Consider the following 72,089-nt stretch of genomic DNA (forward strand, 5'->3'; position numbering starts at 1 on the left):
ACCCTATTTTCCCATCATTTTGTTTCTAAGTGACTAATGGGGACAACAATTCTTGAAATTGGTCCAGTATTGAATGAGAGCTGCTGCAATTGCGAAACAGGCTGCAATGTAATGTAACGAGGCAATAGAGCCCCATCAATGTATGTCCACTAAATGTGCTTGTTTTTGCCACTGACAGGCTCAGATTGTTATTATAAGTGTCCGACAACATTAGGAAAGGAGCATAATTCAGTCTGTTTGTTATTGTTTCTATCCAAGTCTCACTCAAGGAGAAGTCTCGTCGTGAAATCTCAAGACAGTTGAGTCGTTGTCGAAATCAGCTAAATATTCAGTCATGACAGAGTTGGAGAGAGGAGTGACGGGAGGAGTTTGTAGTGTTGGAATACAGAAAGTGTAGCTTAGTTTTATCTAAAAGATTTTCAAAGTCATGCATTCAGTATTGAGTGTTGTTGCTCCCCATTAGTCACTTAGACACTTAAGATCGAGTGCTTGCTTTTAACTAGGTGTTCGAGTGTGCATCATGGCTAGCTTATGAATCCTGCATTCCTTGGGAGCATTGCTTGTATACATCCTCAGAAATTAACGCTACACGTCCACGAGATACAATTCAGCGCATGACTGGTGGTGGTGGGTCAGTATCACAAAATAAGGTCAGTAGCAGTTTCTGGTCACAACAATGGTGGAAGTTTAGAAGAGAAACTCAAAGAGCTTGTTCACAACTACCCTCATCTATACGATGTCTCCATGCCGATGCTCGATCAGATATTCCAGTGAAGACAAGGGATGATTAGGCCCCAATCTGCCCTCTAGAGGATACAATTTTGAATCCTCCATGTATACATGAAAATATGCAAGCAGAAAGTTAGCAATGGAGCTGGAATCGCAGCCACTGTCCATGCATATGCGTTGGTAACTAAAACTGTATATTTACATCTTATTTATGTCTTTATGTCTGTAAGCTGCCATATATATTGAAAATACACACATTACAAAGCATAAATGTTTTAAACTACGCAAATAAATGTTTTATACTTGAAATTCAGTATTCAGTATGAAAACTAAGTTTAATGTGCAGTAAGCAGTCTACAGTCCATATAATTCCCAATGTTATTGGGTGAAAGCCAGTTTAAAAAAGTAAACTTCAATTGATTTAATTTCTGCTCAAAGCAGACATTACTCTAATGGTAGTATTTAAACTAAAATGAAGCAGTGGCTGTTCCTATAAGTTTCATGAATTTGTACATTATTCTCTCACCATTTCGGTATCAGACTTGCTGTATGTAAGTGTGGGACAAACGACATAAGTGTGAGACAACATACGCCATAAATAGAAAAAAAACATCCAACGTCACTTAAAAAGAACATCAGCTCATGAAAAAAAAATATACACCTAAAAATCTAGGAAAACAGTGAAAACGTCTATATAACATGTAGTTTTTGGTTCCACCTAAAAGTTGCGGATCTTCTTAAAATGGTCTTAGCCTCTTTCGAGTTAATAACACTTGTTAAACTGTCATTTCTAAGAGCGTCATCAGTTACGATGCTTTTGGGAAACACCTTTAAAGCTTAAGAAGGTTTGTAAAATAGATTTCACAATCATCTTAACCTTAAAATGCTTTTGGTATTTTTCAGCAGCGAGTATGTACGAGAGCTGGTATCAGCTGCAACGTTACCAGCAGAATCCGTGTTTGTAGCGCTGAATGATCTCAGCAGCGAACACATACAGCTACCTGAGGGACAAACATGTGTCAGTAAGTCACCACCTGCACTACTTAAAACAAGCTAAACATTGTCACACAGTAGTTTCAAAATTAGTTAATTATTTAAAATGAACTTTTAGCAAAGAGTTTATTTCTCCAGAAAGTTTGATTTTTCTTTTTTAGTCAGTGTGTTTACAGGAGAATATCAGTGCTGCCAGTTCTGACATTTTCATAAATGTACTGTGATGTATTGTTGTTCTTTGATTAATCATATGAATGGTTGACGTGTGCAGCTGTATCCAAAAACAAATTGATCACCTCTGCTAACTGTTACCTATATATGTGTGTGTGTGTGTGTGTGTGTGTACATTTGTTTGCATATGTGGGTATTGTATCTGTTTCTATGTTTAATTACATGTACAAAAACGTGATTTAACTGATTGTTACTGCCTGCATGTGTGTATCTGTTTGTCTCAAAATGTGAAGTGTGTCTGTGTTTGTTTATTTTGATCGTGTGTGTGTGTGTGTGTGTGTGTGCGCGTGTCCCCTATGGCTTCTATCTGTGGAAGCAGAAAGATGAATGGAGCCCTGCAAAGCACTGCTGATTACACAGCCCATCTCTTCTCTCCCTCTCTGTCTCTACTTCACAGAAAAAAACAAGAGATACAAGAGGGAAAGAGTGCACAATGCAGAGACAAAGAGAGGAGGAAGAGAGATGAGGAAGAAAGGAAAATAAGAGATAAGAATGAAAGGAGAAAGATAGAGAGAGAGAAGTCAGTGAGACCTCCGGGCGAAGGAAGGTGTACAACATAGAAATAAGGATGAAAGATAAAAGGATCTCCAGAGGAACGATCACCAAATGGTAAAAACGGATCCTCCTAATGATCTTTTTTGAGGTTCCAAGTCCAGTGCAAAGTTCATTTTCACCAATCAAGGCTCTCCTCCAGCTACTGCTAACTCAGAGTGATATCACTTCCTGCTACTTATGTTTCATAGTAAAACCTTTCCATTGGTGAATCACAACATCGCAAAACAAGAAATGAGGTTAGCGCCAATCAAGATATGAACATTTTCAGTGCTTCTTTCCAGCGGATCACTTTAAAATATCACAGGGAACAATGTTAAAAGACTGTTTCTTTTCCTCTGCTGCACAAATGAAGCATAATATCACACAAATCAAATAAAAACACACTTATATGCTGTCTGTATGTCGTCGAATTTATAATCCTTCATATTTTAGTCCCGTTTGATCTTTGTCAGAAATACAATAAAGGAACAACCGGTGGATCTGTTTGCAGTGCAGTCAAACGAACTTAATACAAAAGTAAGTCAATAACAATTGCAATGTGATATGATTTCATGCTGCACACACACACACACACAGCGCAAGCGGTTTTCCACAGAACAGCGGGACTCAGTAAAAGGAGCTGCTGAACAGTTGGAGTTGTGCCGCCCGCAGCTCTTCATCTAACATCTCAATGTGGCTGTTCCTTCCTGTTCCATTTCTCGCTGCAATATTTATAATGTATCAACTGACAAAAAAAAAAATCATATGAATGAAATGTTTTGTAGACTTGATGAAGCATCGCTGTCAGCGCTAACCTCTGTGACAAATACATTGTGTTTTCTGTGACTGCTTCACAAAGAAACTCTATGAAACTCAGAGTTTCATCAGTTCATCAGTTGAATGCTTTTAATGTGAACTAGCAGCAGTAGGAAATGTTTGGTTTGCTGCTTTAGCATGCAACATTTTTTTCGTAAGTAATGGATCTGAATACTTCTTCCACAGCTGCTCTCAGTGCTACAACATGTAACTGCAGGGTGTGCAGACTATCACACCTTAAACACGTCATTAGAGCTGTCATCTGTTTTACTAAGTTGAATGGAGAACCACTCATGCTACGTCCACGTTACAAAATATGATTTGGAATGCTTACAGCACAGCATGGCGCAGTTTTACCAACCCGAAGGAAAAATAGTATTATTGAGCTGTTACCTGAAATCTGCTCCTCTTATCATTTATGAATGAACTTTGCAGGCAATCACAATAATGTCTTTTCGGGTCTTTAATTTCATTTTCTGCCTTAAACATAACACATAGTCATATTTGTGGTCATATTCTGCATTAAAATGACTCAAGGAAAGGCATTGTTCAGCATTTGAAAACCTCTCTGGGCTTTTGTTCCATGTATTTCTTATGATCTGCGCTTGGTTTTATGACTAGAGCTGCAACGATTAGTCGACTGACAGAAAATTAATCACCAGCTATTTTGATAATCGATTCATCGTTTTGAGTTATTTTAAAGGAGAAAAATGTTAAAACTGTCTTTTCCAGCTTCTTAGATGTGAACATTTTCTAGTTTCTTTAATCCTCTATGGTAGTAAACTGGATATCTTTTGGTTGTGACATTTTAGGTTGTACCCTGGATCAACATTTTTAACCATTTTCTGACATTTTATAGACTTAATAACAAATAATCGATTAATCTATCATAAAAATAATCATTAGTTGCAGCCCTATTTTTGACCACTGGTTTGAGAGACATAAGTAGATGCAGAGAGAGAGAGACAGAGGGAGAGACATTGTAAACTTGTCCTGCCCTGCATTGCCTCCACGGTCCCCAAGCCACACCCATATTCCCTCATCCGGATTTTGATTGGCCGGGCTGCCAGCAACAGTCTTCCATTTGCCCCCCCCCCCCCCCCCCCCCCCCGGCTCTCGCTCTCCTCACAGCTTGCCACTGAATGAGTCCAGTCAGACACAAGCTGTTAAACAGTACAGCCTCTCTCTCTCTCTCTCTCATCATCTCTCTCACTCGCTCTCTCTCTCTCTCTCTCTCTCTGTCCTTTCCCATCTTAGGAGCAGACAGTCATTGGAGCATCGGCACGGCAACGGAGCGACACAGGACCGATGGAGGAGAGAAGGAGACAGCAAACCTGGCTGACAGCAGCGCAGCGTTGAGAAGATTTACAGCAGCAAACAACAAAACAGTAACTGCATTACAATTCAGAGCAAAGCAGAAGCAACAGATTGCCCTCAGTTGCAATTGTTGCTGCAACTGATGCTCTCCCAGCCGATCTGGAAAACGAAGCAGATTCGCAACAGCTCCTGCAGCTGACGTCTCCTAGGTTTTGAAAGTCAGTTTGTCTGTGTGAGAGAAATGCTTTCGCTGTGTCAAAGAATGAGGAAATGACAACGCCGTGCGACAGAAAGGAAAAGCTTTGATTCGGTCGGAGAGCAACACGTTTCAAGATGGGCGTCAACATCACCTCCACCACCAGCGTCTCCTCCCGTCTTCCTTCCTTTACTGGGATCTGAAGAAGACCAGGCATCCCGGCTGTGAATGCATAAACAGGAGGGGGGGGGGTGTTAGATTGACATGCAGAGGGCAGAGTTCAGGGAGTTTTGCTGTGAAACAAAAAGAGCGAGATCTGGTTTTATCAGCCTGAAGAAGCAAGCAAGACCTACGATCAGACAACAGTCAAGTCCACCAGACTATCAGCTAGACTTCTGAGGACAAGACAGGGATGAACAGGAGGATGTACAAGAGCATCTGCCAGAGAACGGAAGCAAAACTAAAATAAAAACACCGGAGCAGAAGATGACAGGAAGAGAGAGATTTAACTCTGCTATGCACAGTCACAGATAGTTTAAAAATAGAAAAAAGCAAAGATATCAGTCATTAGAACAGTTCACCTCATCAAAAGTGAGCTAATAACAGAGACATATCTTCACATTTTGTATTCTTAGGATCATTTCGCACCACAGGAGCTTGCATTTCATCTAACATACGGAGAAAGAGCAACATCAGAATCTTTCTTTGACGTCAACTTCTGCCACCACTTGCTGAGAGTTCTTTGCACCGATTTAAGTCGGTGTGAGCGTCTCGGGGTTCTCGTTTGACTCTTCTTTTCGGGGTGAGGTGGATCTGCCGTGGGGGGCAGCTGACAGCCATCCAAGACGCCGCGAGCCGTACTCCGCGTGAAGAATGCCCAGCCGCGCTTGGCCAAGCCGGCCGACCCGGGCCCGACGGCGGGCCTCTACATGGAGCGATCGCAGAGCCGTATCAGCCTGTCGGCGTCCTTCGAGGCCCTCGCCATCTACTTTCCCTGCATGAATTCCTTCGACGAGGACGATGGGGGTGAGTGGGAATGACATGCACACACACACACAAGCACACACAACCACAATAAAATTAATGGAGCCATACATAAAACATAGGACACAAGGCACATGTTATTTGTCACCTGTCTGTTGGAAAACTGATGTTTCCCTCCGAACGTCAGTGTGTTATGTAAAACAGTCTCATTCATTAAATCACCTTTCAACATGTGTATGTCCTGGAAAAACCTTGTATACTGTTAGTGTTTACTATTTATCTCGGCTGATTTTCCAAAACCCAAAGTTCACATTTTTATGTGATAATATGTGAAATGATCCAATGAGACCTACCAGTGGTGCTGAAACAGTTTGCTGATTAATAGATTAGTTGACCAACAGAAAATGAATTGTCATTAATTTTGATAATACATTTATTTATGGAGCAAAAATACCAAACATTCTCTGGTCCCAGCTTCTCAAATCTGACAATTTGTGGCTTTTCTCTGTTTTATAGAATTAAAACAGTTAATATGTTTGGTATCTTTGTTGGTTGGACAAAACAAATCATCTGAAGATGGAAATTGTGTTGTGCATTTTATGATTCATCTATTACTTAAAGAGATAATAGACAGATTAAATAATACTGAACAATATTTGTTAGTTGCAGCTCTGGTAACATTGACAGGACACATATTACTGTTAAATTGTTGCCCAAAAAAGCCACTCACATGGCAGTTACAGGTAGATTTCCACTTAGTCAATAATGTTGGTATTTAGCAAAATTAAATACATCACTGTGTGTGTGTGTGTGTGTCCAGTATACACTGTATGTGTTGCATGCTGTCATACATGTATGGCTGTATTTATGTGCTACATACATGTGTTCATACATCTGGTCATATTAGACTCTGCATGGTGAGACTGTCTTTATTTTCATCCACAAAGACAAATCGCATGTTGTCCCCTTGTTTCTGGGTTTAAGCAACATTAAATTTTGGTGGGTTTCGTCTCCAATTGTGCTCAAATCTTTCCACAAAAAGCATGTGTCATGTGTGTTATTAGCTCTGGTATATTGAAAAATAACATTTTATTATATTCCTATCATATATTGGTTATTCTAGTCCCCTTTAATCAGATGAGTTAAGTCAGTAAAACAATGGCAAAATTAGACCAAGATTGATGTGTTGTTGGTATGTGTGTGTGTGTGTATGTGTTTGTGTGTGTGTGTGTATGAGAGAGACAGAATGAGAGAGGGAGAGAGAGAGAGAGAGAGGGAGAGCCTTGCGCACCTGTGTGGTTATGTCAGGTTTTCTATGATGAGATTGTCGCTCGGATCAAGTATTTCCTCAAAGTGGATGCATCAGATGATGTAATTGATTTTGCTCTGAAGTGGTATTATTGCTACATAACATTAGCCCTGGTTTCCTGCCATACTAATCCTAACTGTAGCACTGGATTGTCTTATCCATACAAATTGATAAAAGTAATGAATGCAAAGGATAAAAGTACACCCTCTGTATGAAAGTATCTCTGGAAAAATAACACGTTTTGATCAGAATGTGTTTGCAGATTTTAATGTATGTATAAGCTAACTTTAAATAGGTCACAGAAAACTTGTTCTATATTTTATACATTGTAAGCTTATCAACTGACATTTTCAATATTTAGAAATAATGCAAACGTTTTAAAAGTGTGTCTTTACACCTTGTTTATATCAAGCATCCCAGTGGGAGACAACTGATGGTTGTAGCTAGCTAACATGACACATTACAGTGATAAATGACTGATAGTTGTAGTTGTAGTAACCTGGACTCACCAATAACTTTGGTCTTGCAAGTAGTGAGAAATAAACTGATTCTTACTTCCAGTGGTTTAAAGTGTACTCCTGGGTGTGTCAGTACACTGTGATGTCACTGATGGGTGTGGTTACAGGACACAGCACACTGATATATAAATGACATAATGTAAAAGAAGCTCAATGATAAAACTGTTTGAGTGACAGATGCTAGTGGAACAAAGCTCTGCAAGAGAACATCCAACATGGCCACCAAAGACATGATCACTGTATGTCATGTGGTTCTGGTAATTTTATGTAATTAATTACAACTTGTAAAGGGTTTTTGCACCACTAAAGTATCAATGGGTCCTGCATTATTAGCTATGTTTGTGGGCATGTCTTGTAGAAGGACTCGGTGTCACAATCTAGTTTAAGAGTGTTATTTCAGTTTAGACGGTGCTCATATGACACATATTCCTAATGAAATTGTGTTTGCAAAAGTAACACAAATTGAGTATTCTTTAGCATAGGAGTACTGGTTCTGGACTTAATGGGGACAACTTGAAAGCAACAGGGGACGTACACATTGCACAGAGGGGAACAGTAGGGGCCCAACAGCAAATCTTTGCTTGCATGATGTCCCCTAATAGTTAAATTTGGGCATGGCCATCAGAGTTGTATAGAAAACCCTCTCCTATCCTTAAGGTTGTTCTTTGCTTTGATTGTAAGAACTTAAGTGTTGCTGTTGCCTCGCCAACATTTCCATAATAACCGTATGAAAAAACATGAGAGAACAAAAGCTGCAGCATGGTCAGCAGTATTTCATGTGATTGTTTTCACACAGCTGGAAGTTGTTGGTAAAAGAGACCAAATAGTCTGCTCGGCTGAAACCACCTGTTGTCATTATTTACATAGCAAATCAGTGTAATTTTCAGTCCAAGACATGGAGCAGATCAGTCTTAACCAAACCGTTTCCCCCAAAGTACTGAGAGGGTAGCTCATTTTTAGCACACCACTTACACCTGCCACTTCTCAGCAACACACACAGATGTCGGTAAGTAATTATGTTTATGCAGTAAGATTCTTAACGAGACACAAACCTGATAAAGGGAAGAATATGAGAAGAAAATGATTGTGACCTGTTTTTCAGATGGTAGAATTGACTAAATGACAAAGCCCTCTAGCGGCCATAAGAATTATAACTCTTGTCCATCTGGAGCAGAGGAGGCAGGTCAGGTGACGTTAGTCTGGAGGAGGTCAGGGTGGACGGAAGGGCCAACAAACCATCTGACGTTTCTTTAATCATGACCGGAATCGTTCCTTGCAGATGTAAAGGAACGATTGCGGTCTAAACAAAGTGGTTATTATTGTAAGCAGATGTCTGAATGTGTTCATTCTTCAGCAGCCACATTTTCGAATAAGGTTTTGAGTTGTGTCGGCGGCATTTTTCATGCCTTTCAAGCATACTGAATACATGTTTCATTACGTGTCATTACATTTCATTAAGATGCCTTGTGGCTGTACTTTACACACTTTAATTATCGTGCTACCTCACACCGTGTTTCCTCACTCGTGTGTGTTAGCAGCAGTAAAATAATCTCCGTCTCCCTTCCTTTCGCTCTCTCGCTACCTACTTACAAACAAGAAAAGCAAATTTTACTGTAAATATGTTAAGACAAAATCAGTGGGTGCGTTTCCATCCACCTGTTTTAAATGGTATTTTCAATTTGCACATGAAAATACATGAGTGGAAAGTCAGGAAAAATCCAGAAATATGGTGAAAACGTTTTTGCGCTTGGCTGAGGCAGAAAAGTGCAACAAAGTGCAATGAAAACAGACTTAGCAAAGTAATTATGACGTACATGAAACATGAGACTTAAACATCCACTGAAACTTCTGCTGAAGAGATGAAAACATCAGATCTATGTGGAGCCATGAGGAGTCCGTAATGCTAATATATGAACCAAACTTAAATGCCATATTTCCGTCATGGTTTCTACATTGTTTTTTTTCACTGTTTGAGGTTTGACTGGTGCTCTTGTTATGATGTCATCTTGTTACACCCTCTTCCTCTGCAATGGTTTAATGGCCCCCAACTGGGAAATTAGTGCCACCAGCTGTTTATCTTGATGAACCAACTCCTAATATTCACATAGCATCAGTGGATGGAGACGCGGTTTATTTTTTTTTGCTGATTTTCTGGAAATTCCATTAAAGTTTGCATTATATTTGGATGGAAACCAAGCTATATATACAAGTAAAATGCATCATTAAATATACATTTTATGTAAATTGTCATTAAATATAGACATTTATATACATTCACAAGTAACAGACTGTGTAAAGATAACAGAGCGGAAAAAAAGAGCAGAGAGATAATCCACTCACACAGCTGGTGGACATCAACACTCCAGCTAGAACGGCTTCATCCGGTGAACAGCAGAGTTATGAAACTATCCAATAAGAAAAAAGTGGTTTGATCTGTTCAGCAGAAAGTTGTCCCTGAGAAACACACACTGCACACTGGAGGTTTCTTAGACACCAAGTAAACACAGCAAATAATAATAAGCAGGTGGAAACATTTTCAAACGTCACATCTCGTGTCCTTAATGTCAGTTTGATGTTACTTCCCATCATTTAATTTTCCATTATCTTCACTGTAAGCTTCGCCTAGCATGTCACCTTAAAATGGGGAAGTAGAATGAGTTTAATTGTGTTTGTGCTTCTCTGAGCATGTGTGTCCCAGAGGAGGAGGAGGAAAAAAAAAAACCTCACGTAATTACAAACTGTCGGCTATCATATAGAAACATAATAGATTTTGTAACTTAACAGATTTCCTAGAAAATTGGATCCCGGTAGTGTTTAGGTGTCTTAGGGGAAACCACTCATGTCTTTCACACACACACACACACACACACACACAAGAGGATCCTTGCCAAAGCTAATTCACACTGTCACCTGCTTCCAAAGTGTGTGTGTGTTTACTGACGCCAACCACGAAGAGGCTGATGAAGGTCGGCATGTTGGGAACATCACCTGTATGTAGGTGTGATTTTTTTTTTTTTTACACATGGGAGCAGATTTCAACGTGACGGCCGCTCTTTTGTCGCCATGAAACCCGTGACGAATCAATATCAAAACTTAGACACAAACCTTCACAAACCTCTAAGAGCACTCACACACACACACAAATATAAGTCGTCCATGCTTACACACACACACATTTACACACCCAGTTGTGATTTTAGGTGCACATGTATCCATACAAATACAAAGGTACGTCTCCAGATACACACACACACACACACACACACAGATATGAAGGCAGTGTGTGAGGTAATCAGAGCGGAGCGGCAGGCCGTGGTTTGTGGCTCTCAGTCTAATTAAATGCTAATATGGCTGCTGATTGTGGCTGACTGCAGCTAAATAGAGGCCTGATTGCAGGTTAATTCTCTCTCTCTCCTCTTCTGTCTTATTGTCTCTCTGTCAAGCCTTCGCTCTCTCTCTCTCAGCCCCCTTTCCCCCCTCGGCGGTTTAAAAAAATCCTGTTTGCAGGTTAACTCTGTCTTTCCACCTTAAATTGTCTTTTAATCACTTTCCCTCTTGTTTTCTCTCTCGTTCTTTCCTTTTCCCCTCGCTCTCTTTGTTTAATTCTTCCTCTCTCTCTCTCTCTCTCTCTCACTTAAATTAATTTAATTCAAATGTACTTCACTGACAGGACAGGAAGGAAATCTGTGCTCTACAGCAGCAGGACATCAAGTGAAGTAATAAAAATAGAAGCTAGAGCACTTCGGCTCCCTGATAAGCTACAGCCCTCGCTGTTGTTTCTCTGTGTTTGTATTTTGGATTATAAAACTTTTAGTAGCTCATTTTGAAGACTTAGATCAGATATTCCCAGCATGTAGTTATGAAGCATCTTAATGTCAGAAAAGTCATTTTATCCTTCATCTTGATGATTTGTAAAGTAAACACGTCTAGCAGGAATGTGCATTTGAGTGTATTTGATTATGTGTTGCTGGATTATGTTACATTGCCACAAAAGTTGAGGCAGCATTGTTGGTCTGAATATGATCTATAAATCTACAAGAGTGCGGCAGGTGAATGTTTTGATAAATCATATTCTTGAAAAGAATCATCTGTTGCCTCCAATTACAAGTAAAAATACAAATTTTTATAAGCTAAATTTACTGAATTTTACATTAACCCATAAGAACCCATGGTGACAAATTCCTTATACAGCTTTATCCTTGATTTTAACTCATGAAGTCCCTCAGTAACATCTACTGAACAGTCATGCCATGTGACAATGTGTGAATCTGTGTAGCCATGACATCACTTCCAAAATGGCGGTGTGCCTGGTCAGCAAATGTGACAGCTAATTTTACTAGCTAATTTTAAAAAGTTTTTTGTTACTAAAGGTAGTTTTCAACCCATTTAACAATTCTGATGCTTTAATAAAAAGACGTCCTGTATTACATTTAACCTGTTCTGAACAACATTTCTTGAACAAATTGATATAAAACAAGTTAGGGAAATATCGTTATGACATATATGTTACATTACAGATCTTTGACACTGAAAGTAGAATTTCCAAAAAAAAAAAAAAAAAATCAGAAATGTGTTCCTTGTGGTCCATTTGGTCTGTTTTATATTCCCCATAATTTTCCTTTAAGGAGAAATGGCCTCTTATGGGTTAAAATATGATCAGCTAAGTGTCAACTGTCTGTACGTCAAGCTAATCTGTCTTCAACTTGCTTGTAAGTGACAGACAGACTGACGAGATGACAACCTCTCAATTTCAACTTCATGACATAGACAGATAATACAGATGTAATCACTGATATAGTGAGTAATTGTGGTTTATACACTCAATTGTACACAATAAATTTTCAATTTCTCAAGTGAGAGTGTTCAGTCTTTGCTGTGAAATAAAAGGAGTGGACAAAATATGGACACACACAACACTAATGCCTTAACTTAAGACTACAAAAGTAGTGACTAAAGAAATAGAAAACTGAATCATGAAAGAACAATTTATGAAATCTTTTCATAAAGCAGACGAGATAAAAAGCACACCTGAAAAAAAAAAATTACATCACAAAAACAATGGTTGTGAAACAAGTTTAATATGAAATTATCAAAGAACTAGAAGGTTTATTATAAAAACATATCAGGCTCTCCACAGTCTAGACTGCATTACTTTTAGCAGCAACTAGCTCATATCCACTAATCATTTCGGTTCTATTCTCTGAGTGAATAGCACTGAATTTACATTGTAAAGTCCATCTTCTGTCCACCTTAAACATTAATGGACCTTTAAATCAAAAGGTAGGTAATATTGAGTTCAGCTGATTTTACTTTTTACTGTCTCCTTGGAAGGAAAAAAGTGAAATGAAACACAAATCTCAGCTTCTCCTCACATCCCTGTCTCTGCTGTTTTTCCTCTCGGTTCTCGTCTCCTCACGTGATCAGCAGACAGAACACCCTCTCTCTCACAAACACATATACACACGCACACACATGCTATGTATGTGTCATATCAGCTTAGGTGTCATTTCACCGCTCTGGGTGACAGACAGCTGAGGTGATTCTCCTGCATTACGGAGCAAATGTAAAACATGAAACATTAAACATTCACTCAGCCTCTCATCGATCCGTCCACCTGCTCACCTGTCTGACTCAAAACAACATCCAGCATCCGTCCGCCTTAAAGGAGAAATCTGTGTGAAAGCTGTGATATTTACAGTAATGTATCCTAGAAGTAGATTTTTTGTAATAAACATATTAGTGAACCCACTGTCCCTTCTTCTGGTAGTGATTTCCTACATTTCCTAGAAGACTTGTCGACAACTTCCAGACAAGCATCTACTTGTTGAACTCAGCTGTGTATTTTTACATGAAAGCAGAGAGACTGATAGTTATAACATAGCTCGAGGTTTTCCAGTTCAGAAATGTGCTCCATGTTTTTCACTCTAAGCCCATTGCTGCATTATATTGTGAGCAGTTTCCTGCTTCAGTGGGTGCGGAAACTGATCTTTGTGTCTCTTTTACAATGGATTTCTTCCTGTATTGCTCTCTGTTGACATGGCAGCTCTTAAAAGAAGCAGATTGCTGTTTTTTTGTGATCAACAGTGACATGAACACTTTATTTTCAAAATGTTTCTTATCCCTTTCACACAGTAGATTTTACCTGTGCTATCATGTTGGTCTGAATGGGGTATTGTACTGTAGGAACAGGAGTATTTGAGGTAAGAGTAGTTGTTGTGGTAAAAAGTTGCTCCTCTCACAGTGTTGCCAGGAGAAAAATCAGGCCCTATAGTGATCATGGCCTATTATTATTGAGGTGTTGAGTGCATTTTCTTCCTCATAAAGCAGATTTTTTTTTAGATACATGTCGTCTTCTTCTGCTTTTTTGGCACATTTCTTGGCATGTTACCGCCACCAACCGCCAGTCAGTGAAATAGTGTGAAACCATCGACATGGGGGCAACAAAATGTGGACCCACTTTTAAGACACGTTGCCCCATAGCGCTACTAGATGGCAAAAACTTCCCAGGGTACCATTGTAAAGGTGTGTTATATGTGATTTATCTACTCACGCTGGTTCCCAATCAGGTGGCTTCCTAAGGAGTCATAAGATAACTTTGAGGGGTCATGAAATATTTAAGAGAATAAGCAAACAGACGACATCACTGAAAAAGGATATGTGATTTTATTTCTGACATTTCTCGAATCTGTGCTGTTTTCCTGGAGAATTTTATTACTTCGAGACTCCAAAAACTAATAATAATGAAGCAATTTGATACAGAAACTGCTCCTAGCTCAGAGACACAGCTGTCATTAGTCACTGAAGTGTCACAAATCAAAACTGTTGGATCTACTCCATGTACCACTGGCTCAGACTCTCATAATGCATCACGTTTGCTGAGCTGTAAAGTACATTTGAAAGTATGTGGTGAGATGTAAAGAAAAAAAGATGAATTCTCACAACATGGAAATACTCAAAATTGTACTTTTACAGTATGTTTATATATCACATTTACTGGTAATATACTAACTGTAGTTAACATTCTTTATATGTCTGCACATTACTGACATTTTCAACAATCTAATTTAGAAATAACTCGGCCCATGTTATTGGGAATAACAAAACACAAATACAAAACTACTGAAAGAAAATGGACCCAGAAAGCAAAGGTACGTTGCCAACAGCAGTCTTTTTTTTTTTTTTAAATAATGTGTTAGTGTTTTAGGGGAGGATTTTTTTTTAAATCTCTCAGACGTGTTCACTCTGAACTTCCCATTAATCAGATGGAAGAAAATCTTTAATATAGAAACAGAACAGGCACTGCTGCTGCTTGGGGAGACTAATTGAGTCTATATTTCTTTGTGTGAGAGTGTGTGCTCTTGTAATTCTGTGCTTGTAGGCACCAAATGTTCTCATAAGAAGAGAAAAAAAATGTAGAAAATCTTCCAAAGTGAAGTTTTTCTCTGCGCCCTTCACTTCCTTAAGCGGCTAGATGAGGTGATGATTTGGGCAGAATTGATGTTGAAGATAAGTTCAATAAGTTTAGGTTAATGGTTTTAATTAAACAGTTTGTAAATGAGTGTAATAAACTTGCAACTACGGCCGATGACGTATTTGTGTGCATAGGTTACTTTGCATAATTATATCAAGTGCATTTTTCGTTCTGTTCATATCCCTGTGCTTCCTGCAGGCGTGATCCTTAGATTAGACACTATCCTTTAAAAAAAGAGTGCAGGTTTGAACCTCGGTGGAAGCCAGTTTTCCCCCCGAACACGTCACGACCCCCTGGCTTTTCAGTCGAAGAAGTTATGAATGAGATTGTCAGCTTAATAAGTGTGTGAAGTATGAGCATGCATCGGGTATTATTGCATTGAAACGGCAGCTATAGGTAATGAGATGTCAGTTATCGTGGGAGGATCTGGAACATTAGCCTTAAACGAATCAGAGGATGGAAAGAGAGCAAAGTAAGGAAGAAAGGAGGATGAAGAAAAGGAGAGAGGCAGCATCAATCATACCTCAATCACAGATCACATACATAGAGGGGAGATGAAGGGATAGAAGGGAAAGGAGAGAAGTGTGATAGAGGTGAAAGAACAGCAGGGGGGGGGGAGGGGGGAAGTGAGAATTGAAAAATTGAAGTGGCTCAGTAGGTCTCTTTTTCCCTCCTTGCTTGTTAACCTTGTCTTTTAGCCCCTCGTTCTTCCTTTTTACATCTTTCCCCCTTAGCTGAATTCTTTCCTCTCTATTCCCTCCTATCCTTCTCTCCATCCTTTCATCAGAGCAGTTCTCCATCTTTACTCCTGCTGTCAAATCCCTTGGAGCCCGAACACAGGAAGGGACAGAAAGGGAGAGGAAGGAAAAGAGATGCTGGTTTCCACGTCGAAGTAAATCTTGTAACACTGTGAAGTTGTGTTTTTTCTTTTAATGAAAAAAATAATGTAGTGAAAAAGATCGCTACCAGCAGAAACGCTGTGAATATGATTACAGTAATGTATAGAGTGAAAAATGAGGCGGAAAGATGCATGGAGCCGATGTCAAATATATGAGTTATAGAGGAGAAAGAACGGCGGAGAGAGGTCTCTGGTGTGCTTCTGAGCTGAAGAGACGACCCAGAAAAGTCAGGAGTAAAAAATGGAGTGCTAGGAAAGGAGGTCTATTCTATAGGGAGGAGGAGGAGGCAGAGAAAGGGGGGGGGAGGAAGAGGAGGTGAAGACTGCAGGTGTTCATTTGTTATACTGAGCGGTGTGGCAGCAGGGAAGGTGTTATTAGGTGTTGTGTTGTGACGCCGGAACAATCGCTGTGGTTGTTCTTTAAATGCAGAGTTTCTCACCAGGCAGTGATGCACATCATCCATCGGCACCACACGGCAGAGAGAGGTTTGACAGATTAGAGTTTCATCACCCTGTGTTTATAATGTAATATGTGTCAGACAGTATGCTCTGTGAGTCTTAAAGGGGACATAAAATGCTTTTTTGTGATTTTCTGTTATTTTTATACTGTTGTGATCTGTCCTAAACATGGTCAAAGCTCCAAAACTTGAGATGAAAGTTTGTAAAAATGCTCCCTGCAAGTCAAAAGCCAGGGCTTCAATGTGCTCTGAATGCGTTGTTTGCAATGTTACCTCTACTTTCTCCTCGTCATGGCGTCAGATTGTTCATGCATGCCTACAAACGGCTTGGTTGTTCACATCGTCCACTCGCATATTTCGGATCTGATTTCTGCTCCAACATGTACGAATCAAATGGAGACATTTATATTTCCTCCCGAGCCGCCACAGGAAGTCTGCTGAGGGGCAGCTTCCTGAGGCTAACCAATCATAACAGAGTGGGCTCATCGGGAGGCGGGCCTTAACGACACAGGAGCTAAAACAGCCTGTTTCAGACAGAGGCTGAACTGAGGGGCTGCATTAAGAGCCAGTACAAGATAAATAAGGCGTGTTTTGAACTGTAAAATAAAATGATAAACATAGAGATGTGCTATAGAAGGAACAAATAGAAAGAATTAATCCAAAAGGGACTTGAGGACGGTCAAACCCGTCAAATTAGTCACACTCTCTGCCTCAAAAAACACATTTTGATGCACCTCATAATCAGAGCTGATAAAGACAGCTGTTTGGCTTGCTGGCCCCTTTACTACAGTATATTTCTGCTATGGGAAATTTCAATTATACACATTTCAATTTTACAACCTCCATTTACAGTAGCAAGCAATTCACTTGAAGCTATTGATACCATTAATATCCTTTTACACACATTAATACTGAAGCTTTTGGATCACCGAGAACACATGGAGATCCAAATGGAGGTTCTAGCAGTGCAGAGAAGAGGAAGAGATAGGAGTGAAGAGAGGAGAATGCAAGTGAAGAACAGTCAGAAGACAGAAGAGAAGTGGAGGGCTGAATGCATTGTCCCAACTGTCCTGACAGGCTGCATTGTACCAAACTGAGAGCAGGAAGTCAAGTTGTCATGCGGGCTTCAAGCGGAGACAAAGCCAGACGAGTGGAGCGGCTGCGAGCTCCACAATGCCTCTCCAAACATACCGTTACATAATGAATGAGAGTGTGATTTCATTCTTAATGCCACAGCCGGTTAACAGCCGTGCTTTGTGTGGTAATGACAGGAAATCACTGAAAGGCAATTTGAATGTGTTGATCCGCCGAGCTTTGACAGCCACCTCCCATTGTCTCTGATGACACGTTAAATCCTCCCTTCCTGCTCGGCAAGCTTGTAAAACGCTTTGATACCAGTGGCTGTTAGGGATGACATAGAAATATTAGTTAATAAGAGGAGAAAAAAAAGATCTAAAAAGACCTGTTTTAACCTCTTTTTTTCTCACATCTTCCTCTCACTTTGACCTTTTCTTTCTTGTATCTTCCTCTAATTCTTCTTCCTCATCTGTTCTCACCTTCATAATCAGCTCTTCTCTCCATCTGCCCTTTGCTCCTTTCTTCTTAAACGATGTTCTTCATGTCTCCTCTCCTCTCCTCCAGGATATTATACATATGACTCTCTTCCAGTATATAAACATCATTTGTTAGAGATGCGATGCACTAATTTGCGCTGAAAGCTGTGACAGCATCACAGATAATGCATGTTAATGGCTGACAACCACACCTTTTCCTCCGCCTCTTGTTTCATTGGTGCGGCGCTGCTAATTCAAAGAGGGCGAACACACATCTCTCATCTCTAATGTTTGTTTAGGATCACGATAAAGCAATGAAGATAGTACACTTACAGTGAACCTGCCTTACTTACAATTCAGCAGCAATACCACTCATGTTCCTCTCGTCGGTGTCGTGTTGCCTAATGAAATTTAGCTGGAAATACATGAAAGCTTTAATGAAATTAAGTTCATGTAATTCTCTGATGTGATTATCGGGTCATACTAATGCATCTTGAATCTAATGCCGCTGTAATTTGCTTACATCTCACTTCTCATACCTTTCGATGAACCTCAAGTTTGAAAATCACCAGATGTTTCCTCTCTTTTTTTTTTGCAGGGTTGCTAAATAAGCGAATGTGAAGATGTACATTACATCTAATTCTATTTCCTGTGTCATTTCTTAATGTGATTATTGTGCATTAACACTTTTAATAGAGTTATCTCTAATGACACCTGCATGCTGCAAATAACATTTCCCTTATACAGCAGTTTTAATTAAATGAATTTGAGGACATGCAGTACAGAATCGCAGTAAAGTAAAGGTGTGTTTATGATGAGCCATAAAGCTGTACTCACTGAGGTGAGAGGTGAGCAGTTAAAGAGGCACTTTTCTTCATATGCAGCACTTTATAACTTACTGCTGCCTCATCTGGTCATTACACGGCAAGATTCTGTTTGTTGCTCTATGAGCATCAAAGAGCGTGAGATCTGCCGTCGTTACTTTATTTAAAGATACACTTCCTGGTTGTGGTGTTGTTTGTAACTGTGTCTCCAAATTTACTTCTAGCTCAATGCTCACATTTGAAATTTCCAAACAGTTCAGAGGTTAGTTTAAGTGATCGTAGGTCTCTGCATGTATAACTGAAAAGATTGAGCCCAAAACTGATCTTATGAAATTTAGAGAAAAAAAAAACTTAAATTCATTGCCAATATCAGGATTTTACTTTATTTGTTTTTTGTTTTTTTTGCAAAAGTGATACTTCAACTTCTACAGCTACCTTGAGGATATAAAAGGTTTTACTTTCATATCATGTTAATCATTTTGTCATTTTAAACCAACATCCTTTATATCTCTTTTACATTGCAAGAATTTTCCAATTTTCAATCTCAGATAGGACTCAAATACACAAAATGACTTGTTAAAATGGAGATTTTTGGTACAGAAGGAAAAAAGACGATGCTACAAACTTAACATCGATGCATTTAACAAAAATACGCAACGTAATTTCTTCTAAAAGTAACTTTTTATTTAGGAAAAACAAACTCAGTACTATTCTTACTGTGCAGTCTGGTTTTTATTTGTTATTTGCACCTTGTGACATTCAGATTCCAGGTGTCAACCTGTTAATAAGTGTTTCTGATTCTGATGTTGGCTGTAATTTCAATACGAGCCATCCTTAATCGGACTGTGTTCTACATCTCAAATGGTGGAGGAACCATTTTAGAGGGACTCTATTTAGTGGAGACACCTTATCCAACCTCCCTCTGAGTGCTTTATACACTCTGACGGCCCAACAGCTGGTACGGTTAAAACTTTTATTGTATTAGATGACATGTCGCATTGCTCTGCTGTGATTCTCGATAATTCACCGTGCGCTCCACAAAAAAAAGTGTTCCGACTTTGAAAAGAGCTTCGGTGATGGTTACTTGCTTGTAAAAAAAAGAAAATGTGCTTGTTAGAGTCAAGTCTAGAAGTTTTGTTTTATGCAAAATACTGGACATTGTTGGAATAGTTTATTTTAGCTTCTTTTATTTCCAATTTAACACTTTTTTAATTGTATTTTAATGTCTTTTTACATTGGCTTGTGTTGCTTTTGTATTCCGTCTTGATGCCTTTTGTGCTTTATGTAAAGCACTTTGAATTGCCTTGTTGAAATGTTCTATACAAATAAATTTGCCTTGCCTTGACTAATACTCTGGAGAAAGTGTCCTTACAAATAACCTTTAGTGTCAATATGAAACCATTTTCTTTAATTTGTACTTGGCTTCAGCAGCTCTCTTGGAGCCACTTTTTTAATTTCATCAAGTCTTTGTTATAGTCGAGTCTTTGGAGTAGTCTTTTCATTTCCAAATGTCCTTGCTCAGGCATTTTCCTCATTTTAAAAGTTCTTGTTGGAGCCTCTTCTTCTACTCTGGACCAGTTATTCCTCCCTGCTGCCCTGCGGTCTCAATACAGACCTTGGCGGGAACAAATCACCACAGTGCCAGCTATAATAGAGGATAGAGGACTCTGCCGTGTGTGTGTGTGTGAGTGAGAGAGAGTGACTGAGTGCTAACACAAGTGCTTTGTGTGTGTGTGTGTGTGTGTGTGTGTGTGTGGGTGTGTGTTCTTGGTCAAAGATCCAGCCAAAATCATGTTAAATTTATTTCATTGGAAGCACCACCAGAATTGGTCCACCTTAAAGTGATTTATTCTCTCTGCAGCAACACAGCAAAACTGTCCAGTCATCATTACCAAGTGGAAAAGGAAGAGTAAAGACACAGAAGCTAAATGATTGGCTTTTGCATTTAAATAAATGGATTTCATATTTTCAGTGGTAGTGTTTTGGGCAGGTATGTACAGTACAGTACAGTATGTCACCTTGGCTAAGTCTCTGAAACTCTCGGGAGATACAATAGAGAGATACAGTCATTGTAAAGATGTATCTGTTGAGCTGATTTACAAAACGTATCAAGTATTTGTCTGATAGGACAATTCTTCAATGTATCTGGACTTTAAAGTACAAGTCTGATACATGTTTAGCACAACTTTGCATGAAAACTGAAGGAAACCGTCAGTGTAGCTTGATCAGCAGCTCCATACCAGGTTCAGGTGGGATCTACTGCATTACTTTGTTATAAACTACCTCTTTAAGACTGCAGTGGAGGAACATACTTCATTTTATGGAGTCCCGTCTGTCTCACAATGAAGATAAATATCAGTGTTACAATTCTCTAGAAAATAGTTTATAAGTTTGTCATATAGCTTCAGCGACACAGGAGTTGATATTTGGAAGAGCAGAAATATGTCATCTTTCTCTTTTCCTCCCTTTTATTATCGCAATTTATCGATGCTGTCAGCCTCTCATTTTATCTCTTTCTATCTTTATCTCTTCTTCCTCTCTCTCTCTCTCGTTCCTGTCACTTACACTCAGTCTCATTCTTTTTAATTCTGACTCCTTTTGTCTCTTGACAGATTTTTTTCTCGGGAGTCCCTCCCTCTCCTTCTCCCTTTTCTCTCTATCTGTTGGTCTTCGTCTCATTTAGTGTATAACCATCTTTTTTTTTAAAAAAACGTAGCAGAGTTTGTACTACAAACACAGATAAAATACATTTTAAATAAGACCATAATCTCCTGGTAGCCTGGCACCAACCAGACCAATTAGCAAATGTGAATTAGTCTGGAACCTCTCAGTTCATTTTCGATTTCTAAATGTTATCAACAAGCGCAGACCAAAATGCCTCTGGACACAATTTGATAGACCTACAACCAATCAGAACAACAAAAACATAGCGCTGAGCGATGGGAATGTAAACAGACTACTAGACAAATGCTGTCAGAAGTACGGCAAATACAAATTTCTTATCATCAAAAGCTTTAAGTGCAGTTGTTTGTTCTTCTTTTAGAGAAAATATACCGTCCAGTTCGTCTAATACTGTCGCGACAGCGGATTCAACAGAGCGCTCTAGCCATCTGGTTGTTTGCGAAAATGCCTCAACAGTGCTCCTCATTCGTCAGTCATCATATCAAACCCACCCTATTTAAGATAAACTGTTGTGATTGGCCCGTCCCAGGCCAGGCGGGTGGAAATCTGTCTGAACGGGAAGGGGGGCCAGACGCATCTGCCAGGGCAAATAAAACATGAGCTCACAGATTAGTCTGGTTCCCAAGCTAATCTCCTGGTGTATTCAAATCAAACCGGCATGAAGCATCTATTTTTATGGAAATGATATGCGCTGGAGATATTTAAGTAAATAATGGATAAACATCCTGACGTCAGTGTCCTCATATCCTTCCACTGAGCACTGAACAGCTTACATCCCCAAGGAGGTTTCAGGGATGGAAGGAGCTGGCTGACTGAGGCTCAGCCAATGATCTTACAGCATTACAAAGTCAATCATGGCTCTCAAACAGTGGTTACCTTCAGGGTTCAGGGTCAGAATCAGATTTATATGTTTATGCATACAAGGAATATGACTCTGGTTTCTAGTGGCTCAAGAACAATATTCAGCAAGCATACAACCAAACAAAACAAGGACAATAAAGCTGAACAAATATAAGCAAACATAATATAACTACACAAACAAGTAGGCGAAATAATAGATACATGTAAAACTGTTTCTGTAAACTGGGGTACTATAGTGCAAGGTTGGGTGTTTGTGCAAAGAGTGTTTGAATAAATATTGAATGGGTTAGTGTGATAAGTTATATACATACAGTGAGTGGTTTCACTGTATGTACAGTAAGGTTTGCACATGGTCTATGTACAGTACATACAGCCTTCTCACATTTATATGAACAGTGGTGGATAATACAGTCTGTACATATTATGATTTGTAGTAATCTTCAGTAGTCTTCAGTTAGGACGTCACTATGTTCAGTGACGTGGATCATTAACATTTACAAGTCCTCTATGGGCTTCCATAAAAGTGCCGTGTGTGTGTGCGCGTATGTGTCTTAACTACAGCAGTTCAACCTCAGTGCAGCAGGTTAAAAGGTCACTAACGAACCAATGATAAATGAAGACTTTTATGATAGAAATGTCTCATCAATACACAGGTTTAAGCAGAGTATTGGCAACTGCAGGCCTGATCAATAACTCTCCCACAGGTCACTAGGACACTCCATTTACCCTGAATGGAAACGATGGAAAACATCAACTCCAATTTGCCTGGGAAATTTTCCTTAGCAGGAAGGATGAAACAGTGATCATGTGACGGCAATCCATACATGCACAAATACACACAAACAGCTTTTACATACGTCACACTGACGTGTTATATGACCTGTGGGATAATGTAGACTTTTTGCTCTTGTTATTGTTCAAGATTTAACTTCTGGATTCTGTCACTCGCTAATTATTTTGATAATTAAACTGCTTTTAAAGAGGCATTATTTTTAACTAATTGTTAAGTCATTGATCAACAACCATATTATCATCGTTATTTTTTCTCTGGGACTGGTAACATCTTTCTTTTTTGCTCCTTAAAGTCCAACTGGAAATAAATTGCCTTGTTTTGTCTACGACAGTATACATATATACTCTGTTAATCACTGGGATGAAACATGAAAATGGAAAACAGAAAAAATCAGAAACCAAAATGGAGAAATTTATATTTCAAATTACATTATTTGGCTTAAATACCTTTCTGCCGTCCACTTACATAGCTGAAGTCTTTATTTTGATACAGCAAATCAAATCTTGAATGAAGTGATAACGTGGCGTTCAATCATAGTCAGAGCAGAAAGTCACACTAAGCCTGACAGCATCCTGCTACACAAGAGCCCCAGACTCTGAACAACAACCCACATTAGCTTTCCAGCTAAAGTCTCCTTCTTATCTAAATTAAGTTAGATAAGTTGTAGGTTAGATAACCCCAAATGCCTGGCCTGGGCATTCAGGGTTTAAATCCTGAATACTTTTTTCCCAGCCCTGAACATTTTTTTTTGTGTGTGTTTGTTTATTTTTGTTTTTTTCCCTTCCAAGCACTTGGCCACATCTGGTCTGGTGTCACCCCCAGCGCCTGCTGCTGTCACTATCACCCCTCCCTCGCCTAGTGAGCGATGTGCAAAGTTGACAGGTAGGGACAGGACACACCAGGGACAGCAAAACAATGGATGTATAAAAGTTTTCCCTCAAAAACACAAAAGCAGCGCTCTCTGGAGAGCTTCAGCAGCCTGATGGACCCACTGGGCCAGCAAAACCAGGTTAGCAGGTGGTGCCACTGCTAGCTTAGCTCAGGAATGTTAGTATACGACGACCAGAGAGCTGCAGAGGAGAGGAGAGGAGACTAGAAGAGGAGGGGAGAGGAGAGGATAGGACAGACTTGGAGGAGAGACGAGAGGATGAGAGGAGAGGAGAGGTGAGGTGAGGTGAAAAGAGGTGAGGAGAGGGACAGACCTGGAGAGGAGAAAGGTTAATTTGTCAAAATCACCCTCGCCCCTACGCTGGCTGAGACAAAAAAAGAGCATTTCTAAGATTTTCTTTTTTCTTCATTCAAATACAAAACTTTTAACAATACATTTATAAAAAAAACATGTTATTTTTGACTGCAAAGAAAGATGATTAAATGTGATTTCAGTTGGACTTTAGGTCTAAAAGAGTTTTCAGGCTCTGAAAATGGCATTTAGTATTGCCATAAATCTCTCCACTGCAAACTAATGAAATTCTCTCAGCCATAATTCAGACACTATAACAGTTACAGAGACTTTTGGTGCTAAAACCTGAATCTGACTTTTTTGCATTGGGCATACATGTTCTGGACCAGTGGTGAATGGTCCAGGATTGAGGTAATAAGATGTGCCTGAATCAAAAAGCTTAGTTCATGCTCTCTGTGTGGTTTGATGGGCTGCCAATTTGCCATCTCCATTTCAGCATCAAGCATAAACCGGTTCTTAAACTTCTTTCTGTATCCATCTATCTTGATGTGTACTTGAGAAAGGCTTTCTCTCTGCCGACTGCCCAGGTGTTCAAAAATAGCATACTGTACTCAGCAAAACCCCTCATTTGGAGAAAGGTTAAAAATTGCTTATCTACCGATAAAGTAATTAGCTCTAACTCTGTCTTCCGGCCCGCGAGGTTCTGCCTTGCCTGCCGTTTGTGGTGCCAAGAGGTAGCTTCTCATTCATCTCCAGCGTTAGTCATCGCTCGTCATCGGCTGTAGCACCTCCAAGGGAAAGTCATTTTTCAAATAAATGCAACTCTTTCAGTGTCTCCCAGGATCCTCTTTCTCCCATATCTCGCTCTGACAAGCACCTTATGCCAGATTTTCTCTCTTTCTGTAATGAATGGGCTGATGGTGACAGAGCAATTTCACTCACTGGATATTGCAGTACATCCATTTTATTTTATTTAACCATTTATTCATCCGTGGAGATTCCTCCCGAGAAAAATGACAGCATAGGTCGTAAATTAATTTGCCGAAAACGACCTCTAGTGATGTTCGAGCGATAGACGCCATCTAGTGGCCGTAGTAATTATGAGCTGGAGAAGTGATGCAGTTCAGATGACGCCTACGTGACGTGACAAATTTGGATGTATGGCTAGATAGATAGATGGCAAAAAGCGGATTTAGCTGCAGGACACTGATGTTTGCTTCCCGTTTCTACGATTGCCATGGTGTTTACTGTTGCCATGACGATGAAAGTTGCCTAACTTTAAGGAAGTAGTGACTTTAACCCACACCACATTTCAAGTGATCATTGTTTTTGTGACTGAACCTAACCAGACCTTAACCACAGCATTGCCACATCATCAAACATGATTATTTTATAACAGTGATTTGTAAGGGTTTTGGAAAGCACACACACAAATGTGGCAGATTAGAAAGAGCTCCTATGGGTCGTTCTGGAGTGCCTGGTACAATCGACCTATGCGGTGGTTTAATTATGAGGACGTGTTGGGAGGTTTGGATGTGCAGCATGGCCTGGCCTGGACCTTTTCCCAGCACCACTCTCTTTCATTTTCACCCAGGAATAGAATAAAGAAAAAGTTTCAGCCAATGATGATAAGGAATGGAGTGATGACTTGGCTGCTTGGAGAAATGACAGATAAATAATGTTCAAAAAGTGTCTGCAGAACTAATAGATATGGTAGAATCAGGGCAAATGCAAGCAGGAGGTCTCTCACAGTGGATATAATGTGTACACTACTGTTCAGGAAGAGGAACTTCTACAAAGAGTTCTGTATCTCTGCCCCAGAAGCATTTTTAGATGTCTACGTATTTTCCCAAAGAGTTGGGGTGCGAAATTAGGCCAAGCTAAAATGTATCATGATGTTTTATCTTTTTCTTTTTTTTCCCAATGTCACCCAGAGGAGGAGATGTACCCTGACTGTCTTCGTTAGCTTTTGTGACAAATTCAGCGTAGCGTAACAATAAGATGGGTGGGCGAAGGGATACGTCACAAGCTCTCAGCACAGCACAGGAGGCACTTAGAGCTTCAGATATGTGTGAAGTTGAGAGTTTCGAATGTTTATAAAGGGTTTAAAAAGAAAAAGGCATCCTGAAGAGAGAGCAGGGAGTCTGTACAATGCTCCAGTTCACCGAATAGTCTGGCACCAACACCGACTAGGCTAGGAGCTGTTTGATTCCCACTATGTACCACCCCATTGTGTTATATTTGCAGTTCTGTAAGGAGGTTTGGATAAAATCCTGCACCAAATGGCGTCTGGTGGAGAGGTTGCTGTTTAAATATGTAGAGATTTGGAATAAATATAGAAATGCCAATGTTTTAACTCTCCACATCCTTAAGAAAGAAAACATGGAGATATAGAGCACAGCTGTGAGATTCAGCTTCACTTCATGACTCTTTCTCTTCCCTCCTTTTTCTCCTCTCAGCTAGTCTGACTCAGGGAGGATGTTATTTAACTATCTCCAGTGTGCAAAATACATCTTGGACCCTCTAATTTACAGCTTGGACCCCTTGAACATCTCAAATCCAAATTTTAGGGGGGTCAAAAAACTAGCCAGATTTTTTTTTCTATTTATCTCCATTTTTATGTAATTGTTTTTAAAATAACACCTTAAAAAATATACTTTAACCAAAACATTAAAAGCATTTAAATGTAATTAGAGTGTAATTGCAATAAATTTGTAAACTACCACACATGTCATTCAAAGAGCTCATGTTCCTTATGAAGATGCAAGAGTTAAACGGCACTGATGTTGGCAACATCCACGAATCTGACAAAGCTTGTGCAGAGATAATTGAGCACGTTGCTCACGAGATGCTGTGCAAATTTGTTGACAATGTTAAAAAGACTGAGCCTCTGTTAAACATCTCAGTTGATGAAAGCACTGTTCACAGCCATCCCTGTATGATCATTTATGTACATTGTGATGTAACAGGTGAGGGTGATGTTGATAATGTGTTCCTTGACATGGCGTAACTGAGAGAAGCACGTCCTCATATCAAAACAACAGAATAGGTCTATTTCCAGTGACTCCCAAAACGATATAGATGAGTGTTTTCAGCGCCCTCTATAGGACGGATGGAGACCAGATTACATTGGACCTGCTCTCCAGAACGATCCATAGGGCTGTAAGATGTCACTTCAAAACTGTTACAAAGGAGTACAGCATAGTACAGCATACAACATACAGTCAATCAAGATAAAAACATTATGCTAGTGCAGCTTCCATGTAGCTTCCATGTAGACTGAAAATGACTTCATTGGGATGGATTTCACTTGCTATAATAATGTTTTACGGTGTGAAAATGCTGTGGTTAAGGTCTGATTAGGTTTAGGCACAAAAACCACTAAATTAGGGTTAAGGAAAGATGATGGTTTGGGTTAAAATGATCACTTGAAATGTGGTTTATACTTAAGCTAGCATTAGCAGCGGCTGGTAAGTTTACATGTCAACATTAGCATTTTGTTTATTTAAGTTTGCTAAATGATAGTGCTAGCTATTACTGTAGCTAAGAGTTGGTTTGTGTTAACTGCTTGAGCTCGAACTCTCATAAAGCTCCAACTTAGATAGTTTTGGAGTAGAGACCAGAGTTAAAAACAAGATACATAACTGTGTCACAATAGCCAGAATTTTATTTTACTGTTCATTTACACTGAATGGATTTGCACATCACAAGCTTTAACAGGTGTTTATCTAGTCTAGTTTTTAGACATTTAGCAAATTTGAATATTGCAAATGACATTTATGGCATGGATGCTGGAAAATATTAACTCTTCATGGTATGTTTCTGTAAAAGCCTTTATATGTTTTTTGAGTCATTTAGGCCACACGGTATGACCCACCTGCAGTCTCCCCGTCTGTCAGTCAGTGTGTTGGTCAGATAAGTTGGCTGAATGGGGAGCAGCTATTTTTATATCTGCTCTGCTTTCATTAATATCTCTCTGCTGGGAGACAAACTAATGAGTCCTGGCTCTCTGATTGCTACATCACAATTTTTGTGCGTCACATCAGACACTTTTTGTGCTACATCACAGTGGGTGCTCCATATCACACGCTGTGAACTACATTCACCACAAACGCAGTAGGCTATTTTGGAGTGGGATTTGAATTTTCTTCTTTTTTCTTTAGAGATACAGTACACAGATGTATTGGGAGAGATGCACTTGCTCATATTTAAGCACATCAGATTTAAGATATTTAAAAGAAAGTGGTGTTCACCTTTTAACAGCATTCCTAAGGGAATTAAATTATTTGTTGTGGATGTTTGACTTTTCGTTTGACCTTTACAGGACACTGAGAGGAGCGACTGGCATGGGTGTGGTGAAAGAAAGGGGAGAAATAATATTGACAGAGTGGACACATGCAGACTTTGCAATTCCTCAGTGTGCAGATGCATTTAGCTACCAGATTTCATACGACTGGATCAGACATAAGATCCCGAACATCTGGAAACAAATAAACAACAACAGCTGGTCACAAAGGGAAAAGCGGTCGGGCTCGGGTTTCCAAGCAGATGCTAGCTATCTGAACATCTGTCTCCTTATAGCCGTAAACATTCATGTTTTAGGGTCATTCATTACCTGTAGTTGGTCTGGATTACTCACTATGAAAGCAACACATAGACTGGATCAGTTTTCAAGAGGATTTTCTACAAACACATTGTTATAAACAACGTTATGTCATTAGAATATCTGACTAATAACAATGCTATGCTTACAAAGAAAGAAGTTGTTTCCCTGCTTGGTCAATCAGAGATTTGTTGGCAGGATTAAGAACCTCTTGAGCTTCCAAGTTACATCAATGCCTGAATGACACATCTCTTGAATCAACATACAGTCAATCAAGATAAAAACATTATGTTAGTGCAGCTTCCATGTAGACTGATGAATGACTTCAGTGGGATGGATGTCACTTGCTACTGATTGGTTTGGGCAAAACAAACAAAATAAATAATCAAGTAACACGAACACGATATCAGACTGAATGAATGAAGTGAAACGAAATGGAAATTCATTTTGATTATCAAGCTTGGGACTTGAATATTTGCAGTGTCCTCACCTGAATGTCTCATTCAATTGTGAGAGTAAAAAAACATCACAGGATTGCAGAACTTTAATTATTTCTAATTGACGGTTTGCTAATTGATGCACCAATCTGTGAATGCAGTTTTAATCTCTGCTTTACTTAATGAGCTAAACTGTTGCTGTTCAACCATTTGGCTGTTAGAGTCTTCTTAGCTGTGTCCCGAAACAGCACATGTACAGTCTGTTTTTCTGTTATAATGTCGGATGTCTATGTTAAACAAGGTCAAAGTTCCAAAAGTTGGGATGAACATATGTAAAAATGCTCATTGCAAGTCACAAACCAGAGCTTCAGCCTGCTCTGAATCTGACATAGTGGCCAAACGGTGTAATTACAACTTTCAGGTCCGTCACGTGATCCCAAAAATTTTTCTCGCACACAATCATTGGAAAAAGAGCAGCTGTGAAATACATTTTTTGAGTGTCAAAACTCCCTCAAAATGATTTGTTTTCAGATCAGAATTTGATCCATTTGTTCCAATAACATTTGGAAAGTCTAGAAAAGCTGCGCTATTAAATTATTTCATCCCCATTCAAGTGAGCAGAAGTCTCTAGATGCTCTATGGGCCTAAAAATGCAGAAGCACGAGCAACATCCAGGAAGTTTCTTTCCAGCTAGAGGATGATTTTTTGGCTTCATTCGCCACTGAGCAACTTTCACAGGAAGTGAGTTTGGTATCCAGTTCTCCTTAATACATCTGTGCTTTGTTTACATAGCTAATGTGTGCAGAGGTGCTTCCAGAAACTGTCAATCAATCAGAACAAAGTGGGCTCATCATGAGTGGGGCCTTTAGGACACAGGAGCTAAAATGGTCTGTTTCAGACAGAGGCTGAACTGAGGGGTTGCATAAATAGCCAGCATAAGATTTTTTTTTTTTTTAACTGTAAATCATGCAAAGATATTCCATTAGAGCCCAAAAGGTTGTTGAAATACAATAACCTAAACAGATGTGTCAGTCTCATTCAGGCATGGATCTAACTTGGTGGCTCTCTAGCTATAGAAGAGGGATGCTAAGTCCCAAAAATGTATGTTTTCTGACATTTTTGGGGATGGGATTTACCGACTGGCAGAGTGACTAACACTAGATGCTGACTGAAAAAGAGAAAGCATCGCCGGCTTATGTTAATGTGGAAAGTGTGCGAGACAAAGAGAATCAGTGTAGAAATGTTGTCAATAAGAAAAACCGTCAATCTTCTAAATTTTAATCTTTTATCCTGATTGCCTTGCAAGATTGCCTTTCACTCTGCTCCAGATAAAGCATTTTGAATTGGATTGAACTGAACTGAGATAATATCCCATCAGCACCATGAAAGGGTGGCCGCGAGGCAGAGTGGTTGATGTGTCTCCAGCCATTACACACCTGCTGTATTAGTTATGTAACTCTACTCCACCTCGACACACCACCAGTGACAAGAAGCGACAGGAGGTTACGCACACACACACACACACACTCACACACTCACAAGCTAATGTAGGAAATAACATCCCTCTGTGTTAAAAGGCTCTCAGAGCAGCCTCACCGCTCAGGTTCCAACGTGGTCTCCATAGTAACGGCATCCATGTCCATGGCAACCGTATCTGTGTCAGCACTGCTGGTGACACAATGTCCTTTTCCCATGACGGTGAGACAGACAGACAGTGAGAGACAACACATAGACGGTTTCTGTAGAATAGAGGACATTTTTATACAAGCATGCGTTCACACACAAGTGCACATAAGAGCACACAGCTACATGAACAAACAACTTTTCCTGCACACACAAACACATAATTTCAGTGGTGGTAGTTCAGGAATTGTGCATTTCTTGCTATGCATTTAAAAGTATTTTATAATCAGAAAACTACTCTATAGATAGAATAGAACTTTTGGAGCAATCTTAATTTTACTGAATCTTACTGATTATGTTTTAAGTAACATTTTAATCAGTTTAATTTGTCTAAACGTCTTCTTTTTTTCATTTCAGTTGTATATAAAGCCTTGTGAGTTGCATTTTCTGTGTGAAAGATACCATACAAAAATGGATTCTTTGTTTACTGTTAAGTAGACTCTGCCCAGCATCGAGGCACTCACTGTTGCCCCCTCTGGATTCAAACAGTCAACGGTGTTAATGTTTCCGTCACTGTCTGTAGCTGATCTTCTGTTTTTAAAGAAACTTGTCTGAGTGTTGGTGTAGTAATTGTACAGACTTTGAAAGTAGCACACTGTCTCCAGACTGTGAAGCGTGTCATTCTGTTAATAGCTGTAATAAATCCTACAGCCACAGGTGGCCAATAGTGAGTACTTTAATGCCGTAGACACCGACTCAGGCACTTTCTACCACTTTCACGTACGTCATGTAGTAAACAAATAAGATTTTTTTGAGTTTGAGTGGCTTTTATGTTCATCAACTCATCAGAAAAAATGTTTAACAAGAAGTTGGTGATTTCATTGGGACCTTTCAGGATGACTGATTCAACGCTAGTTAAGATTAGCATGACTTTTGACTTTTCTTACCACAAAAGTGCACATTGGCTGCAGGGCGTAGCATAAATCGTAAATCCAGATGCAGAGCAAGATTAGGATTAGGAAGTTTATTTTACAACTCCAAACATTTGTATGTAGCTGCTCAGGTTGCTTACCAGGTCACAAAAGCATTGAAAGTGCTTTCTGACCCAATTTGTGTTGTTTTTCAGTCTGTAAGTTTAAACTTATGCCACTGTAGAACTCATTGTAAATCACTCTGACAGCATCAGGTAAATGCTTAAAACAAAAACTAATTGCACGTGCATACTACATACTCATGAGTAAGTATGTGCATGACATTGGAGTTATGACTGTGCAGTCAAGTGGAAATAATTGCGACTGAATATTGGTGCCAACAGACCAGGTGACCATACATGACCTGGCTCGGGCCCATAATGGGCTGCTTGGTTCAGAGACTAAAGATGTGAATTCATTTCGATTGAGAATCAGTTCCAGTTACCAGCACTTGCTGGTAACTTTCCTCCCAGCTTTTAGATGATTTTGGCCCCTGGAAGTCTGGAGTATCATTCATTACAAGTATGGCTTGAGTCAATTTAGGCTATTTGTGGCCCAAGCCATTTGGGCTAACTGAGTCATGCTCAATTGAAATATGAATGTTTCACTTTGTTGCAAACTCAAGACTGCCAGCAACTTTATATTAAATGATGATTTCTCTCTTAAACAGTTTAAGCCTTGATATTTTCCTGTAGCTGCAGTGGAGTTTAATGGGACAAAACGTTTGAGAGACAGAAAACAATATTTGTGAAGGTCAGGTTTTGGCGACAGTCCCTCACAATCAAAGGTCAAGGGCTTCTTTCTTGTGCCATCATTTTGCACCAATGTTCAACAATGATAGAGGAAATAAATCCGTTTGAAAGCTCAGAGACCAATTTCTTGAAACCCCAGTCGCCATAGACAGGACTGCAAAGCTGCAAGACATGTTGGGATTTCATTGAGGGCAATTAGGGACTTATCCCAGGGGAGTCTCTGTGCCCTAGTGGTCTAAGGTCCATGTTGATTCCACCTGGACCATTCCATGTCCTTTCACCCATTGACATTACCCTCTCTTGTCTGTCACCACTGTCAAACAAACAGTCATCTTCTAAAAAAAACCAAAACAAAAACAACAATTATGAACAATCTACAAAGCTGATGACTTTTATATGTCCGTATGTTCACACAACTCTTCTCCTAGTATATGTAGGTTACCACAGGCAGCACTTGAAGATGCAGGCTGAGGGAATGTAGGTTTAATGAAACAAAACAAAACATCACTTTGCCTGGAGAACACTGAGCATCTTAGAAGATTCACAATTTATTTTCTCCCACAGAAATATATTTGTAGGTCTTTAATTCAGTTGAGTATAACTTCACTCACCGACTGAATTACGGTTTTCCCGACTGCTGTTCTGGGCCGAGCGGCGTCGACGTATGACTACGCTGCTGTGACTAACACATGAGATAAGTGATCATATGGAACCAGTCAGGGAGCAGAAGCTGTAACCCAAATCTGCCAACATCCCGTCCCACATGTACGAGATAGAAATAGCACCGTTCTAGGTCGCTCTTAATAACTGCAGAACTAACTTCATGACACTGTGCTATTGTGTGTGCTCCAGGCTTCCTAAAACATTTTTCTTCCATTAAGATGATTGAAACTCTCTGTGGAGAAAGAAAGAGTGTGACATTGTCTGGATTTGATCAGTGGCTGTAACACAAATGCTTCCGGGGGATGGTCGGGCTGATATGTGTATTTTATTTAATTGATTTTACCTTCAATCCACTTATATGATGAATTTAAGCATTTATTCAGTCAAAAAAAACCATATTAAAACACTGTAAGACCTCCTCTGAAAAGGCTGTGCAAAAATAACTTCACATGGTCTCATTTCTGTTTCAGACACGTGTGTGTGTGCGCGTGTGTTCCTGTGTGTGTCCTCGCTATTAAAAGGAAAACAACTTTCCTGTCCTGTCCTAAAAACAAGGTCAAAGACCTCCGGAGCGTTTCCTTATAAACTCAACCTCCATCAACACACGCACACACACACACACACACACAAACACAGGACACCTTGCAGCCAGAGAAAGGTCCCATAAAATCTGCCGTGCATCGATTTTGTGGTCTATTTTGCAACAAGATGTATTTCTCTGCTCTGAGGAGGAATCGAGTGCTTTTGTCCTTGGCCTTGTAAAGTAATTTCTCATCACTGTGGTTGTCCTTCTTCTGACACTGATGGGGTCACAGACGGACAAACACATAAACACCTACAGTTTAGACGCACAAGTGTGGGGATTGTTTTCAAATTTTCACTAAAAAAAAGTCATAGTTTTTAATTTTTAGATCTGTTTGATTGTTACGATAAGGTTAAAGATTGATGGAAAAACAAATGTGAAAATTAAGATGGAAATCAGATTCCATTTACAGAGCAAACATTCACTCATTTAATCATCATATATGGTATTTAGCTTTTCCTTTTCCCTTCCTTTTTGCATATCCTGAGCTGTCCTTAACACTAGAGGACCCATTTTTACTGTAGAATGTAACGAAGCGTGTCCTGAGGTAGCAGGAAATGTGTGATTTTGATGTGTTGGAACATACTGTTAAAATGGAAAGAGTGGAAATCAATTCATAACTACTTCTTTAAAACAAATCTGAAAACAATAATCCTAACGCAATAACAGCAGCACTACTATATTTAAGTGGAGGCCAGTTTTCTTTCAGGATATTTCACTGGCTCAAGGTCCTGTACTTTGCTGGATGGATCAAAATCTATTTTCTCATGTTTACAGCAGCTGAATTTAGAATTTATTTGTGCTTATGTCTGCAGTGGATACAGAGGGCAGGAAGTTGAAGGGAGGCATCCAGAGGAGCACAGAGACGGGTCTGGCTGTAGAGATGCCCAGTCGGACCATCCGCCAGGCCAGCCACGAGTCCATAGAAGACAGCATGAACAGCTACGGCTCTGAGGGCAAGTGAGTAACAACCTGTTCATCAACATGAAAACCCAGATTCTGGGCTGGATCCAACACATTCTTATGTTTTCATGAAATTTTTTTGTAATCAAACACATTTTGGGTTCAGTTTGGGTGGATGCACAGACACATGTTTATGAATGTTTTTTTATGCCACCGTGCTAGCGACAGCCGTGGCTGAGGGCATTATGTCCATCCATCCGTCTGTGAGTCTGTCCATACCATTCTCATGAATGCAATATCCCAGGAACGCCTTGAGGGAATTTCTTCAAAAGTAGCACAAACGTCCACTCGGACTCAAGGATGAACTGATTAGATCTTGGTGGTCAAAGGTCAAAGGTTCAGGGTCACTGTGACCTCACGTCCGTCCCATTCTCATGAAGGCAATATCTCAGGAATGCCTGGAGGAATTTCATTACATCTGACATAATCTAATCTAAATATAAAGCAAGGACTCTCTGTCTGCGTATATGTATGTATGTATGTCCTTCACATATCTCAATAACTGTTCATTTGATCTACTTCACACTAGGCAGGTGCATTGCTGCACTGCCAAGGAAGTGCAGTATTGAGTGCGAGCTCATTATTCACATTATAACTGATAAATTATTGAGAATCATTAAATTTTGACAGAGTGTTTCTCTTTTAACCAGTGCAGCTTTTCTAGCCTTTACGGTACTGGTTCAGCAGCCCAGGAAACTCACAGACCAATTGCATTGTTTTAAATCATCTCATGTGATGCTACTCAGCCAGGGGAGAGACGATACGAGAGACTGTCGGAGAAATAAGTGAGTCACAGAAAAGTAATTTGACATAGCGTGCTCTAAAAAGAGAAAAGTAGACAGCGAAAACAGAGCTTTTAATTAAGAATGGACAGACTCTTACCTGTTCGTTCTTCCCACGGGCAGGTCCAAGACTGTGGCGACTGTGAAGTGCCACTACTAGACAAAACACAATCCCAACAACATACCCACTTAAATCCGAACTGAAGGCACAGAAAATAAATGATCTAGAGCCCAACATGATCGACTTTACACGATCCGCTTTATTTCAGGATACACATTTTTTCAAAAGCTCTCTGTTGGGGCTGAATTATTCACTGGAATCATAAATGTCAATATAGTAATAAGTTCAGTTTCACCATAAAATACACGTAATACCTTTTATTATTAAGTCTTCACTACAAATATTATATGAGTCTGGACAGACATGGATGTATACTGCAACTTGACTGGCTGGTGGAGGAATACAACTGTGTGTCATTCCGGTCTCTTTGTATGTCTGTTAGTTAGCAGATTATTTAAAAAACTGTAAACCAGTTTCAGTGAAATTTGGTGAAAGTTAAACCAGGAACTCATGAATAAAACTGTCTTCTGAAACCAGGAGTTTTTAAAGGTTTTCTTACAGTAGCATTGTGAGATAGAATTTTTGGGAATTTCTTTGCAATTTTCTCTTGAATTTGAATGAAAAAAAAAACAGGCACATACTACACATTTTGGCTGAGATATGCATGCTGCGTCTGCTTTATACTTTGAATTGAAATATGCAACTGCATCTCTTCATGAATGCTTATGAGTTTGTTTGGCCACCTGGAGGTTTTGTTAGTTACCTTCTCTACCTGTAAATTACTAGATTCCCATTAAATCTGGCTTTCAGATTAAACATTAGACTATTTGATTCAAACCAAAACTATGAAATAGCAACAGATAGTGACTTTAATTAAAATACTGTAGGGAAGAATTACAGGGACACAAAATCTGTTTATCTAAGAACTGAAGCGGCGACAGGAGTAATATTTGGGGGGGTGTAACAGCAATTTGGAGGATTGCGGTGGTGGTGTTTACATGCTTTTAATCTTTTTTTGTTTCCATTTTATTTTTCTTCTCTTAAACCTGCCTCCTGCTAGTTTATGTCTATCATCCATCTAGCATAAATTGTCAGCAGATGTTTTGACGATGCCACACAGAGAGACGGGATACAGTAATGCCCAGTGGAAAAGTGCCTATGACCTCAGTGATACTAGTGTAGTACTACTACACACACATACACACACACACACACACACACACACACACACACACACACACACACACACACATACACACACACACACACGCACTCAAATCAGTGCCAACCTGGCTACCAGCATGAATTTCTACAGTTACATAACAAGACAAGGCAGACAGATAGATAGATAGACTGATGGGGGGCTGGGAGGGTTTAAAGACAAACAGAGGAGGGAGGAAAACAAGGAGAGGTAGAGACTGAGAGGATGATTGCATCACTGTGTGTGTTTGCATGCATATTAATATTCCATTTATATTTGGAATATGCAGATATTCTGTTTATTTAGTTGCTGCATGAAAACATTGTTTAGCTCATATCCAAAATGAAAGAAAAAAAAGAGGAATATGTCAGCTGAAATATGATGATGATGTTTATTCTATAGTGTAAACTCGCAGAGGCAGTAAATTAAGTTTTAGGTGACAGTATTTGAAGTCTGGTCTATTTGGATTGTAAAACAAAATCAAATTTAACATAATTTGAATTGTTACTTTGCTTAAGTGCTAGAATAATTTTACAAACTGACCCTGATGCCTTGAAATACAATTAACATGGTCAGTGCTCAAGAACTGAGATCTTTTCACCCTTCAGGAAATGAGACTGAGATGTTAAACTTTGTGTTTTCCAGCTCAATAAATTAACTTTTTTTATTTTCCTACACCCTTAACTTTTAGCTAATTCACTATTACCCTGCACAAGATATAAGCCAGTATAGGTTATGGACGGATGGATGAAAACTACAGGAAACTAGGTTTTTTTTCAGCTGTTTTAGTTGGAAAACATCACAACCAGCCTTAAATAAAATTATTCTTCCAACTGTAGCTAAATTTAAAAGTTAGATAAACTGTAATCCTTTTGTGTGGGATCTTAATCCTTTCATTACCTCTTGATTCTGTCAGACAGAGAGAGTTAAGTGGTTAAAATGTAAATCTGTGTAGCTCTAGGCTACAAGCATCGCTACATAGAGGGGAAACTACAGTAGAATCGTTAAATTGAGCTGCACCACAACATTCATTTAAATCAGCAGCACCGAAATTGCTGCTTGTCTTCCTGTCTGTCTGTGTCACTGTGGTTCCTTCAGCTGTTTGGCTCGGTCTGCTGATTGAAAAGCTCTGTGCCTACGTATGCACGGCCATGAATAAGCACTTTGTTAGCTCACACCATCCAATCACACTTATGAGCTTACTGATTTATGGTTCGGGTAATTCAGGACTCAGCGAGTGTGTGTGTGTGTGTGTGTGTGTGTGTGTGATGATGATGTTAGTGGTGGGGCTAAATGTGAATCGTTTGCTTGTGTTTGTTTGTGTAAGGGATATTAGAATTTTTTTCTCTGTTCAGTTTTTGGTCAGTGAAGACACTGTTGACATTTGATTTGGTTTGAGTTGTTCAGTTTAAATTTACTGCATTTTCAAAATACTCTCCTCTTCTTCCTATTATGTGCAGCGATATGAAGTTTACAATGATAACAATAATTTAAATAAACTGTGTTTATATGCAGCTAATTTGCAACAGAAAATATTTTTTGAAAGTAATGCTGCCTGGAGCTCCAACATAGTGAGAAAATGTTGCTAATGAGAGTAAACAATGTCAGTAAAGTTGCATGGTGTTCATAATGAACATAATATTAACCTCATTTTTTATGTGTATAACTCTAAGTATTTGGTTAAAGAAAGGATGGTGTCTTAGATAAATATTGAAAAAGTCAACAGTGGCATTAAGCATGACACAGACTGTATTTACATTTTCAATTTCATCGCCAGATAAATCTCTCTGTATTTCACAGTATACAGAGTTTTTAATGTCAGGTTTGACATTCCTGTGCTGGCTGGATGAATGCATACTACACATGCTCTACGGGCAGAGTGTGTGCACTAGAGACTAAGGGTGTGCCCGAATACGAATACGTTATTCGGCAAAGCACAAATAGTGGGTTTCTTACGAATATTTGTTTCATACAAATATTTTAAAAATTATTTGTTTTCGAGAAGAAAAAAAAAAACATGTTAAATTCTAACGCACAGGTTGGTTACATCACTATCTCAGTCTCTCTCCTCTGCTCCGCTGTTACGTCTATCAGCAGGTCTCAACGAGGGGAGTCACATCCACCTGCTACATGACGCACATTTCCTAATTTGGACATCACTCCCGGAGTTGAGGGTGTTCCCCAGAGATAAAGCTGAACTACTGACACAGATGAAGTGCTCCCAGGGATCACTTCATGAACACTTATTGTAACACTTTAATTTTCTAAAATTAAAAGCGTAATAAAAACAAACACAGGATTTTAAAACCTCTTTACACTTTTATTTGTATACAAATACAAATAATTTTGCTGCCTCAACAAATACAGATACAAATACAAATACTGGGCCCTCTGCACATCTCTACTAGAGACTTCCGCCAGCTGAGCCACCTAACTTCTGGTTAGCTCTCTGCTAACTTGAACGGAGGTGAAGTAATTTAATCGTGTGGCTCTTCTAGACTTTCCAAATGTTATCAGACCAAACGGATCAAATTCTGACAGTGAAACGAGTCATTTCGTGGAGGTTGTGTGATGCTCAAAACAATTTATCCACCGTTTTACAACAGCAATGGTAGCAATGGATTAGGCTATAGCGGAGCCTATGATGTAAGCATGTGTGTTTGTGTAATTACTCTCAATGCCAGAAGGGGGAGACAAAAGTCCCCCTGCAGCTTTAACCAAAACCACAATCTTTCCCTGACCTTAACTAGTGTTTTTGCGTCCTAACCTTAAACACCGCAGAATATAGAACATTGACCCCAGCCTCCGTTGTCAAAGTCCTGCAGATTGTATGCCCATCACCCACCACCTCCCTACGAGTTCTGTGTGAAAAAACTTTGCCACTGAACATCATCCAGGCAACGAGGACGTTTCCTTGAAAATTTGGCAAAACATTCAGTAGTACAGAAAATGTCATTTTTAGCAGACAGGGTTGAGATTTCCAACTCAAAATTAGCACTGTTTGGAAAGATGAGTCCTTGATTTCAGACAACTGTGGAAAAAAATCTGGGTTCTCATTTTTAGCCAGCAGCTGTTGCTTTTGCTGCCTAAAATGACAACATTGAAGCAGAATTTATCAGCTGTATCCAGGTAGCTCATTCCATATTGAATTAGTGAGTTGTCCAACTGACTAATTCAATAGTCTCAGGCTCTGGCTGCATTGTTTGAAAAGCACAAGCATGAAAAAGGCTCTTCAGGCTGGAATGTTATGGCTATAGATATGACATCATACTTTCTGGTCTCTCGGCATGGTAATGATGCAAAACAGGACAGGATAAAGCTTTACGGGTCAAAGGCAAAATTGCTAGTAGTTGAGCTGCTTAGCCCTATACAGTGTACAGTATTTATTAGGAAAAATGTGCAGATTAGACACCCATTTGGATGCTTACTATAGCAAAAGACACAAAGAAACCACACAAAATAACTCACATTTCATTTTTATTGGTCCATTTCATGTTTCCAACATCACATGTTGACAAGGACCAAACAATTTCAGCTTTAATTCCTCACCTTCATTCACTTCAGCTAATTTTTTAACTTCATTACATTCATTTGCAAAACATTAATGAAGATGAAGAGTGTTGTCATTCTGAGCTGAAGTGCGTCAAAAAATATGAATCATATTTTATATAACATATAAATCATGAAAAGTGAAAAATAGACCTAAAAGAGACCTAAACATTTCCAGCGTGTCATCTGCCTACAGCACACAGTTTACATTGAGCGTCATATTTCTGTGAAACAGCAGCGTAATCCCCAGATGTGCCTCACACACCAACATCATAATCTAAAGCTCAGGATTTTATCACCCAGTAATACCCACTCGGCTAATGTTGCTTGACTTATTGCATGTCAGCGCACACACACACCACACACACACACGATCATACGCGTATAAAAAGCATTTTATCTCATTAGAATGTCTCTGAATCTAGCATGTTGATTTATTAATTGCATGTATCTTAATTTACTCATCGCCACACATATGTGCAATAAGCACATAGACTCACATGCACACATGCAAACCAACAACACATAAAAATGGAAATATGCCTTCTGTCAGAAACACACTTATAACCATAAAAACAGCACAAACAAAAAAAATATGTAAATAAGATGTAAAGGTGTATCTTTAAAATATTAAAAAATGACCTGCAGTAATTTAATGTCTGCATACGTCTGCATAAATTACTAATCTAAGCTAAGTGCTTTTATGTGTTAATCATATTGAAGAGAGACTGTAAATTATCTTGTAATGACTGCGGAGTGTTTGGCTATTCATTCTGAAGTTAATATTAAATGTAAGTCTGTATATCTTTGTTGGGACAATCTACTAAATATTTTAATACTTCTTCTTAATTCAACATTGAAGACAAAGCTGTTGGGTAATTAAGGTTGCTGTCCTTGTGGAAAGACTGAAAAATAGTGCCCCATTTCCTTAAATGTGCAGATAAAGTACTCTAATCAGAGTAGGACTGTAAACTAGAATGATATATGAAAGTAAAGACAAGACGGGGAATGAAGGTTAAAGAAATGTAGACAAAGAAAGGGGAGGAAAGAAGAAGAGATAAAGGTAGAGACAGGGAGAGAATTATATCTCACGGGGATCGAAGCAGCTCCAAACTGCAAAAAAACACACCAGAGGACTGGAGGAAGGGGAAAATGAGAAGTCATGTTTAGCTAATATGTCCTGTCTTCATCTTTTTACATCCTTTATACACACATACATTTTACCATTAACAGTTATATACTTTTACTAAATTTTCCTATGTAGCACTCACCTTTTAAATGGTGCAATTTTACATTATGGTATTGTTTTTACCTACATATCCACACAGTGTCCTGCACTAACAGACAATGTAATTAGGCAAAGTAAGTTGAAACACCTGTGTGGATATGTAGAACAGGATCTTGGGTCCCACATACTGCCGCACAAACTAAAGCTTTGTAACCTACCAGGAGTGGGGTTCGAACCCACGTGGGCTCATGCCCATTGGATCTTAAGTCCAACGCCTTAACCACTCGGCCATCCTGGTTCTGATGCCTGTAAAACATCACCAGCGTTCAACTCAGCCTCCTAGAAATTACTTTCATGTACAACTAAATTGCATTACCAATTATGTTGCTTTGGCAAATGTAATCACTGCCTGGATTATGTTCAGGTTAGATGTAGGCAACAAAAGCACTTTGGTTAGTGAAAGATTGTGGTTTCACTTAAATGTTAATAAATATGTTGTGTTTCAAGTCATTGCAGATGTTTTTTTCTGTATTAAACCAAGAACATGATCTTTCCCTAACCTCAACCGAGTGCTGCCGGTGTCTAAACATAACCATTAAATGTTTAATAATGCTGCAGTTTCTAGAAGCGGATATTGTACTGCAAGATCAGATATTTTGGTGGGAAAAAAAAACAACTAGGTATGTTGTCTCTGAACAATGATTAACATCATTTTCTCATTATGTTGAGAGAGAACGTAATTCAGCAGACTGACGTTTCCAGCATATATACGTGCTGTTGCAATTTAGTCGTATATGAACATAATTTCTAGGAGACAGGGTTTTAGCATTAGGGTGGATCCATCTTTTAACTGCGGTCCATGACACGCACGCACACACATGCACACACACATACACACACATGCACACGCACACACAGTAGTAGAGTACCTGGCATTTTGCCACCAAAGCACTCTGAGCTGATTTCTTTGCATACACACACAAACACACATAAAATAGGGACACAAGGGGTCAACTCTGAAGCCAATAGGCTGAGTTTTGTTTTAGGGAGCCAATTTGAATTTTGGGAGTTGAACCAGTAGTGATAAGTGGCTTTCACTTATCAGTTCTCCTCATTTTCTCTCTCATCTTATTCCTCCACTGTTGTTGTCTGTCTGCTTCTCCTCTCCTGTGTTCTCTCATTATGTTTTAGTCTCTGACTCACTTTCTCTACCTAATAAATGTACAATTACAATTGTCTGAGCATGTTTAACTATCTCTTTCTTCTGTCTGCATCTGTCTCTCTCTCTGCAGTCTGAACTACAGTGGGATGTGTCTGGCATCAGATGCCCAGTTCAGTGACTTCTTGGATGGGATGGGACCCGCCCAGTTTGTTGGGCGACAGACTCTGGCGACAACATCAATGGGTGAGAGAGCACAGACATTTTTTCTTTAAAATTCAACCATGTTGCAAATGCTATGAACAACAGGAACTATCAGCAGTTCATCTACAGTCAGTCAATCAAAATTTTAATATAAACACAGATGGCTACTGCAAGACAAAAAACTTAATCTATCCCTCTTTCCTTTCTTTTCACCAAGTTGAAAAGGAAATTAAGATTTGGGGGTCAAAACTATTACGTATATTTTATGAAATAGCCTGAAACAGGCAACAGGAAAGTCTCCCCATGAAAAATGGGTCTGAAAATTAAGGAGAAAAAGCAGCTTATTTCCTCATAAAACTGAACCGAAATGACTGCTGAAATTATTTCACATTGGCAAAAAAATGCGCCTCATAAATCAGAGCTGTGTTCCACTGCTGAGTTTTCCTCATCGTCTCCTGCACTTATTCATTTCCAGGCTGTATATACTGGATATATTGTACGCAGCCTGTCCTCCACAGCAGTGATGTACTGTAAGTGGGTCAGTTTCCTCGCTGGCAGCCAGACAGTGTCCTTGGCCCAACAACAGTGACACTGACTGGACCAACTCCACTCCAAACCTGCTGTCCAGTCCAATATTATATAATGTCAGAGAACCCAGAATAACTTGGCCATCATCTGTGCTCTGTCACTTTCAAAGGAATGCATTTTTCATATTGGGGACATTTAGCTGAAAATATTATCCAGAGTGACTTCCAGTGAGTGGCATGAAGAAAAGTTTCATTTCCCACATATCAAAAGACATTGATATCAAACATGCTACACACAGATTTGACCACTAGAAGGAAGAACGACACAAAGCCCTAAAATACTGTCTGCTTACAAAGTTGATATGACTAACATGTTAGCAAACAGATACACATTCAGAGCAACATCAGCATTCATTTGGAGTTGCGTTTCTATCTAGCTAATGAATGTAATCCACTATTAACCTCCTTTTAGCTCTAGTTTGGTCTCCACCAACTCTTGAATAAATAAGTGGCTTTCTTTAATTGCTACCCGCTGGCTTTGTCTGCTGCAGAGTGGGTTTGTCAGAGCTTGTTTGCTGAAAACAGCCACCTGCTATGGCTGAATCTGAGATTAAAGGGAGCGCTGAGACTGAATTTTGCAGTAAATGTGCCGTAAAACCAAAACAATGAGCTAAAAGAGGCTAAAAAGCAAATTGGACTCAGTGTTAAGCCGTGAGAAGTTTGCTTCATACAGTTTAAGTAAGTTAAGACACACAGGACTCACAGGATGTTTCTGCATTCATGGAACTATTAGTGACAGAGAGGTGCTACCTAAGAAACATCCTTTTACAGTCTGTGTTGCATTTACTGCCAAACCAGACAGATCAGGCATTCTACTTTGTAAACAGTTGAAAATCCAGAGTCGGAGCTCTCTGTACTTTCCAGACGAGTCTCTGACATCCAGAATTTGTCTAATTGTAAGCAGTTCTTGGATTCAAAAGTCTCTCCAGTTTGCTAAAAACAATATAAAGGACTGTGTTTATGTTTGGTATGTAATGCATTGATTGCTGAACATACACACTCATTGCATGAATGATAAAGACTAGATCCTTGCTTGCGTTGTATGAACTCTCAGATGTATGCTACTTTGGATAAAAGCATTTGCTAAATTAAATTGTAAATTTTAAATGATAAAGGTTTTATTAGCTCCTACATCTCCATTGTTACTTTAAAGCTCCTTAAACATGATTTTTGACAGTTGGAATGGTTGGTTTTGTGCCCGTTTTCTCCTGGTTTCTTGACCTGGTCTTGAACTTGATAATCCTAACTGCAGCCCTGTTCAACCACATTGTGTAGAAAATTATAGTACAATTTGTACCCACTACAGTATCATAATAAAGCTTTGAGTGATGGTGCTATAATCGCTGGCAGTTCTCTGACACTATATAATTGTTAGTAATTATAATAAATAGAAAATATACACATATTCACCTCCTCCACAATATAGAACAGTATATTGTGAAATCTTTACTAAACATGTCTCCATGTTTTCATCCATTCAGGTGACGTAGAGATCGGTCTGTTGGAGAGGAACGGGGGTCTGGAGGTGGAGGTCATCCAGGCCAGAGGACTCACCATGAAACCAGGTTCAAAAGGACCTCCAGGTAAACCGTCACGACTTTAGTCTGCCGATTGATCGATCAAAAGAATCCATGCCGCGTTTTCTACAGGATGCCACTTTACATCTGAAACATCACATATTCAGAATCAAACCATAACAATTTGTCCCAAAAAAATGAAAAAACTTGAACACACCACAGGAAAGCAAATAACATCAGCTAGACACACAGAACACAATCTAATCTAATTCCAAAAACACAGATACGCAGGTCTGAAAGATGCATGAGGGAAGAAGAGGAAATGGTGATTTTAATGTTGAGTGAACATCAGGGTGGAGGGAGGTGATCCCCTGAATAAGTAAGAACTACATGCTTCTGCTAATGCTGAAGTGAAAAAGCGGTGTGTTGCTCTGACTTCAAATGTTGGTCTGTAGTATTTTAAAAAATGCAGTATCTGGTCTGGATAGTCAGTTTGTTTCAACATTTCTTTTCCCAAATTTACAGAAAAATGAATAAAAATCTATCTGAAAACCACCAGGAAGACGGTTTGCCAGAAGAAATGTGTGAAAAATCGAGCATATTTGTAAATCTAAACCACAAAGATCTTCAAGTTTCATGCATCACTGCGCCTGAAATAAATCAAAATTTCATTTCGTTTTCAAACAACCAGCGAATTAATTAATCAGATCAATTGACCCTCTCTTGTACTGTATCAGTGATATGCACTGGTCACAGGAAATGGAAACTTGACAGACATCACTGTGCTGCTGGGGTTTTTTTTTAATTTTCTTTTTAAGCTGGTTTGATTGTGTAACAACAAACTATTAACTCTGATTGTAGTTCCCCTCTGTTGCATAATGTTAAACCACCAATTGATCCTAATTGCATAAGAACAAAACAGCATCAGCAAAAATGGAAAACAACTAAATACTATATCTGGGAAAGAACTATGAGAGGGGAGAGAGAGATAAAAGAAGAGAGGATAATGAACAGAGCAAAGCACAAACATGAGTTGGGGGGGGAGAGATAAGTAGAGAGCAATTTAATGTGAATGAAAGAAAAAACATGCCAGTGAGAGATGAGAGATGAAAGGAAATCCATATATAGTATAAAGACAAAGGAGGACCTCGCTCCAGATTTCAGTGTGCCAAGGTCTAATCTTTAATCTTGTCATCTAACATACAGGACAGAAAGCTTTAGAGTGTGTGTTTGTGTGTGTGTATGTGCCGATCAGTCGAAGTCCAGGACATGAAATAAGTAGAGGACTATCAGTATATTATTAGTAAGCTGTATTTCTTTAGAGTGGTTTCAGAGTGGTGTGGTGCAGAATTGAAAAAAAGAAAAACAACTCTTAATAATCACAGACATTATATGCATGAGGATGTATTCATTTTTGCATTTTCTGATGTTTTCCTAAAGATTTTATTGGTCTTTTTTAGTCGTTTTTGCAGACAGAAATCCAGAGAAACTAATGGTACCAAATGGTCTTGTATGTACAGCAATATCTTCTACTACAGCCTGCCTTTATCTACTCATATATACTCTTTTCTTTTCGACCACATTGGCTTTGGGTTTTTATTTTTAAGGGGACATAACATGCTTTTTGTGATTTGTGCCCACAAAGCTGGTTATTGCTAAGGTTGTCCACTCATTCTGGATCAGATTCAGGTTCAGATGTTTTTGAGTTTCCATTCCCAGTAAAGAACGAGAAAAAGAAGTGAAATCTACCTACTACTGTTAGTTCACTAGACTTTATTCTGCCCTTGTCTCTTCTACTGTACTGTATCGTAGTCTACTCTTACTATAAACAGCTCTAAATCTGTGAATCTCATCAGACTCAATCTCTAAACTTACTGAGAACTCCAGAGTAAAGCCAGTCTGAAAGCAGAATTGCAGAAAGTACTCAGAAGAGTTTAACTTTTCTTTCTGCTGTCGTTCCAGCGGCCTACATCAAAGTTTACCTCCTGGAGAACGGGATCTGTGTGGCCAAGAAGAAGACCAAGTCAGTGAGGAAGTCTCTGGATCCTCTCTACAACCAGGTCCTGGTCTTCTCTGAAAGTCCACAGGGGAAAGTAGTACAGGTAAGATCCACCATCATGCCAAACAGTTTGTGAAATGAGACAGACATTAAACTTGATTTCAGCCTTTAAACAAGATTTTTACCCACCCCCCTGCTTCAGATACACATTTAATGAACATCATATATTCAAAATAAACATTGAAAATTCACAAACAACTGAATGCCAATCCAGGAGGAGGCTGGGGAGGTGGAGGGAGTTAAATTCTGAGCCAGCAAGGGCAGAACTTAGTGTTGTTGAACGCAGACTGAATGAGTCTCAAACGCTAATTGAGAGAAGTAGGTCATGGACATATGTATGTTTGGAGGGTATATGCCTGAACTACCACCAGGCTCCGTTAAAATTCATCTCAATAGGGACATTAATGTACCAAATGTTACGGGAATCCATCCGATAGTTGTTGACAGTCATTAGGATATATCTCCTGGACTCAGGAATATCTGTACAAACACGTCTGTGCCAGTCCATCAAGTAGATGTTGAGTTATTTAGCAAGCGTAAGTGAAAACTTTGACCCACTGATGGTGCTGGAGGAAAGGTCAGAGGGTCACCAAAGTTACTGGAATCCATCCTCTGGGCACAATGAATGTCTGCACCAAATTTCATGGCAATCCATCCAATAGTAATATTTTTATATATGTCAGTCTGGACTGAAGTACAGTCGTGGACTGATAGAAACAACATTGCCATTCATAGCCAGCATCGCAAGTCAAGTCAAGTCAATTTTATTTATACAGCCCAATATCAGAAATCACAAATGTGCCTCAGGGGGGCTTTGCAATCTTTACAGCAATGCAACATTCTCTGTCCTTAGAACCTCGATTTGGAAAAGAAAAACTCCCCCAAAAACATTTTAACAGGGAAGAAATGACAGAAAAAAAACTCAGGAAGAGCAACAGAGGAAGGATCCCTCCCCCAGGACCTTGCAATAGATGCTGTGTGTACAGAACAGACCAATCCAAGCGCACCACCCTGCTGTGGCGATGCAGTGTGGTGGAAAAAGTAAATTCACAGTCCCAATTACAAAACAACTCTACCAGATTGCTCCCCTAAGACAGCAAAAAAAAAGAGAAGAGCTCCACCAGGATCGTGTGGATTGATGAATGTAAGTTAGAAATGGCTCCAGCTGGGTTGTTGTGACTCTGTGGGAGAAGTTCAGGTGGTGTAGAGGAGAGACAGCGGAGGACGCCGGGGGGAAAAGAGCTTGACATTTACAGTGAGAATCTGACTTGAGGGACCAGGAGGCCGTTTGAGCTGATTGTCTACTGTAATTTGTTTGAGCTTCAGCTGCTTTCAAGATCAAAAATGTCACAAAAGACAAACTGAGAGAGACTGATTATTATGGCAGATTCCTTCCTTTTTTCCTTCTTCATTTTGTGTTCTTTCTGTCTCTTTCCTTCCCTTTTTTATTCTGGTTTTCTCCATTCTAAATCTTCTATTCTCTTAATGCTTTCTCTCCTTCTTTTCTTTTCTACTCCCCTCCTTCCCTCGTTTCTTCCTCATTCTCCTCTCCCTTCCTACTCTTCCTCCTCTTTCCACGCTCTATTTTCATTCCTTTTTTTACAGCCTTGTCTCCTTTTTCTCCCTTTATCGCCCACTTAATTCTCTCTTCTCTCTCTCTTTCCTTCATTGTCTACTCTTTCTCGCTTTCATTTCTTGTTTACTTTTATCCTTCATCTTGTGTCCTGTTTTATTTTTTTCTGTTCAATTAAAACGTGTGGTTAATGAATCAGTTCATTAAATCAATCCTTTCCCTTTCTTGTTTTGTTGCTGCACTCATCTTTGTTCAGTCTCTGTATGTTCTTTACATCTTTCTGTCTTTCCTTCCCTCCCTCTTCCGTCTTTCCTGTTTTTACTCTCCTCCAAACTATTTTCATCTCATCACCATTCTTTATTTTTGTCGTAATTGTCAGTTTTGTTCGTTTTCACTATGTTCATACTTTGCTGCGATGCTGTTTTCATCTTGCCTTTAAATAACACACGACACCAACACTGCGTGCATGTGTGTTTTAACCTGACGGTGTGTCAGATTTCCTCAGTAATCAGCAGGTGGAAACCACTGTGTGTTCAGTGAAGAGGCCTTCAGCTCTGCCTCGGGCTGCTCTGCTGCTCCTGTCGCTGTGTAATTAGCCACTAAACGCCTCCCTCTTAATTATCTGCTGTCTGCGTCGCTGTCCTCTGAGTTTCATCAAACTCATTCACACTGGATAATGAAAATCGCTGAAATCAGCAGCGCTTTTCAATTTGTCACTTCCTGATTTAGCAAAGCGGAGTGCTGCGGGAGACTACACCAGAAATTCATTCAAAAACCTTCCTCAACTCAGTGATTTGAGACGCATGTTTGTTTAACTGTCCAAACAGCTTCTTTGTCACCTTGTATGCTGACATCATACTTAGTGTATTTAAGTTTCAGGTGATACTATGAAGAAAAATGTCCTTTTTTCCCAAATATGAACATTTTTTTTAGGTTTCACATCTACCATTACATGAAGTTAGAGGTAGAAAAACCTCCCCCCTGCATGTGCATCATAATGCATTTTACATAACTCACTTGTATTGTCGCTGCATGACAACAGTATGAATGACCCCAGAAATTACAGCGGCTATCACCTGCTTTTAATGGACGGCATAAAATTATATAAATCTGGGGGAGTTACCATAATATTCAGTTAATTTTCTTCCTGTGCAAATAGGACTTTAAATGGCAGCTGTAGATGAAAAAAAGGGAAAGATAAAACACTTAATCATGCTTTCAAGCACTGTTGCAAAGGAAGATCATGTATTAGGTGGAATAACAGTCGAGTAGCACTTCACTTCGGCTGCACATTGGCTGTGTTTTTACATATAATTAAATTACTTTTGTGGTGAATTGAGTGTGAAAATGCAATTTAAATAGATCTTGATGTGATTTGCTTAAATTTGAGTTTTCAGAGGACAAACGATGTGCACAAATTAGAGATGTATTGGTAAAAAAAAAAAAAAACAACAACAAAAAGAAAGGACATTTATCTAATATGTGAAATCTAAAGGTCTGCAAAGCACAAGCTGACACTAATGGCCACATAATGGACATACAGTTTATACTGACACTGATAATTAGCATGTAAGTCATTATGATACTTGTATTTGAAATTGTGATTTATATATATCAAAGTCGCAGTCCTTGTTCCCTTTAGAGCACGGTCACTCACACAGGCTGCTGTCTGTGGTTAACAGAGGTCAGGTCGACAGGTTTTTGAAGGTTGCGGGTTTGAACTGCTGTGTTCAGTGAAAAGGCCTTCAGAGCAGCCTGAGGCTGCTCTGCTGCTGCTGCTGTCACTGCGTAATTGGTCACTAAACGCCTCCTTTCTAATTATCGGCTGTCCATTGTTCTCCTCCTCTCCTCCGCTCTGCACCCTCTGCTCCCGTGCTCTGATCGTCTCATTTTCTCTCTTATCTCGTGCTCTCTGTCGATTTGCATGTAATCTTTTATATTGTCTTGAGCGATTGGTTTTCTGTATACTATTCCATATGAAGTTAGTGTCATCTCTGAATGTGTACGAATGCTTAAAGATCTTTATCAGGTTGTTTTTGCTCTGCACATGAGATTTGTTGACAATAAGAAAAACATAGAAAATCACCATCCTTATCTTTTAACATCATGTCGAATAGCTTTGGAACCCCCCCCCCACACCTTTCTGACATCCAGCACTGTAACTTTCCGAAACCAACGATCCGACATTCACAACCTCTTTACGCTGTGATTGGCCAGCTGTGAAGAGGGCAGAAAGAAAGCAAGGTTTGAACTTCTCTCTCTAGCACTCTTTCACTCTTTATTTCATTCTTTACACAACTATTTCTGTCACTTCTCATGTGAAGTGCAGCACTATGAAAGCCTGCCAGGAGAGAGAGAGAAAATATGCGTCACACGATATTTCCTCTCCTCCGTCTCTCTATGACGGCCGACTTTTCACTCCACCTTTGAGTGTAGCTGATTTCTACCGTACGCTCTCCTTCAATTCAAGTTCATCCATCCATTGTGCACTTATCCTCACCATGCAACACGCTGTTTGTTCTTTTAATTAAATCCCTTTCCCCCTATTCATTAGCACTCCATCATGGGTGTTTACGTGTGCTCCACTTCGTAGAGAGCTGAGCAGCAGAGGACACTGCAGCTTCCACACTCAACACTCGGCCAGTTTGTTTTTTGCTCTACCATTCTTTTCTCCCTTTCTCGATGTCTCTCTCTACTAAGTTGTGGTAGTGGTTGAGGTCAAGACCTTGCTTGAAGAACTGATCGCAGGCAGACAGAAAGAGAGATAGATTCCCCTTCTTTAAAGATGGAGGGAATAGATTGAAGCAGATTTGGCCTCTGAGTCTCTGTGGAAATCACTCGCGGACCCGCACAGACACACTCACCCACATGAAACAAATTGGTATGCTGGCATGCACCGACACACAAGACCACCGCACGAGTGGACACACGCGCAGACGGATATTGATTATTTTGTCCGCCGCTTGACAAGATGTGGGGCGGTCTGAGATGAGACCTGATGTTATCAGGATGTCAGGAGACAGAGGACACCGAACGTACAAACACACACACAGGTTTACAAAGCACATACCGTTATCATCTCACTCCCTCACATGCGCACACAATCCCTCTTCATTTGCTTTAATTGACACATCAGCCTGCTCTACGCTGCTGTAAAAGAGAGAGAAACTGTCAAGATCCGCTTCAGAACCGATTTCCAAACTATCTTGACTAATGCTAATTAACCCTGCTCTCTTAACCTTATCACTTTGTCAATTAATCTGACTGTTCCTCCGTTACCCCCAGAATGCTTTATGTGCAGGATTAAAGATCCTCTGAAGCCACATTTAGGCACTAACTACCTTGAAATAAGACTATGCTGATCAATACCTTCTATTCAAGACTATGTGATATTTGTGACAATATAGTCTGAATATTAGATTGAAAATGGACTGTAAAGTACATATTTTTCATCTCTCTTCTGTTACTATGTTTAAAATATATTTATATATATTTATGGGACTTGTTAATTAGTCTAAACCTAACATCGGATACAGGACATGAACTCTGATCTCCATTGTCGACGTCCTGTGCTTTGTACGCCTGAGTATCCTCCCTGACCTCCTCCCTATGACTTCTATGCCATACAGGAATGTCACACTTCCAGGCAGCAATTGTGTTTCCTCTTGTATTTGGCAAAGGAAATTCCCTTTAGTATTTTGGGGGAATTAAATAAGCCTTTATTACAGACAGTAGAGAGAGGTGACAGGAAGCTATAGAGGAAGAGATGCAACAAAGGTTCCCAGCTAGACTTAAAACGGGGATGTCATGGTTCACGCTCCATGTCTCAACCTCCAAGCTCCGAGGGCACCCCTGGCAAAGGAAATTCTTAGTGTATAAATGTATGTAGAGGACAGGGGTTGTTTTGTGGATTTCAGCTTACATAGGACAGACTGTAGAAGCTTCTGGATTTAAGTTTTCATGTGAACTAATGCTTCGGTATCTTGGGTGTACAGTAATACTGTTATATTCCAGGTATCATGTTGGGGTTTCTTTAACTTTGTGTAAAAGTTGTGAATTCTGACATATGTGTTGCACTTATAATACTTAGTAATATATCGATGCATACTTTTTCTCCTAATTTTTATCTTATTTCTTCCATAGGTGATTGTTTGGGGCAACTATGGACGGATGGACCGCAAATGCTTCATGGGCGTAGCTCGAATCCTCTTGGAGGAGCTGGACCTCAGCACGATGGTGATTGGCTGGTACAAGCTCTTCCCTACCTCCTCCATGGTGGACCCAACGATGGCGCCACTCATCCGCCACTCCTCCCAGATGTCCCTGGAGAGCACTCTTGGGCCCTGCTGTGAGCGACCCTAAGACTCACACAGAAATGTTACGTTTTGTTGTTGCGGCTGAGACCTGCTTAGACTTTCAGAATTCTTTTACCGTCTCAACCGAGTCATAAGACACATTTTTATATACCTGCCCCTGGAGCAGGTAGGTGTTAAGTATTTTACTCGAGGGCACTTCAACAGGTCCAACCACACTTGGGACTGAACCACTCATCTGATTGGGAAATGACATAACATTCGGGCACTCATTGGAAATGTACTATAATTCTTTTGATACTGTATCAGATCGTTTTCCCAAGACTCATGGGAAGCACATTTCTTTTGTTGTTGCAACCGACCGCCTCTCAGATTCGCAGGAAAATTTTGCTCTCTTCAGATCTCTTTGATGAATAAACAAAACCCTACTTAATGAGGATACTTCAAAGGAGGGCTCGGTTGCCGACATTGATCACATCCTATTGGGACCGCAATACACTGCGGGCTCAGCTTTGCTTCAGCTACGCGCCTTCTCCACAGCCTACATTCGATTGTCATTCCCAGGACTGCTTGTTGTCTTTCTATGTCCTCATTAAGGGGCTGGACAGCCTCTAAGCGTTATCTGTCTATCCACGAGTCCGGAGAGAAAGTGAGACTGCCCTCAGATTGTTTGAGACACCAGCCTTCCATTTTGCAGGAGCATTGGGACAGTAGGTTATGGGTGAATGGTGAATCTGTACGCAGCAGAAGACTTTCAACTTATATAAGACATATTGGTTTTGAACACTTGACTTGAGCTGTTTTTGTTTTTTTGTGTCATACATTTGGCCCTTCAATGTTCAAATCATTGGGTACTAAGTGTATTGTATGTATGTGGAGAAAGCCCCTTTCATCCTCTGGAAGGATCCAGATCTCTACCTGTTCTTGGAGATCCAGAGTACTGCTGGGTTTCTATCCTACCAGTTAGTGACGACTGCAGGTGCCAGGTATAAATCAGTCCCTGGGTGGATTTATATGACTTAAAAGAATAACTAGCAGGTTCTGAGTTCCCAAAGATCATGTGCCATCATGACCCTTAGAGCCTGTAGATTTTTATTACTATCAATCACTACATTAGCCGATTTTACAGATTATTTTGTGCAAGGCACTTATCAGTCAAATCAGCTACTGTTGTGTTTGGTAGGAATGAAAACATGCAGCCTTGTGTTTTTTTCTTAGAAAAAAAGACCAATGACCCCATTTTAGCTGGTTGTTTCTTGAATCCGTAGCAAATTAATTTACATCCAAATAGAAATTTCCAGCCTATGCTAGCAGGAGTAAATGCACCCAAGACACATCAAGAAAAATATTGAAATCTGATTGACTGACCTACTTCAGGAAGCAATTCTGTTTTAGCCAAATGAGTGTAAAAGCATTTCTCTCTCAAAAAAAATGTGTGTGAATCAGAACCATGCATAACATTCTGCTATGTAGTCATCAAAGATATATCCGAGAGTGGAAACATGGCGGATACAGATATCTTGTTTTACAGACAAACTAAATTGGATTTTATGCATGCAACTTTCTGTATTGATAAGAATTCAAAGTGGCTAACGATAGACGCATCTGGCATGTCCAAATGCAATGTGGTTAAACCTTATCAGGGTGCAATCTAGATACAAGTGGTATGAAACAGCCAGGTGTAAATGGGGTCTGAAATGTTGAGGGTGTTCTGTCTTCATTTAGTTCAGTTCTGTTATGTGTTCTCAATATTCACATTCCACCTGGTAGTTCAGGTCACATCGAGTGCAGGGTGAGTGCAGGGTATTGTACCTGTGCTGTAGCACTGACACATGACAAGCTGATAAAAAAGACAAATGTTTCCAAAAGCAAAGTGTTGAGGTTAATAGCCTGGTTCAGAGTGTGGGGCTGAAAACCGACCGAGTATCCCAGTTTAATTGTAGTTCGGATTGCTCTTTAGCTAGTACTCTAGAAGTAGATTTGTACGATTCCTCCTCTCTTTTTTAAAGCTTTGGCTAACAGTTGTCTAATAACAGTTTCTACTGTGCCAATTTTTACCAGCAAGTGTCTTCTCCTTCCTCTTCTTCAATTACCTTGCGGCATGTGCCATTGTGAGGGAGGAACAGAAGCAACCACTCACAACATCTGACAGCAGTATTCAGGCTGTGCAGAGGAGCGTCCCTTTTATTCTAAATTACAGCTCTAATCCACAAACCGCCAAGGCACCTGGTGATTAGCCATGCTACGACTCAGTATGGAGGGAGGAAGAGAGGGACGAAAAGGAAAGAGAGGAAGGAAGCATGAAATGTACTTTGCATCATCCAAACAAAGGATCTGTCTGGACTGATGTCAGGTCTTACAGATTTTAAAAAAAGGAAACAAAAATAGGATGAATTTAAAGGGAACACAATGTGTACACTGTAGAGAAATTTATAGTTTATTAAAGAACAAAGGTATATGTATTTCATTTGGGCACTTTATGATTCTTAATGTCTTTTTTATGTGTAAATATTATGGTTGTTAGTGTCTCTTGGAGTGAGCCAAAGTTCATCTATAATGACTTAGTTGATTAATGTTAAAACTCTGAGGAAGGGAAGGGATATCCTTGGTAGTTACCGTAAGATTGTAGCATTAGCTGGTAGCATCCGCATGACTGATTAAAACTTCTAATTAATTAGCAGAAAACTTGATAAGACTAAGCATGAGCTATAAGCTACACAGAAAGAGGAGAAACGAAATAGTGTATGTTCAATTGAGGAATACACGCTTATGTAGCAGTTTAATTCAGATTTTTACAAATGTGACTGAATTTGGGGCTTTTCTCCTTCACAGACAAGACTGAGATCTGTCATAAGAATAAGAATAAAATTAAAAAAAACAAACCAACAAAAAACCCCACATTTTCAGCCATTTAAGTTTTTTTTTTTACTTCGAGACAAGATCTCAGAACAAAATTCAATTTATCTTACACTAATCAACTAATATTTTAATTAAACCACACAATTTAGAGTAATTGTACTCTAAAAAAAACTTTGCAAAAGTGGGCTCTGTTTTGCCAGTAGCAGTGTTGCAGGGATATTATCTTTTTTCCAAACAAATTAGCCACATTCTGTAAAGCAATAACCAGAAACATCTTGGCATGGCATATTTTCAGTTTCTCAACACACACTGTGGAAAATGACAAGTTTAGTCAGTGATTCATCTTGTGGTGTATATTTTGTATATATCAGGATGAAGGTGGCAGTATTATTATGAATTAAAATACATATAATAGCTTGAAGAATCTGATGACAGAACCTGATGATCACCTGATAAAAATCTGTCATCTTTCCACAATACATTCATGTGTCTCCATTATCATTATAACAACCTCTGGCCATAGCTTTTTCCAGGGAGAGCATCATGTAGTCTCTGAGGAATCTCTGTAAAAAAAATACCCAGTAACATCCTATGTAACATGAAAATCTCTAATTTGAAAAATGCAGGATAATTTTTTCTCAACCTAAAACGATATTGAGTAGCATGGATTTTAATCTCATGATAACGATGACTACCTGGTAGTTAGAACAAAAGGTCTGTTTTTAAAAAATGGAAAGAAATAAAAGAAGTGATATTAGAACACTTGTACAAATCAAATATATAACTCTTCTTACTGTGACCCAAGGAATGTGTTTTTGTCAGTGTTCTTTTGTGCCAAAATTTAAACATTTTTGAGGGCTGATTTCCCAATCGAGGACCAATGAAAGAGAAAAGTTTACACACTTGGCATTAAATAGCTTCATTCTTCAGCCACACATAAGCAGAGTACATTCTGGCTTTGCAGCAACTCTGTGGCTGAAACAAAAGTAGCATTGCATGATAATGATCTAGATTTAGCGCAGATAAATCACAATGAGAGTTGGCTTGGTAACCATCCTAGAACTTTCCCATCTATCTACATCTAACCTGCAGCAGCCGCCTGTGCAACACCAGTGAACAGACATTTTATAAAGCATTGATTGTGGTTAACAAAGAGCTGATTGTTTATTTAACCATTAACCAGCTTAAATACTTTCAAAACAGTTTCTTTTAGGGGTGGAGCAGCATGGCAGCAGCAGTGTGGCACGCATGCAGGAAATGATGGGTTTTCCATGATGGCTACAGGTGCAGACTCTGATTAAAGTGTTAATTTGGTGTACACATGTATGACCCTTGCTAGAAATTGTCATCTCTAATTGTTTGAAAGAGAGACAAAGTATTTGCCAACAGATTAAGAGTAATTAATGTTTGTTTATTGACGTCGATTGTGTAATTTCATTTATCAAAAGCTTCTTGTTCACTGTCTGAATTTGATTGTGACATTTTGTAACTCTAAAGGCAAGCAGATGAGCTAATGAACTATGTATTGTTATAGTTGACATACTCAGCATTGAAAATGTACTTTTTTTTTTTTTTTTTTTTTTTTTTTTTGCATTTACCCCATATTTTGATTGAGTCCGCCACACAGAAGTTAATTATGTACTACTATCAATTGTAATGTAAGTAGAGGCCTTAAACACACCGATATACATTTTGTCAGGGCTAAGGACTAAGAATTGTCACATAAAGTAATCAAAACGACGCAAAAAAAAAAAGTTTTACAGTGTCACCATTTCAGCCCATTACTTAAAGTAATTTAAGTGTCATCTATGAATAGGATTATCTTTGCATATGTTCTTAATGAATTTCTGATATGCTGATATTTGAACTATTTGTGTATCCTCCCCACTTCTTGGCGTGGGCTTAATTGAACAAACTGAGCAAAAAAAAAAAAAGAAAAAAAAAAGAAAAACATTTTTGCAGCGTAGATATTCAAACAGTCTGACCTGTTTCTTAACAAGACTTATTTTCTAAACTTAGAAAAATAACGCTATTGTTTGTTTATTGATGTTTGAATGGACATAATGGTACCTTGTGGTTTCAACTGAGTAGATTAAAATGAAAAAAAAAACAAAAACAAAAGAACATTCGCAATCTACTGTAGCCATCTGTCAGAATTGTACTGGAGTTCTGTTGGGGTCCTTTTCCACCCTAACTACCTTTCAGGTTGTCATTCTGCAAAACTAGACATTTTCCCTTACTCGTTAGTACTGCTCACTTCTATGAGACCATATTGCCCAAGATACAGAAAGAAAAATCTAGGGACGGTCGTGTTACATAATACATTAAGCAGCATTTGTGTTAAGCTAATAACTTTTAGATGCAAAACAAAGGTAACAGGACTGTCCCTAAAATTTTCTTGATCTTGAGAATATCTACAACCATGAGTGATGTTAGCACGTCAGTCTTCTTGGTTGACGCTGGCTACATTTACATGCGCACATTAATGTAATTATTGCCAGTTCTCAATTACACGATTCCACGCAGCAGGTGGAACTATGGATTCCTGAATTATTTGCACTGTAAATTCACCTTTGAATATTAACTAATTTAACTAATATTAATCAAATCGAATCTAATCAAAAGCAGATATGTTCAGGCAATCAAAAACACAGCTGTAACATACAAACAAATCTAAAACAGACGTCAGTGTAAGCGCCCCACTCTTTTCCTTTCAAGCAACAACAATTGGTAGCCTGCATGGATGTATTAAGACAGTTGGACACCATGTTCAAAGATGGATGGCGTCCCGATTATACCAATCAGAGTTTCTCTACACCTAAAAAGTCTTTCAGGCTTCCTTGGGCTTCCATATTTTTGGGCCCATTTGAGCCTGAGCTTTAGAACCCTTCCTCTTTGCTCCCTGCACACATGATAAGTATGAAAATAATTTCCTGGTGCAACTCTTTGGGAGTTTTAACATTTTATTGCACCTAAAGGCCCAAATTCTCATAATACAAAAAGCTTGCAGACAGGGTTGAATTTACATACTCAGCTATGATTGGGGAGTTGTTTTCTCCTGTTGCTACTAAACCATTTCCCCAGATGTTACCATGCATCGCTTTTCTTATTCAAACCCTGGTAGCTTATTAAAGTTATTATTCAATGAGCTACCGGGCACAAAAGGTGATTATCACTTTTTTCCTCCATGTTGTTTGAAGATATTTGATGTAATTGGGTTGGAGTATAAAACAACTATGCTTCTGTTTCCTAAGGGAATCAAAACAAGCAGAATTGGTTGGCTGGTTGTCTGGGCAACTTTTGAGTCTTGGGTCGCAGTAGATGGCACCAGAATGTTACTTTCAGATTCATTTCTCAATGGAAGGCCTCCAGTGTTTGAGTACATATGTGTAAAAAGGGATTAATATGTTTACATGGCTCCTACAGTATATCATTCACATTAGTTTCCTGCAATACAACCACATTTTTGTGCACATGTGTGGCCCAACTCTAAGCTAACCTGGATGCAAAATGGCAGAAAAGTTTACCTTTTTGATTTTTTTGAGTGAAGCCATGAAGTCTCTGGCTGTTTTTGCAGATGATCAACCTAAAAGTGAATCTGAGTAGAATTCCCTTCTTCAAAAAACCCTTGTTACCTGAGCTTAAATCGTCCATATCGTTTTCCTCTTAAGTACATGGGTTTACTTACGAGAAAGAAAGAGAGCACTGTTTGTGTTTTCTTTTAGAGTGACAGTGTGTATGTTTCTAGACACATATCATATCATGTTCTCTCCGGGGGAAGAGGTGTAGGAGTGGGAGGATGAAAGGGTAGATGCAGCTCCTCTGCGACTGTTACGAAACGGCGGCTGGCGGATCCCAAAAGCAACACATCTCTTCCAGTCTGCTGTGCTGCAGAGGCAGAGGTTCTCACACTTTTTTTTTTTTTTTTTTTACCACCCTTTGAGGCCCTCCCCAACCCAACCCCCTCACAGAAGTTTCCCCACATGCCATCTGGTAGATCCTCTCATCCAAAGCATCCCACATTACCCCGACTGATTACATTTTTAGGTTGGGTGGCCCCAGTGAGAATCAAAGTGCCATGATGTTTCACAACTTTTCTTTTTCAACTGTTTCTGGTAAAATTACCTTTTCATCTTTCTCTATGAGTTCATATTTATTTTAAAACCCTCCAACCCAAATCCTCTGAACAAATCCTCTTTTTATTCCTGCAGTTCTGGTTGATGATACAAAGCCATTATATCTACAGCATTCACAGCCTTAAATGATCATCTCTAAACCATCATTGGAGACCTTCTGAGGACATTTGAGCCAATTTCCAAACATGACATTTCCTTAAGGCCCCCAAATATTGTATGAAGGTGATGTTTTGGTTTTTGGATATTGGATGAAACACTTTCACAGGCCTTCTCATGCTGTCAGGAGCATGTGATATGGGCAACTTTTGGAATCAATGCTGATGGAAAGTTTCCTCAGTGATAAACATTTATCCAGGGAAGATTTGCCAAGCATAGTGTATATTATTTTTCTAAGTTTCACATCCATTTGGTTGAAAACATTCGATGTAAGTTGTTCCAGCCGCTGAGTAGTGTCATTGGAGCGACTGACTTAGTTGCATTTGTTTCTCAGTGGCACCTCAGCAGTAGCAAAAAGAAGGGAGAGTATCTCACTTCTATTCCTTCAACTCCACATTCAAAGAATCACAGTCGTTTAACTATTTCAAACTAGCATTAACGTTCAAATGGTAATTTTTAATGTTTTTAACACTTTTCATCCCATTTGTAGATTAGCATAAACTAATGTTAGCAAAGCACGAAGCAGCAAAAGCCCATCTCCATTGCTTTCCATTTGTTGCTCATGTATTGCTACCTAGAGGGCCTGAATGTTATCAGAAGAGTAACAAAATGGTGCAACTTTAGTTTTATTCACCGCACTGTCATTTAAAACACAAGTATATTTGCAGATTCTTTGTCAAACTGTTATATTGTTGAGTAAATGCACAATTTGGTGTATTGTTATTCTATTCCAGCTGTCAATAAAATAGTTTAACTCCATCATGACATGTTTTAATGTTTGTTTGTATTTATTTAAGTGTGGTAATGTCATGCTTGGTTCAAAGGCTGAAGTGCAAATGTGTCTGTTGTCAGTTTGAGATTTGTTCAGGGACGCTGTTATACAGGAGTCACTCTGATGACTATAGATCCCATGTGGATTTGACAGCAACAAGATTCATTGGAAATGACCTTGAGTAATGACAAAATGACATTATAAATGTGATTATATCTTGGAGTAAAACTTTACTACAAGTACAGTAAAAATATACTAATTTATCTTAGAATATTCACAAAAAACCTTGGGAAATTCCAGCTTTTAAGAAAGACTGATAAAAGAAATGAGAAAACCCCTTGAGATATGCAAGCCATTGGAACAGAAACTAGCTGGGAACGGTAGCAGTATTTTGGTTTTACTATAACCACAAAACAAGTTCATAATATGCTTTGGGCTATAGACAATTTATAAACTTTCTAAATCAAGTGGACAATGTTATTGCTCCCGACAGAAGTTCCTTGTACAGCAGATGCTGTTCATATCACACACTCTTGACTTTGTACTGAAGTGTAGCAAAAAGTCAAGACTTTGTAATATATAGCACAACAAGCTAGCAAAGCTCTGTAAATAGAACCACATGCCCACACATGCTCAGTGGCGTCTGCCTTACATAGAACTACTCACTGGAGACTGAAAATGTAATCGCTGTTATTGGTCTTTGGAGCCCTTTCTAAACAAACTACCGTAACCATAGTCTTCAGGACGAAGGAACATGTCACCCAGGGCAACAGTGTGGCTCACTGATGTGTTTTTAATTGTTTTTGAACAACAACTGAGGTCTACAGCACAGAGAAAAATAAGATATTTCAGGTTTTGGATACACATACAACACTTGTATGTAGATAAATTCATTGTTGGTTTGGCTCTACACATGAGATTTGTTAACAATAAGAAAAATAAAGTAAATCACCAGGCTATAACACCATGGCAGAAGAAGCAGCAGTCTCTGATGCTGACCTCACTGCACATCCTGATATACTGCCCCCACTGTATCAACTGTAGCTTTCAATTATGAGGACATGTGCTCAGAGGAAATGCAAGGTATGAGGAGGTAGCCATCATGTGCACGTATGTAGTTAAAATGTAATAATGTATATTAGGGCTCTAGAGAATTCATCGCTGAAAAGGTAAACCAGTGACTTCATGTCCTAAAAACTTTCCTGAACTTCAATAACCTGCAAACCTCTTACGGGAAGAGATGAGAGGGGAGGGAAGAGAGGAGAAGGGAGAAAAAAATGACACAGGGGAGGAGAAGGAAAAACAAAATAATAAGAAAGATGAGAATGAGATTGGGAGCTGAGGAGAGAAGCAGAGGACAGGAGGGATTCATTTTGTTTGACAGTCAGCAGCTAAGGATGACCAAGTATGAAGCTTTAGCCTGTCTGCCTCTCTCTCTCTCCATCCCTCAGATTTTACCTCTTTCTACTCCTCTATCTAGCCCTTTCTCTTTTCCTCAACATTCCTTTCTCTTCCTTTATTTCCTTTTTCCTTTTACAGTATCCCTCTTGCTCTCTTTCTTTCTTTCTTTCTTCTCCCGTCACTCACTATTTCTCCCTCTCTCTGTCTCTTTCTCTGGCAAATGTCCAGACTCCCTGGTGACCAAACTGATCAGCTTGTATTAAGGTCTCTCTCCCTCTCTCTCTCTCTCTCTCTCACACACACACACACACATAGACGCACACTCACACTCATAGCAATTGCGTGACAGCCAGGCAGGTCACACTAGGCAGACACACTCAAACACTCTCACACACACACACACACAGACACACACACACACACACACACACACACAAACACACACAGGGAAAGGCAAAGGCATGACTTGCATGCACATGCGCAGACTGACAGACAGAGAAGACACCACATCACACACTCACACACACTCACACATACACACACACATACACAAGTGCTAGCGTGACTTGCATATACAAGGACAGAAAGACAAATTCACACACTAAAATTGGATGAACCAGCAGGAGGCCCCTCAGATGGTGCAAATGCAAATTGAGACATAAATCATTTTCTCCACAGGAGAAATTACAATTCCAAACAACAGCATGTTTCACCTCACTAAGACACTGACATCATAAAGGAAGGAGTTGTGCCTCAACATTGACGCTCCTCTGCCTCGACACATTGTCACTGTAGCGCCCCCTGCTGCATGGCTGTTCAGTCATTTTCAGGTATTTTGATTTGTACATGAAGAGAAAGGAGGAAATCGAGATACATTGGACTAGACTTTGACTGACAGAAATGTCTTCTGTCATCATCCCTCTGTGTCCTCCTGCCCTCCACTCTATCCTCCTTTTCTCCTCTTCCTTTTTTCCATCCCCTATTTTCCACCTCCACCCCCTGCTTTTCTTCAGCATTTCCTCCGATTCTCTTCTACTTCCACTTGTACTTCTCTTCCTATCTTTTTCCTCTCCATTTTCCATTTTCTCCTGTACCCTCCTCCCCTACTCTTCAACTGCATCCTCCTTCTCAATTGTAAGTCTTCTTTTGCTGCTTTTCTTCCATTATCACCTCGTTTGGTCTTCTATCTGCTCCTTTGCGCAAACACCACCATTCACTTCACTTTCTCCTCCTCCTTTCCTCCTCTACCTCTGCCTCTCCTCATTTAATGACTCATTCCTCTTCCCTCCATCTTCCTTCTGCATATCATTCGTTCCTCCTCTAGCGTTTTCTTTTCTTCAGCACTGCCTTCACTTGTGGTTCTTCCTAGGGATAGCTGAACAATTTGTGTGGGGATTAACTACGTCCAAACTATATCATTAAGAAAAAAAAGAAAAGAAATACGACTTCAAAAAACTCACAGTTATGGTCAATCTGCTTTGTAGTTGATGTCAAGTCTAACTTTCCACATCTGAGTAGCTGTGAGGATCTGCGAGGGTCCAAGTGACGTAAATGTCACCATCTGCTCGTATCCATGAGAGTCTGTGGTTCTGATGTGGTCAGAAGACACTTACGATATAGTTTTGATACCCCATCCTTAAAACGGCCTTTCAAATATGAGGGGTAAGAACAGCTATGAAGTCCTACAGGGTGTTTAATGCAAACAAAGTCCCAAACAGCCTCTACTTTCCCCTCGTCTCTTCCAGGTTACACCCTGGTAGCAGAGGAGGATGTGGTGATGGCAGAGGATGAGGAGGAAAAGAGAAAAAGCTCCACAATTTGCCAACAGTGTCTGGACTGACAGCCAGATAGTCCACACGGGCTTAAGACTGTCTCACTGCAGCATCAGCAAGTGCATAAGGGCTCTGGCATGAACTCCTGCAGACTTCCCCAAGGATTTCTGGCAAGTGTGCAACCCTGTGGACTTTTTAGAGGGAATAGCTCATAATTTATTGCAACAACAGTGACATCAGTAAATGAGGACACCAGGGAATCATCCAAGGAACTAAAACAAATCAAGCCACCATACATCTATAAATAACCTATCTTACATCTTTTATTGCACCTGTGTACATAACAGTGTATTGTTAAACACATGTCTTTATCTGCTTTTCAGATCTGTTCTTATGTAAGAATAGATGGTCTAATAATTCTGGAGTGTTTGCATCAAACAGTTTGACTGTATCCAGCTTAACATTTGATGTCAGGAAACATGTTTCAGCCCCCCTGGCCCCTCCGGTGATACTCTGAAGGCAGTGGTGTCATCCAAATCCTAATGTCAGAATGCTAATCACTACAATAATGCTATCATGTTGATGTTGAGCAGGTGTAATGTTTACCTTAGTCATCATCTTTGTTTATCGTGTTGACATGCTAACATTTAGCAATTAGCACAAAACACAACACAGCTGAGGCTAATGGGGATTTCATATTTGCAGGTATTTGGTCATTTACCAAAGTATTAAACTTCTAAAATTTTGACCTGCTGGTGGCACTAGAGGGACAGTCAAGGGATTATCAAAATCAGTAGGTTTTATCCTCTAGGGAACATAAATGTCAAAATTTCAAGACTATCCATGTAATTGTTGTTCAATTCAGTCTGTACAAAGAGGTGGATTGATGAACATTGTCATTCCTAGAGCTGCTAGTGTCGCTAAAAACCATTTTGAGACATATGAGGTATATGCAAGCAACTTGTTTCATAGCTGCCAAAGTACGGACACTGTACAGTTGTTGTGAAGTGCGCACTTACCTGAGTAGTGTATAAAAAAAGTGAAAATACTGTGACACTCAGCAGAGTCCCATTTAATTTCCTCAGTGCTGATGATGCAGGATGACTGTGGCTAAAATACAGTCGTGTTTGGCGCAATTCAAACGAACTCTGGTCTCTCAGGGCTGGTATAAATGCTGTCCATCAAAATCTAGTGCAGCCCAAACAACCACACCATGACCAGTTAAAAATGTGGCACAGTGATGCAGTGTTGCACTGTCAGGGGCCAACAGTATAAGAAAATGACTGCGCAGGTACTGTTCGCTAACTTTATGAAGTAGCAGGTCTCCAGTACAGTTTAATAAAGAAAAACAGGATATCAGTTATTTAAATTCTGTCTTTATTGACAAAACTCTTTCAGCAAAACTGTAAATTAATTTTATAATGACTAAACTCTTACACATATTTACAATAATCTTATGTGTGCATGATCCACCAATCTGCACAATTTTTGTAACACATTTACAATATTGTCCTTCTGTAAGAAGACCACATGCTTTCACTTTGAAAGAGGAAAATTAATTTATCAAGCACCTCTAAGTTTCATTTACAACACTCAAGTCTCTCCTAAATGTTAAAATGAGGTTAAAATAAAAATTATTTTCTTCAAAACTACCCATACACTTAATAGACAAGAGTTTTTCAAACATTAATTAAGATTTCCATTACTGTGCTCAAGCTCATTGCTATTGCCGTTTCCTATGTGAGTGTTTATAACAAACCCTTTTACAAAGGTTTTCTGTTCTGAAAATCAGGCAGCCCCATGTATCCATAACTGGCTAAATCTGCATTTGTTTGAAATACCTGGTGTTTACCTCCTTACACACCCTTTTGTCTCTTTGACGGTACGAGCAAAAGGTGATATTCAAAAAAATCCAATGGACGCTCATTTAGCATAACCATTTAGGCTACTTATCTGTTTACCTGTTGTTGCTGCCGTAATGTCAATATTGCAAACTGCTGTTTAGCTTTATTCAAATTCCTTTAAGCTCTGCTGGCAAAATTACTTTGGTCACATCTCTGTGTAATTCTTGTCATGATTTTTTTTTTCTATTTGTCTTTAAGTCTATCTAAAACACCAAAACGTCACCATATTCTGTGGCGAGGCTAATGTCATGCTTTCCTTGTTTGTATGTTGCATCATGCTCATGCAAAGCACTTTGTGACTAATGTCTATGAGAAGCGCTATATAAACACATCTTACTTACTTACTTACTCACTTGTTTCCTACATAATTAGCTTAAGAGCGCAAAACAGCGAGTTTGTCAAGTCTGTCAGTTAATTATGAGATGAAATCAGCAAGTTTCTTCAGTAGGAGTCTGAGTAAAGCTTTCTAGCATGACTGCCACTGTGGTGGATTCTCAAGGCTTCTAGCATGTAGCATAAGTAGCAAGGCGAGCATGTTTAGCATGCTAAAGATAGCTTCCCTTCACCGGATGTCCTGTCAAGTATGAGAAGAACTAATGAGTCTGGTGCATGTGTGTGTTATCTTACACGTGTACTCTCACGTATCTGCTAATTTAAGCTACATTAAAGTTTTAATGTGAATAGTTTTTGAGATTTTGTCTTTATTCCCATTTTTTACTGATCAAACCATCCTTTTCCTCCAATGTGTATCTTGAGCTTGTGTGTGTATGTGTGTGTGTTTGTATTGCTTTGAAAATGATAATCACATTATTCTTTTTATGTCTTTCAAATATTCCTAAATTTTTCTTAGTTTTGTCGTTAGCATGGTTAGCATTGTTGCTCTAGACAAGCTGATTTGTGAGACTTGTAGTCTCTCGTGTGTTTGCAGGTGTGTGTATGTCCTCAGTCCCTCAGCGTAATGATGACATGATCGTCTTGTCCTTTCCACAGCATCTCCCCCTCAAAGTCCAGCATTTTGTGTTTGCGGCAGCGCAGCAGAATGCCCACCACCTTATCTGAGATCTTCACGTAGCGGTCGAAGAGCCGGCCAAAGGTGATGATGGTTCTCCCCTCTTTATCCTTAAAGTCCATGTCTCTGATAATCCACACCATCTCCTCCATCTCCCTGTGGATGTGTTTCTGGGCCCTGTCGCCCCTCTCGGCCGTCTTGGAGCCGTCTTTGGGTCGACCGTAACCGCTGTCACCCTTGCGGAGACGCTGGTTCATGGCGTAGTCGTAGTCAAACTCCTCACTGAAGGGGTTCAGCTTCTGGCCCTCCATGTGCTGATCAGACCATTGTTGCCAGCGGCTTTTGATGTCGCCCATTGTGGCAATCTTAATCTGGAGATAAATGATAATGGACAGGTTAACAACCGAATTTAAAGAGCATCTGATCATTTTCCAGACAAAAACATGAGGCAAACAAAACATTTACTCTGAATTAGGGGCTCCACACAGTTAACTCTTAAAGGGAGGAACTACTGAAAACAGTTGTATAATATCTTCTGTGGCTCAAGTCTGAAAAAAATAACCCTGATGATGTCATGGTGATGTCATCAAGGTTATCTTGGCTTGGGCTTGGACACCAAAAGTCTTTATCAGAAAGACTGCATTTCTGAGGATGTTGAGTTTGGAAGAAGGCGTTTCTGGGGCAGGAAATGAAAGACATTACTAGGTTGCATTATGGGAATTGTGGGATCCAGCGTTTTTCAGAGCTTGACCCATGATAGGTAATAAAGGTGGGAGATCTCAGACTTTGCTTCACTCAATTTTGCCTTTTTTTTTTTTTTTAATAGTTTCCTTAATAGTTTCTTCTTTTTCCCCTAAACATGTAGACCACATTTCCCATAAACTCTGCTATTTCCTGTTTCAAAGAACTTGTTGCTCTTTGCCATTTAAAGCTAGGTTGCTGTTACTTTTTTCAGATCTGCTAAAAATTCTGCAGGGACCCCACCCCTATGCCCATACTGTATATTAATGTTGGTTAATGACCCCTCAACATTTAATTTAAAACCCTTTTAGTTGGTGTAATTGATCCCCAGCTTGACCTTTGCCTCTCACCCAGACATATACACTAATGGGAATATTTACACCTTTGCACCTCTACAAACCAGCAGACGCATACTGTATTTTACATATGTGAGGACTCATGAATACTGTAGGTTTTAAAAACAGAAGCAGTGGGCCTGCTGGCTTTTCCTCAGAAAATTGGAAGACAGATGTTCTTTTTTATGCATTATTGCAACATTTTATGGTCTAAAAAACTGCATCTGTGAACTCTTAAATTGTACTACAGTTTGTAGTTCGTCATGCTTTGTGAGGTATCAATGCAACTACTTCTAACCACTTTAAACTTTAAAATTCAAGAACTTCACCATCCCCTAATTTGTCCTTTCCCCCCACCTTTTACCTTCCTCTCTCATTTCTTCCCTCTCTTCTCTCCTTCCCCTCTACCCTTGATGTGTTCTCCTCTATCTTTCCATCCCTCCTCCCTCGGTATTTTCCTCAGCTTGCCAGGCCTTTAGATCAGTGTCATTAGATCTGTTTGGTATTTGACCTATAAAAAGTAGAGACTTGTCACTAAGGGACCTTCCAGGAAACTCTGTGAACCCTTAAAGTGATAATGCTCCTGATCCTCTTTTTGCTTTTTATTTTGCCTCCATTTTCAGTGCTTCGTTGCTTCAGTGTTTCTGCTTTGCATTTGCCAGTAAAGTGGCCAGTGGTGAAACACATTCAAGAATTGTACTCAACTACAATTTTGAGACCCTTATAGGCTACTTTACTTAAGTGTTTCAATTATGTGCTACTTTATATTTCTACGCCTAATACTTTGGTTTATGACCAAATTCCTTCAAAACAAATGATATCGGGGTTTGTGCTAATTTGCAAATGTTAGCATGCTAACACACTAAACCAAGATTGTGAACATGATAAACATCATACCTGCCAAACATACGCATATTAACCATAAACTGTATACAAAGATGGATGTCATGACAGCTCCCCAAAAGTGAAGCCAAAACATCTCAATTTCCCCCTAGTGGCTGGCTGCAGTATAGTTCATAAATCCCGCCCCCTCCATGTTAGTGGATGGTACATGAACCAAACTAAAAAATCAAAGCACACGTCAAATACATTTTTCCCAAAGATGGTTTCTGTCATTTCAGGGAGTTCTTATCATAGTGATGTTTGTCTAAGTGCTCATTTTTCTTATAAGTTTGTTTTTTGTTAGTTATTTGACGATATAGAGAGGGGGTCTGACGTCATGATTGACAGCCGTGATACCCTCTCTCAAACCTCCGTCAGGCCGCGGAACCCGCCGTACTGTACAGACTCTGGCTCCAAATGACATCACACAAGCAAGATGGCAGCTCCCAGAAAGGAGATATTTTGGCTTCACTTTGCACAGTGGTAGGAAGTGGAGACGCGTTGTTCTTCACAGTCTACGATATTAACATTGTCATTGTGAACATGTTAGCATGCTGATGCTAGCTAGCATGTAGGCTAGCTCAAGTACAGCGTTGCAGAGCTGCTAGCCTGACTGCAGACTTGTTTGTTGGTGATGTTCGGTTTAATGGCACACTCCTTTAATGATCTGGTTCAGTCTAACAACTCTCCTCATCCTCATTCCCAGGAACAGCAGTCAGCTGTTTTTAGTGAAAAAAAGCTTTAACAAACCCAACAGACACTACCTGCCCAGCACCAAACTACAGACTGATAAAGTAAGTCGCTGGTGAGGAAAGCAGACCATTTAGCTGCTAAAGAGACAGATGTTTTTCTCAGGAGTTTGTGGAAAACAGAGCTACTGTTTGTTTGCCTGTGACCAACATATCTTTAAGGCTGGCAGTCGGATTGCCAGGAAATGTTCTCCACCATTAAACCAATCAGTTTTCAAATAGACACATCTTCTGATGACTTAGTAAAAAACACTGTTTTTCAGCACATTCATGCCCCCATTAGGAACACCAGGTTAACATAACAGTTATAACCCTGTCTTCTTCTTCTTCTTTTAATTATTATTATTTGCATCATATTGTTTAAAACTGACAATACATTTATCAAATCAGTTGAATCCAGATGACATTTACATTACATGACCATCAATGCCAACTCATCCAGATATAAACTAATAAAATTGATCAAATAAAATGTCTTTACACAGTTCCTTATATCTTTTCTTATTTTTCTTTAAATTATTCTCACTGCATCTGTCTCTATGTCTCAGATTTCTTCACTCACTCATGTCCCTCGCTCACTGCCCTCTCTCCTTTCACCCCCTTTTCCCCCTAACTGGCTCTTCCACCTGAAGGTCAGGTTGGAAAACACGCTGCAGAGCATGCCTATATTTATTTACATATATTCCATTGCGCCGCGGTCCGGCTTGTGTTTTTATGAGTTGGACTCACTCACTCTGGCGACCCCCTCGACATTGTGGGGGGCTACCGGCCGGCTCCTTTGCCTTTTATAGGAGAGATTTTAGTGTTGGAGTTTTGCAACTGTTATGCTGTTTGGTGTCCATGAGGGAGCTGGATTACTTCAGGTGACATCAAAGGAACTTCTGCTTAAAATTGTTTATTCACGCTGTGTAATTTATGTCGGAATATTTATGCTCTGTTTTGAGAGTATTTATCCTCCTCTGTGTGTTGATTCAGGGAGAGGAGAAACATTCATCTCTACAAGAGTCTAGTCAAATCTTGTGTACACTCCACTGTCTCATATTCAGAAAAAAAAAAACAATTACAGGGTATTTATACAAGATTCTTCTTTTGTAACTCTAATCTGCTATTAGTTCTCCTGTAATCCTGTCACTAACAACACTCAAATGTGCAAAGTATCTATTTTCTAATGAAATCTATCCTAGAATAAGCAGTTTAGGTGTTAGCCAGAGATACTGAAAAGTGTTTCTGTGCTCTCAGTTGTCTTTCTGTACGTTGTAAAGACACATTACATAAGAACTCTCTACATGACTTCAGTTATTTGGGTTTTGGGAAAGGACATTCCCCACAGAGGTGCAGAGAAGTCTACAACACGTATGAGTTGCATGCAGAGAAACATGATTCATAAATGTATGGATATTTGGCGTTATTTTTGGCATGGCCTGGCATGGGTTCTCGTAGGCCTGGCGGCCAACCAGGTCTGTGCAATTATAGGAGAGATGCTGAAGAGTAACTGGACCCAGTCTAATAATTCAGCTTGTCTTGCCAACATGGTGACACCATGATTTTTCCACAACCTGCACAGTAGCTGGGTGTGGCCAAAAAGTGCAACAGATCATACTGACCATGCCCAGCTGCGATGTTGTGTTCGGCCAGAAGTTCAGAAGACTTTTGAACCAGAGACACCAGCGCGGCTACGTGTTATGTGCATTGATCGATTTTTTTTGTTTGTATTTTGGCAACTGGTGCGCTGCAGAACAAGTTGTAAACACACCATTAAAATATTATCACCTTATAAAATTGTTATGGTGAATGTGTTTACCCATCCGGTAGACACGGAACAATACTGTCATTTTTTGGGGGTCGTGTTTCTTGCTATATGATGAATGTTAGTCCAATATTCACTCTCCTTTTAGCTCTGGATTGGCTAGACTCTTCGCTATGTTCCCTGGATAGTTGCTAACTTGGTACTGGGCAGGTAGCAGACATTTGGTTTACTGTCTGAACTGTTTTTTTGCAGTCTCCTGCTGCTAAAAACTATGTTGATAACAGCGCAGAGACTGAACCAAACAGTATATTTACTGTGAAACCAAAACAATCTGTAGAGCTGCTGAGCCGGGTGATAATTATCTGTGAGTTTATCAGTACGAGCAACAGTTTCCATGTTACACAATCATTTGTAAATATGGAAATACTGATGATTGCAGAACTAAAACGTA

General features: G+C 39.5%; 2 protein-coding genes and 1 non-coding gene across 4 annotated transcripts in view; 1 reads left to right on the forward strand and 2 right to left on the reverse strand.

Moving 5' to 3' along the window:
* The first annotated feature begins 2,443 nt into the window (after positions 1-2,443).
* Positions 2,444-55,200, forward strand: rims4 (regulating synaptic membrane exocytosis 4). 2 transcript variants are annotated; one of them, XM_042406785.1, is made up of 7 exons: positions 2,444-2,473; positions 4,561-5,842; positions 34,795-34,939; positions 43,056-43,168; positions 45,195-45,296; positions 47,193-47,332; positions 53,006-55,200. In XM_042406785.1, exons 2-7 carry the CDS (start codon positions 5,746-5,748, stop codon positions 53,222-53,224), a joined length of 816 nt encoding a protein of 271 aa, XP_042262719.1. In that variant the 5' UTR covers positions 2,444-2,473; positions 4,561-5,745; the 3' UTR covers positions 53,225-55,200. The 2 variants fall into 2 exon arrangements, with proteins under 2 accessions (XP_042262719.1, XP_042262720.1); XM_042406786.1 differs by lacking the exon at positions 2,444-2,473 and having other exon boundaries at positions 4,526-5,842.
* On the reverse strand, positions 41,979-42,061 carry trnal-uaa. Its single transcript has one exon. It is a non-coding gene; the product is annotated as a tRNA-Leu (tRNA).
* An 11,090-nt stretch (positions 55,201-66,290) lies between the features above and the next one.
* The window catches only part of abraa (actin binding Rho activating protein a), a 6,934-nt gene continuing 1,135 nt past the window's right edge, over positions 66,291-72,089 (reverse strand). The window contains exon 2 of the mRNA XM_042406872.1: positions 66,291-67,555. Within this exon, the coding sequence (XP_042262806.1) occupies positions 67,118-67,555 (438 nt within the window). The 3' untranslated portion in view covers positions 66,291-67,117. The remainder of the gene's footprint in view (positions 67,556-72,089) is intronic.

This window comes from Thunnus maccoyii, chromosome 3 (assembly GCF_910596095.1).
Source record: "Thunnus maccoyii chromosome 3, fThuMac1.1, whole genome shotgun sequence".
NCBI lineage: Eukaryota > Metazoa > Chordata > Actinopteri > Scombriformes > Scombridae > Thunnus > Thunnus maccoyii.

Excerpts from the sequence above, each read along its gene's own strand:
- rims4 (XM_042406785.1), top strand. The coding sequence starts at position 5,746 with ATGGAGCGATCGCAGAGCCGTATCAGCCTGTCGGCGTCCTTCGAGGCC. Across the intron at positions 43,169-45,194 it reads TCTGGCGACAACATCAATGG|GTGACGTAGAGATCGGTCTG; the intron begins GTGAGAGAGCAC and ends TCATCCATTCAG. Across the intron at positions 47,333-53,005 it reads CACAGGGGAAAGTAGTACAG|GTGATTGTTTGGGGCAACTA; the intron begins GTAAGATCCACC and ends TTTCTTCCATAG.